This window comes from Perna viridis, chromosome 3 (genome assembly GCF_037379345.1).
Source record: "Perna viridis isolate PV_CMFRI_1.1 ecotype Kerala chromosome 3, ASM3737934v1, whole genome shotgun sequence".
Lineage (NCBI taxonomy): Eukaryota > Metazoa > Mollusca > Bivalvia > Mytilida > Mytilidae > Perna > Perna viridis.
In genome coordinates, this window is record NC_142447.1 from 8946187 (window position 1) to 9018275 (window position 72089).

Below are 72089 nucleotides of genomic sequence, written 5' to 3' on the forward strand. Positions count from 1 at the left end.
CTGCCGCGCTGCCCATGCTGGCCAAAACCGTGCTGCCCGCTTTGGGCGTGGGCGCATTGAGCGGTTTGGGAAGCGATTTCTCAAGAAGGGTGGGAAAGTATGCTGTGTGAAACCTCATGGTCGTGGTCTGTATCTCAGCCCAGGTACTTTGCCCAATACTTACGGCGATGGCTTATACTTGAAGAGCGGACGTCGGTTCTACGATGGTAAGGGGTTGATCTTAGGTCCCAATAGCCCCTTCAAAAGCATCCCCATCTTAGGCATGCTCCTATAAATAAATGGACTCCGTAGACTTTGGGAAGAAAGCCTACAGGGAAGCTAGGATCGAATCTATCGAGTGAGAGCTCAAATTCGAAATGCATAAATACGCCCGACTGTCGAGGATCTATAAACGAGTGGACAAAGTGGTGTCTTTTGCTCTGGGTTCATTTGCCGTGCTCAATGTCATTTGCACAACCGGCACACTCAGCACCGCCGCAACGGGGATAGGTGCCGTAGCATGCATTCCGTTGAGCTCACTAGCCGTCGTGAATTCCATCACGATGGCGGGGTTGGCGGTGCTAGCCAAGCGCATCCGCCAAAAGCGTAAAAAGCATGAAGATACCGTGCGCATCGTCAGATCCTACCAATCCAAGATCGAAGATGCAGTGAGCAAAGGCCTGGAGGATGATGATATCGATAAATCTGAATCTGCAGGGGTTCTGAAATGTCTTAGCTTCTACTACGACGAAAAGCAACAGCTGCGAAAATCTTCCACGGCCACCACTTCGTGAATACCTTACTGCGCATGCGCCATAGGGAGGATTCTTCCAACGCGCGCCTCGCTCGGCTACGCCTCGCTCCCCACGCTTATTCCAGAATCCTCCAGATCAAAGTTCCAAGTGACCAAAAAAAAAATTCCCAATCCAGTAATTTCGATTGTGAAATTTCGAACCCTATACCCATATCCCTCGATTATTTTTTATTACTTCCTCACCAGATCATAGGAGAGGTACTGCTGCTGAGATTTCTTGCTCACCTTGAATCCAGTGCTCCGAACGATAGCTCCTTGCAAGGGACCCTTCTCTTTGTTAAGAGTGGGGCAGGCCCATACCCTGGTGGTCTCTCCGTCTCGATTCTTCAGGATGAGGATTTTGCTTTTACCGAATTTCCCATCCACTTCTACCACCTCCAAGATCTTATAGATCGCCCCGGTGGGTAAGTCCTTCCATTTGAGTGCTTCCTGATTCTGGTCCTGCACCTTCTCCTGGAAGGCGTCTTCGCTGATGAAGTCATCCCCATCTGTGGGAATGTCAACGAATCCATTGTGTACGAAAGTCATATTTCTTGTATTTACCCTATGCTCAATAGGGATGCCGTCCGTTTGCATTTGGCCGTCGGGGTTGGGGATTTTATGCAGGATTTCTGCATGTGGGGCAGAATTGTCATTTTCACACTACTTATGAATGTATAATTCTTCATACAACATAACGAGAATTAGTGTGGTGTATATGTCAGATAACAACCCTACCGGGATGAAAATGTCAACCCAAGGTCATCCATTGGACGACGAGGAATTCCTACCAAAGGCAGGCTGCAGCTGGTCCCAGAACATCATTATACACAGGTACAGCGAAAGAGTTGCCCCTATATACTCAATATAAATAAATAAATAAGTAAGTAACATAAAAAATAAACTCAAGGTGAAAACGAAACAAACCTATATGGGCCAGAAATCCCTGACTTGGTACAGACGCAAAAAAATGCGGAGGGGTTAAAGTACTTTGGCGAGATCACAACCCCCCTTAAAATCTAGCCACTGTGGAAAAAACATTACACAATTAAACAAACCTAAAATCAGTCCAATAAGGTCTGAGTCCCTTGTTACAACGGAAATAAAGAAACAGAACATAAATTACACAAATGTACAACTGAGGACTACTAGCAGCTAACTGAAATGCCAGCTCTAGACCAGTTTAAATCTACAAAAAGTTATGTTCCCATCGTATGTAAAATCTATCCTACTTCTTTCCATGCGGGGTTGAGAATCACAGTACATCATAACTTACAACAAGAGCACAATCCATGTCATGCAAAAAAACTGCTTTTAAATATAGTGTTTTAATTTCTATGTAAAGTCCCTATGAGCGAATCATTGTTAATACAAAAAAAAAAAATGCTATCCTTAACGATTTGACAACAATATCATATCAACTATATCCCTTACAAATGAGCCTATTCAACGGTTATTAAGTTAACGTATTGGGTGAATATAGAGATTTCCGTGCTTTGTATAGAATATTACCGTAAAACAAAGGGTGACAGATACCCGCACGTATTAATCATTTATTGTGACCGCAAACAGGTATTAAAAAAGTGCTTTAATTTTCGAGTTTAATGGGCTTAGAGGGTATACGGCTATACCTTATGTCTATGGAAAGATAAATCAATGTATTTTTTTTTAAATCATTCTTTTCCTACTGAAAAGTGGTAGAATTTTCTCCTATTTTGTATTAATTAGAATAGAGGTCAAAGATCAATCGACCCATATTCACTTTGATAAGTAATTAAATCGCTCATTTTGTAGGTATTGGAAAACAGGTAACATATAAATGTATAAATTTCAAACGTGTAAAAAAGAACTTTTTCCAACAAAATAGACTATTAAATCAATGACAATTTTACAATTGTACTTTTACCATCTGTGAATTCTCCACCATTTTACCATCTGTTGTTTGGGGAACGAGCGGCATTAGGTATATGTTTATATTCTTTAATTGTCAAATCCCAGAAAATGACAAGGCACATGTACTTGCAACAGACGACACGAAACTACTTCCAAAACTAATTAACAAAACGGAAGACGGGAAAATGCCGTTTCCGGAAAATAATAAATTGAAGAGAAATCGAATTCATGTATATAATATCCCCCGCACAAAGAAAAATGTCTATTTTCAATTAAGTTGAATTTAGATTTCAGCGTAGAGAAGTAAAAATACAAAATGCACATGCAAATAGACCAAGCATATCTCCATATCATCATGATTCATAAACATTTAGAGAAAAATAGAAGGATCAATAAAAATCAACATTTAAGAAAGTAATCAATAGCATTCCTTACATTTTTCCTCTTTTATCATCATTTTACTATATCTGGTTCTGTGTCTCAAATAAATTTGTCTTTTCTCTCTACCAATAGAAAATATTAACATGTACAAGGAGTTATTCGTTTCCGTCTATTGCGTGCAATGATGTCTTACGTGCTCATTTATTAAAGTGGCAAAAAAAAATAGAGTAGCAATTCAGTAGAGTCCAAACTCTTACTAACATAGTCAAAAATATGAATACTCCATAATCATAGGTTAACACTGTCTATAAAAGCAAAACCCTACTTTTCACAGTTTCGATTGTCGACTTAGCTATCTCACACTATCTCACGAAAATACTGAAAGAAAGACTTGATAACAAATGAATACAAGTAGAATATTTCATATTGCAATCTTGTACTCCATACCACAGAACACAATTTCAATTATTTATGTATCATTCGTACATTCTGCAATAAGCCCGGATGACTTTATTATTAAAGTGAGGTAAAATTAATTCGCCTTACATGTATAACTATATAAAAGAGAAAATGTCAAAGCACATGTACTCGCAACAGACGACACAAGACTACTTCCAAAAATAATTAACAAAACGGTAGACGAGAAAATGCCGTTTCCGGAAAATAATAAATTGAAGATTGATGGTTGGGGTTTAACGTCCGAGCAGCAATATTTCAGCTATATTCAGACGATGAACATGAAATGGATGACAAAATGAACATGAAATAAATTGAAGAGAAATCGTATTCAACTCATATAATAGTACTTATCCATCGGTTTTGACCTGAGTCTATATTTTAGCGATCAAAAGGTCGCTTATGATATTGACAAGGGAACCAGATTAGATGAACGAACGCTTTTAGCCTGTGTTTAAACGCACGATACACGACCGCTTATAGCGTGCGTTAAAACGCACGATGGACGAACAATTAAAAGTAATCATATTAACAAATTAACAAATATTAATGAAGGAAAAAAATAATGAAAATACGAATAATAACAGCAAAAAAAAATTACAGTCGAATAAAGGAAATAATGAATGTACAAAAATAAACGAACGCTCCTATCGTGTGTTTGAACGAACGCCCCTAGCGTTCATTAACACGAACGCTTCTATTGTGCGTTCAAACGAACGCAAAACGATATGTAAACGCACGATAAACGAGCACGAATGCTAAAATGGGAAACGTGAACGTTTCAAGGAGTGTATCGAAAACCTTGATGTAGTAATTTCTCGGTTATATGAAGATTCCTGCCGTTAAAATCCGAAACACTGTTACAAATACGAGCAAATCGAACAAATTGTGATCGATATATTAACACCATATGATGGTGACAGGGTGGTGTCACCATCTAAAAAAGGGATAGTTGAAAATATGGAATGAAAATTTTTAGTATTAAGTTTACCATTATCGATATAAATACTAAGATAAAGAAACGGACATTCTTTTCATCATGTAAAGAAACTTTAGAAGTAGGTTCACATATATAATGGAAATCTGGATGCATTAAAGGATAAAGTCTCTATAGTCGCAAATATTGTGTTCTGTTTTGTATTGACTGATATATCTTCTGGTTCCGAAGACTTGGTACATGTAATTAGATTATTATACCCCCACTGAACGAGTGGTTGGTTTATTGGAATCACATTTTCTGTCTGTCATTCAGAATTTCGTCACAATTATTTCGGCTTCCAATGGATGTTTGGATTTGGTGTGTTGCTTTATATAGATGGGCATACATTGTAAGCGAGTTTGGGTACTGTCAAATATCAACTTATTGTTTCTTGGGACTTCACAATTTTTCACTATATGGAATGGTAAAGAAAATTTTGGTAAAAAAAAATCATGGCTCCCAGTGGATAAATTGGTTTCAAATTCAGTGGTGTGTTGCTTTATATGGATGGGCATACGTTGTAAACGATCATGGATGCTGTCTATTATCAGCTTCATGTACGAGTGTGGTATCATCCATATCACGACAATGCATAATATTTCATATATTTTTTTTTTATATTAAATTGCATTATAATTGTAAATTGTATGAACATTTATTAACCGTGTTTTGTAGATTTATCAATAAAAATATAAGTAGGTTTCCAGGAGCCTGAATCGCTCACTGGTTCAATTTTGCCTTTCAAGGGTAATAAATTTGACAAGTTGTCCAACAATTTTGACTCAATAAGACCTTGGTAGGATTTATTATAAGTATCATTTCTTCAATTGAAAGTTTCTTTCTATCTATCATAGTTTTCAAGATATTGACAGAAGACTAACAAAAACGTCATTTTTTCCCCTTTCAAGGATAATAACTCTTACAAGGAGTCGTCTGACAACTTTGATCTCTTGAAGATTTCTCTAGGCCTTATGATAAGGATCATTTCAGCAATTGAAAGAATTTGGCTTAACCTAACAGTTTTGGAGATAGCTGCTTAAAACTCCTGTCTTACCCCTATGTTCTTTTTTTTTCTTTTTTTTTTTTTTTGGCAGCCATGTTTTTGCCGGATCAAAATTCCCCACGTCAGTTCTAAGCAAGATACTCCAAGGAACATTCATTCAAATTTTGGTTTCTATTGGTTAAGTAGTGGCAGAGAAGAAGACGTACCACCTAACAGTAATATTGCCACCTAACAGTAATATTGATGTTTGGTCTAAAGTTGAACGCTCTATTGAGTCTGCAACGAACGATGTATACAGCAATCACATTATTATTACTGGTGATTTTAATGATAAACAACAAAATATGAATTCTAAGGTAAAACAATTCTGTATGTCATATAGTTTGGAGCAGATGCTCGATGAGCCAACAAATTTCACCGAGTATTTGTCGTCTATCATTGATTTGATAATAACCAGTAGTTCAGATTTAGTACCATATACTGGAGTTCTACTCCCTTTATTAGATCAGATAAGATGTAATTGTCCAATATTCGGAACAGTCCCAAACCATTTAACAAATCTTTTAAACGTAGGATATGGCTGTACGATCGCGGTGATTATGACGCATATAGACATACATTGTCAAATATTAATTGGAACGACATTTTGCAAACGGTGATGTAGATTCTATAACGCGTATTTTGGATGCGGTAGCGCAATGTATTCCAAATAGATACATGTATGTAACAGTCCGTAAAACTGGATGAATAACGACATTCGTAGACTCACACGTAAAAAAACGGCAAATTCATTCACAAGCAAGGAGGTCAAATAGAGAGCCAGATTGGGCAAAATTTATACATATTAGAAACGAGCTAACTACTCTTATTCGTCTCTCTCAAAATTATATTGCAAATTTGGTTGGCAAAATCGTAAACTGCAAAACAACGACCAAAAACTGGCGGAAAATCTGTAACCAGATTTCTGGAATGAAGCGATCGAGTGTTGGACGTTGAGGATGTCTTGCTTAATTTGATCATCAGTAAGGCTTTGCGGGCCTGACCTTATAAATCCACGTTTATTGAAAGCTGGTGCCCCTGTTTTAAAACATAGTTATGTAGACTCTTTAACTTGTCGTTGACTAATGCAATTTTTCCAACAGATTGGAAAAACGCAAACGTTACTTCGGTTTTTAAGAACGGAAATGTTAACGAGGTTAAAAACTACAGACCGATCCCGTTGATAAATATTATTTCGAACTGTAAGGAACGGTGCGTCTATAAGTATGTACATGACTTCCTCTTACGCCACAATGTTATAACTGCTCACCAATCTGGATTTACGCGAGGCGGTTCGGTTATAAACCAGCTAGTTGATATATCGAACACTTTTGGTAAGGCTTTGGATAGTGGGAAGGAAGTCAGAGTAGTATTTTGTGACATAAGCAAAGCATTTGATCGCGTATGGCAAACTGTTCTTAAACTAAGGAACCACGGTATTTCGGGAAAACTGTTGGATTGGTTTAAGAGTTATTTGAGCGGTAGAACACAACGCGTTTGTTTGAATGGGGGTCTCTACGAATGGACACCCATAAATGACGGCGTACCGCAAAGTTTGATTTAAGGACCTCTGCCATTGATTATATTTATAAACGATATCGTTCTAGACAAGGATGCGACTATTAAGTTATTTGTTGACGATATTTGCTCTTTGTAACCGTCGATTCGCCTGCTAACGCCGCGAATATCTTAAATAATGACCTCGCAAAAATTCACCAGTGGGCAACTACTTGGCTTGTAAAGTTTAATCCACAGAAAACCGAGACGATTTTTATTTCGTGCAAATCTACACGAGTGGTACATCCGGTGTTAAAGATGAATGATCACTACATACAGGAGGTGACAAGCCATAAGCATTTGGGTATAACATTTTCAGATAACGGCATAATCACATCGACAATATTGTCAGAAAAGCGTTTATCCGTGTAAATGCACTTCGTCGCTTGAGATTAGTTATTGATAGATTTACACTCGAAAAAATGTATTTCTCGTACGTCAGGCCACTAATAGAAAATGGCGACGTCATTTGGGACAGCAATATAGAATATTTGTCTGAAAAAGTCGAGAGTGTGCAAATCGAGGCCATGCGAAAAGTAACGGCTGGGACTAAACTGACTTCTATAGCAAAATTATACTCTGAGACATGGTGGGAAAAGCTCGCAAATCGTAGGAAGAATCATAAACTTATTATGATTCATAAAATGGTGCATAAGAATGCTCCTGACTATCTTTGTAACTTGATACCAAAGACCGTTTCGGACCTGCATCATCATTTTATTCGACATTCCAACAACGTGGCCGAAATACGTACGAGAACCAAATTGAATATCTATTCTGGTTACTTTTTACCTTCAAGTGTCAAATTATGGAATAATTTGCCTCTCGACATTCGTGAGGCGTCATCGTTAGAAACGTTCAAGAACTATTTGAAAGTTCAGAAGGTAAAGTGCCCAATACATTTCTATATCGACAGTAGAATCGGTCAGGTGCTCCATGCACGATTACGTATGGATATTAGTCCTTTGAATGCTCATTTATTTGCTCGAAATCTTGTCGACAACCCATATTGTACAATCTGAAACGTCAGCCCATTGTCTTATTCACTGTAATAAGTATGCAACCATTCGCCAGACAAACATATTGTCGTTAGATTTACCAATCCCGTTAACTCCGAAAATTTTGCTTTACGGGTCATATGCTCTAACTTTAAAACAAAACATGCATATATTTACAAATGTGCAAAAATATGTAGTAGACAGTAAACGGTTTGCGAACACATAACTATAACAAATTACCTATTATTGCATTTCACCCCTTTTTTTCTAAATTCTTTATTTTCTAATCGCCACATATTATTTTCTTCAACATGTGAGCGTGCAATAGAACATATGTTCTAACCAAATTGTCATTTTTATGAGGAGATGGACTTTGTATAAGCTATGCTTGTTTCCGAATCCTTGTCTTATTACTATTATGTTTTGTAATTTATTGTAATCAAACTATTTGTGAACAAAATATGTTTAAACGAAGAAGATTACGTTAATTTGACCACGGATAGATCTAATCATGCTGACCACTTTTACCTTGTCAGAATTTGGCTAAACCTTAATGGGTTTGGAGCTGACCCCTAAGTTCTATTTTTAGTAACGGCGGCCAAGTTTTTGGGCGGATAAAAAATCTAAACAAAACTTTTTGGCAAGATACCCCAAGGAACATTTTACATATAAAAATCCGCTCAATAGTTTCAGAGGAGAAGATTATTGAAAAATTGTTACAGGACGACGGACGACGACGACGACGGACGCCAAGTGAGTTAAAAAAATGTAGTGATTGTTTTGATTCTTTCTTGGGCACTCTAGACTATACAGTTTAAAAGTTGTGATGCTCAAAATACCATTTCAAGTTTAAACCAATATTTTGATGTCTACCATTCAATGAGGGGCCGATCATAGTGGCTTGCCAGAATATTCATCTTCATTTTAATACATGAAATTGCAGGCCAGATTATATTTTTTCAGTTGATACCTTCATCACACTCAAGTACCACTACATGTGCCAATAAAAATGTATCCAGAAAACACATCTCGTTGTTTTATTAGTGTTACAAAGTATAAAGTATTTCGGTCATCAATATTTTACATGACATAATGAATTATACCATTACTGAATGCACGATAATAATGTTGGTCAAATAAAAAAAATAAATACCTTTTAATACCATGACGCAGGTGGGGAGAGAGAAATTGTGAACATGATCGTGAACAAATTTGATTGAGATTTTTTTTTCAGTATATGAAATATACGTTTTATTTATCTGAAGCAAGTAGAAACATTTTGTAAATAAGCTTGAAGCATGAAAATGATTATTAATTTTAATTTCACAGACATTTCTAATTCTGTATCCGTACATGATGTTGCTGTAAAAAGGTAATCAGGGGATCAAGATTCTAGCGGAAATCAAAAGAATGTAATCCAGACCAGACATGGAAAACAGACAAACATAACAAAGAACATAAAATAAACAGAATGATACTTACAAAGTAACAAAAGTAAATGAGCAACTCCACTAAAAACTGAGAGAATGGACCAGGTGCACCGGTAGGGTAAGCGTCTTCTGCTTTTCTAGAAACACCCGCCGAGTTGCTCATAAAAAGTCTAGTCCGAGGTAGATAAACGAGGAAAGGAAAACTATGACCCATTGAATAAATCAGTTTGCATGGTGCAGATGGATACGCCATAACGATCCACGAGTTCATGATGACGACCATAAAACTTCTGTAGTGATGACTTCAATCTTGTATCAACCCTGTTCTAGAAGCATAATTGTAAGTAGCGCGATACAAAAAGTCGGAGTATTTACGGCAATCTCTGGCATAACGTATGTGTTGTGACTTGAAAACTCCATACGCATGTGCTGAAGGGATGTTGTTGCGACAGATAAAAGGAAAGCTGACAATACGGAATGAATAGTCATTGCGTTTGTCGTATAGTACGGTCAATGGTTTCCCTTTACCATTGATGTCTAAGTTTAGGTCAAGATATGAGGCTGACTTCACAGTGTTTGTAGTATCCTTTATCTGAAGTTCTTTAGGGTAGAACGATGTATTAAATTCCCGAAGCTATGATTGTTTAACGATAATACGTCATCTATTTAGCGGAACCTGAGATTAATGGATCTAGCTAAAAGATTTTTCTTCTTTTGGATCAGATCAGTTATAAAGTCAGCCTCATAAGAGTGAAGGAATAGGTCGGCAAGTAGAGAAGCACAATGAATTTGTTCCCATTGGAATGCCGATTGTTTTTGAAATACGCGTCCACCACACTGGACAAAAATGTTGTCGATAACAAATTCCTAGCATTTTAAAAACATCTTCTTCGGTATACTTGGAAGATAATTTGGAATTATTTTTACAAAGTATGAGGAATTAACCATTAAAGTACTTGCATAAGAAAATAAACTGGAGAGCCCGCTGATCTATTTTTATGAAGGTAACGTTTTTGGAATAAAAACAATTATGGGAATATAAAAATACACGAAAATTCCAGAAATATAGTAAAATTCAGTACCAGCCAATGAACCAAAATGTAAGATGATAGTCCAAGAAACAAAGACTAACCCCAAAAGATACCCTCTTCAGATTCTTCAATGAAATAAACACAATAGTTGTTAATGTAGAGGGCATTGTGAATAAACTGAATGCCCTTGGGAAGTGATATTAAATATTGGCAATGCCTTCGCATGCTGTTCAGGGCATTAGCATCATTTCAGACAATATCAATGCCATCTGGGCAGTAAATTTATCATGATAATGCCCTCTATATAAACAAATTATTATTTTATAAATGTCAAATACTATGACACATTACTTTGTATCCTTCGCAGATGGTAATGACTTTGAAAGGCATCCCCCTTTTCGTAAAAGTGGTAATATCCTGTAGTCGTTTAAACAGTAACAAAAAGAGCTGTAGGCAGCATTTTGGTGTCTAACGAGCCACATAAACATCCTGTTTCACATTTAAGCTGCATTTATACTAGACATCTAGCTGATATCGATTTGTTCACAACCACTTCTCTTGCTTTCTTAACTGTTTAATTAATTTTTAACAAATGTGAAAATGGCCTCTCAAAAAAATTGTGAATCTAACAATACAAGAAGTTGCTAAATATATTACATGCATAAGAAGTCGATTTTGAGCACTTCTTTGAAATGAATCTTATACAAAATCTCGTTTTCTATTTAAAAGAGTATGAACTTCCATTTTTTTCCATTTCGACCGTACATTTGCTCCACCACATGGAACTTATTACGCGTTTCCAGAAATTGCAACCATTACGCCGATTCGGCGACTAACGCAACAGCTAGACAGGACAAGAATATGTTGTCCCAACATTAAAGTTGTCATTTCTAAAATTCTACGGTCGTCATCATGGTCTGTTTGAATAATGATGAGTGTTCATCTCCAATATAAGGTACGACATTAAACTGGCGTGTATTTCCTACCTCCTCACCTGACTTTACCTTTATCGAGCTGTATGGCAGGTGTCTGTAGGAGCACTTGAGTTATTTCCTGGTCCCAGACGTGTTTGTGCTGTTTGTTTTTATGTGTATACTTTTATGTCTTGTCAATGTGACGTGAGTGATTGTTTGCTTTACAGAACAGTGAAAAAATGTAATGCAGTGTAATCCCAAAAAGGTTAGAAACTCACTACCAACCTCATATCTCTGTAAACTGATTTAAGCCAGTTAAGGTAAAAAGGCCTTCCACAACCAGCTCCGACCAAGACGAAAGCAATTATAACTCTAAATAACAAGTTCATGTACAGTAACACCTTGTATTTTATTCGTAAATAGATGATAATATGCGGACGGTTTTGAGAACCGTTTGTAACAGATATTATAATGAAAGCTGGACGAAAGCCGTTGGGGCATGAGGCTACGATTATGGTTCAAAATTACTCACTTTGTTATAATAACATAAAAACTCTTCTAAACCTAGTGAAATACATGTACATGGATATTCATGATTAGGAAAGTGATGGTTTTCTGGCTTCAAGTTCATTGCATTGACGTCACAATGGTGATGCAAAAATTTTCAAAATTTCCAATTAACACTTTTAACACCTTATATCATTGTATTTTAGGCCTATGAGAGCTTTTAACGTCCCCTTTCCTTTGAATAATCAATATTATCATTTTTCATCTTAATAGCTTTTTCGTGTTATGAGATGTACTGCAACATGTCATCATATAGAATCTTATGTTGCCAGATATGCGATCGTTAAAATAAATATGCAAATTTTAACACCACATAAGTTACAAGTATATTTATTGACTTTTTTAGGGTCTTTATGAAGAATACCCGACTGAAACGAAAGTTAAATTAACCAAAGATACTGTTTATACCTAATTAATACATTCGTTGGTGCTTTAGGCCTTTATAAACTTTGTGTGAAATCTAAGATCACCCCCTAAAACTAGCGTATAAGCACTGCAATACAGGATGTGAAAAAAGTGAAAAAATAAGGCATTACAAAACCGTCAAGCTGTTTAAATGCAGTGAGCTGTTCTGAACTACAATTTGCGTAAAGGGCATTGTTTAGTAGTGAGTGTAGCAGAGTTTTAAAGCTTTGAAATGGTGAATAATTAAACCTTTTGCATGGGAGATCTATTTAAAATTAGATAAACATTTTTAATGTAGGTTTATATACGTTTGTTCTTCCCTTCCTGGTTCCCCTTCACAGTTATTTTTAGATGAAATGCGCAAGTCACATGACCTATGCGTGATGCCATGGAAATTCAGGCTGAGGCAGCTGGACCCCAAACAAAATTCAGTGAATTTCATTTGATTGAATGTAGCTTTCCAAACAGCATATTTATTGGACTTCAATAGCCGTTTTACTTTCATGTTGTGCATCTATTCATAGCACGTGTTACGCTAAAGCTGCAGCCCACCTCAAAAATTAAGGATTGCCAGTACATGTTGATTGGTCCATAAGAAATAACACATTATTCTGCAATATTTTTGCCAATATGAAGCCAATCACTTGTTTACATTGTCAGAGTATAAACCATTCATGAAGTGGCCTTTTGCCCAAACAATGTTAGGTCTGGAGTTCTAATATTTCTAGGATTGCACAGCCTAATTATAGAGATTCCAACAAAGTTCTGAATGACAATAGGCATACCGATGCTTATGAGAGACTTAGGATTACTTATGTGGTCTAGAAGGTAGTTGGCTATGCAAAATCAATATTTCTGATGCATTCAAATTAGCGCCAATGGCAGAACACTTATGGCCATTTCATGGTATTCAATGGGAGGATAAATATTACTTTTATTCTAAATTAGTCTTTGGTAGTTGGTCAAGTCCGAAAATATTTGACCAAATATCTCTTGCAATATGCTGGATAGCTGAGAATGTATTCAAAGTGAAGAACATTACCTTTGTTAGATGACTTCCTTACAACTGGCCCACCAATTTACGAAGCTGATAAGACTATGCCAATATTATACTTGTTATTCAGAAAGTCGAATATTCCAATTGCACCCCATAAGACTGTTGGACCGACTCATTGTCTGGAATATTTAGGTGTAATATTAGATACGGACTATATGGAAGCTCGGTTACCCAAGGATTTGTGAAATCATAGAGAAATGTACATGGGCTAGGCTTACAATTTCTCTATTCATGCAGAGCATATACCAGGAAAAGTTAATTCAATTGCAGATGCTTGATCTCGTTTGCAGACTGCAAAATTTCGACAGCTAGCACTATGTGCAGATCAACTTCAAACACCTTGTATTCAGTGGAAATATTTGATGATGTGAAGAAACGGTTATGGAACGCTTCTATAAGTGCAAATACGCAGCAGCGTATAAGACTGGTTTTGAACGTTTCTGCCAATTTGTCACCTTGTATGGTATGGCCAACCAAACAGGAGACTTGCCTACTATAGCAAGGAGTTATTAACTTTGTTACATACTGTTATCAAGCCTTAGATCTCAATTAGCCCCAATTAAGATTTATCTATCTGGAGTTAGACATTTTTACTTACAAAAGGAGAAAAGATCCACTCAAGTATAATGATACTTGTAGGTTAGAATGTATGTTGAGAGGTATCAAAAGAATTCAAGGTTCTGATTTAGCTTTAAAGAAAAGACTTCCTGTAACTCTATATATTTTGACAGAGATTTGTAAATTTCTTTTTAAAAAAGGTTTTTGTCTCAGTTTCTAGACTCTATGATGTTAGCACTTCGTCAATTAGTCTTTTTTTGGCTTCTACATTAAACCCCAACAATCAATCAATCTGTTACCAGTGAAATGGATCATGATAACTGAATTTTAATGCACAATATTATTTTTGATACAAATATGTCTTACATGTGTACTATGTTTTGAATTTGAAAATGTCAAAGACTGATCCTTTCAGGCAGGGTGTAAATCTTCATATTTTTGAATCTGAAAGTATCAAACCTGTACAACGTGCATGTATGAAACAATTCATTGAACTTAGAAGTACATCAGCTCTTTTTATAGACTGTAAATGACCACCATTTAGTAGAAACAAGTTTAATGACATTTTCAGAAATGTATTATCTTCATAAGGTATTGATGATTACAAATACAGTGGTCATTCCTTTCGTATAGGGACAGCCACTAATGCAGCAGCTACAGGAATCGAAGATCATTTGATTCAAACTTTAGGTCGATGGTCATCAAACTGTTATAAAAGGTACATTATGACTTCAGTAGATACAATTAAACATGCACAATATCAAATCAATATTTCCATCTGATGTTTATAGTTGACTATAGTAGGTTACAGCACCTACATTTAAATGTACAATTCATATAACCAGTGGAGCAATTTTCTTGGGGCACTCGTTATACTCCTTTTGGCGTTTTCAATTCCATTTTTCTGGAATTATAATCCCCAATTCAGATTGCACAAATGCTTTTATGTTATTAATCTACTGGGCTCCCCCGGGTTATCTTTACTTCCTTACAGTTTTTCAATGGTTAGAAATCAGTTGTTGCATCTGCCGGGCTCACCCAAGTACTGATAAAGTTGTAGGCGTGTCTGCCGGGCTCCCCCAGACACTAAGATTTAGGATGTGGGCATGCCTGCTGGGCTCCCCCGGGTACTAAGATAAGGTAGGCGTGTCTGCCGCCCCCCCCCCCCGACACTAAGATTTAGGATGTAGGCGTGCCTGCTGGACTCACCCAGGAAATAAGATAAGATTGTAGGCGTGTCTGTACTGAGGTTTTACTTAGTTTAAACGTAGTTATTGTAACAGATTAATTAACTTTTGCGTTTGCTAAGATGTTAAAGGTTTTGACTGCATACACTCACCAACTTGTTAACTTGTAAGATACAAATGTACATTAAGACAAGATGTACGTATACATGTATTTACTACATGTAGTGTTTTAAATTCCATGAAACTTACATAAAGGTGTTGTTGCCACAAGCTAAAATGATGGAAAAGATGTGAAGGAAGTTTGATATGTGTTGAACTTACATAAATGGGCACCTTAGGAAGTGTTCTTCCGCTAAGTATGAATGTGGTTTCTCAGTATGGTATAATGCATACAGATGAACAGAATAATTGAATGCTTTTTCATGGTTAGGAGTGCATTTGGGAATGTGTGTAACATATTCTTGAGAGAATATAAATGATAAATTAGTGAAAAACTGTGTGTAAATATTTATTCTTGACAATTTCCCCTTTAGGTGATTTCGACTAAAATTCCTGAGCGACCACCCTTCACAATGAAAAATTCACATCTGGGCAAATGTAACTAAAATAAGATCTATCAACTGTTCCATTCAGTCATTAGAAAAACAATCGAGTCGTTTGGTTGCAATGCCGTTTAAATTGTGGTTAAAAGTGAGTCTGAAGTTCGTACCACGTGACATGTATACTAATAGGATATTTGAATGGAAAGAGTGAATAACCAAAATATGGTCACGAGTGCCGAAGAACGCCTAGATTTAACAAGTGTGCGGAACTTGTTCCCCGCACGAGTCAAATCTTAATTAATGCGTTCTTGGCACGAGCGATCACATTTTGGTTATTCACGATAACGAATTGGTTATCCTATTTATTATATAGATTTCCTGCATTATTCATTGTTATTTTAAACATTAATTGAAAATTTTGTCAGAGGCGGAATTATATTCGTGTTGTGACGTTTTGGCGGGAGAAAGCGCGAGAGTGAAGTTATCGAATTTATTTCACAGTGTGAATTATCAGAAAAAAATACATTTGGAACAATCGGTAAATCACTGCTATCTATATAATAACTTTATTTATTACTTACTTCGTCCTCTATTCTGAAGCAAAGCCAGATGGCACTTACGTCTTTAATTGTCTCCCTGCACATCAAGTCTTCCTTCTTGGCTGTCATAAATTTGCTTAAAGGGGGATGGGCCCTTTGGAAACTCGACACCAACTTACACTCTGTCACAGATGTCCTTTGGCAGTTTCTTTCCGTTTATTTATAGGCATTTTTTCGGTTTGTTGGTATAGCCATAATATGAAATTTTATAATGTTGGAATAGCCAGAATACACCAAATCAAAGACTGAAGACTTCAAAGTCGCTTACCGTCAAATATTCTCTGTCACAGATTTTAGTTTACTTTCAACATCCGAATGGCACGAATGCGATATGCTCTAAAATCGGCTGACTTTCGCTAAAATAGTGGTTCCCTTGATATGATTGCGTACTCTTTTGTAACCGTGATGACGCGAATGTTTTCAATTACCCGGAACCAGATTACATGTATACAACTGGCAATGGCTATATATAGATATCAGAGTCATGATAATATATGTGTGATCTGTATATAGTCCATTGTAACGAGCCCCTCTATTTGAATCGGAAATTGGTTAATATTTACAAAAAAGATAAATGAAAACCGATCATTCCACATGCGTATGATGTTTAAGAGGTACATTTTTATCTCGTATAGGTACATTTTTTATCTCGTATGAAGCTGAAACTACATGTATGATGCTATTGCGGTAAACACGGCACAGATCTAAAGCATTACATGGAGTATAAATTTATAATTATGCAAATCATATGCGATGTTAAGTACTGAAATTACGAGTGTAAGAGGAATCAAGGTTAGCGGTAATCAAAAGAACGTAATCCAGGGACAAAGACCAGACATGGAAAACATTATACACAACAAAGAACATAAAGTAACTAAAATCATACATACAAAGTAACAAAAGCAAATGAGCAACTCAAACTCCACTAAAAACTGGGAGCATGGACCAGGTGCACCGGTAGGGTAAGCGTCTTCTGCTTTTCTAGAAACACCGCCGAGTTGCTCATAAAAAGTCAAGTCCGGGGTACACAAACAAGGAAAGGAAAACTATGACCCGTTGAATAAATCAGTTTTCATGGTGCAGATGGATACACCATACCAATCCACGAGTTCATGATGACGACCATAAAACAAACTCCTGTATTGATGACTTCAAACTTGTAGCAACATAACCCTGTTCCAAAAGCCTATTTGTTAGAGTTCTAGCGCGGTACAAAAAGTGTGCGTAGTTTCGGCAAGCTCTGGCATAACGTATGAGTTGTGATATAAACGCTCCATATGCAGGTGCTGAAGGGATGTTGCCACAGATGAAAGGGAAGTTGACAATTCTGAACGAAAAGTCATCACGCTTGTCGTAAAGTTTGGTCAATAGTTTTCCTTTACCATCGATTTCTAAGTGTAGGTAAAGATATGAGGCTGACTTCACAGTGTCTGTAGTATCCTTTATCTCAAGTTCTTTGTTCTTTGGGGTAGATGCGATGTATCAAATCCCCGAAATTAAGATTTTTTTAAAGATAATACGTCATCTATATAGCGGAATCTGAGATAAAGGATCTAGTCAAACGATATTCTTTCTTTCGGATCAGATCAGCCATAAAGTCAGCCTCATAAGAATGAAGGAATAGGTCAGCAAGTAAAGGAGCACAATTTGTTCCCATTGGAATGCCGACCGTTTGTTGAAAAACACGTCCACCACACTAGACAAATATGTTGTCGATTAAAAATTTCAGCATTTTGTAATCATCTTTCTCTGTATATTTGGAAGATAATTTGGAATTATTTCTTACAAAGTATGAGGAATCTCTACCAAGAACAATATATTTGTATCTAGGTGTACCATCTTCTTAGGATAAACAACGATGTATAATGTTTTTAAGTCGTGATTTTAACTGAGTATGGGGAATAGAAGTACACAGTGTTGAAAAATCATAGGTTTTAATGCTATTATATTCAGATAATAGTCTTGAACTGGTTGTCTCCAAAAGATCTTTCGAATTTTTCAGGATCCACATTGGATTAATACCACTACGGGAGTAACAAGTGTTGTGGTAGGACTGCAGACCCTCTTTGACGGTTGTGAGTATAGAAGTTAAAAGTTTTGAAAGAGGTTTGGTGGTACATTTTGCAGATCCAGCTATGAAACGTTGTTTGCATGGATTCTTGTGGAGTTTAGGAATCCAGTATATAGTCGGTAAATCACAATCATCGTCCTTCGTAGAGAGACCAAAAGAGGATAGTACAGATTTATGGTTTTCCACAATCTCTTCTTTGGAGAGTGTGGTAGCAGTATGGGTCTTATCACTGCTATTATTTTCTACGTCTACCTCTGATAATAAACATTGGATGTAAAACGTTTTGCAGGCAAAAACAATGTTGTTTTGGGCTTTGTCTGCTGGTACGACAACATATTTGTCATGTATAGTAGACAATGTTTTTGCTACATCGGGGTCATTGAAAACTGATGTAGACTTGGCACTCATTGACCTACTTAAAACTTTCATTCGTTTCAAAATTAAAGACCTCACGGCCTTTAACCACTCTGACAGAGAATCTATGTATTCTTGTTCTCGTTTTAACCATTTTTTTGCGTAGTCCTCGACGGCATTCATAAGAACTTTAAAGTTATAATTCCAATTTATGGAGCGTGGTTCACGGTACTTGGAACCTTTAGAAAGGATATTACGCAGAGATTCATTTTCGATGATTGTTAAATCCCCCCATAACGAAGTAACCAGAAGGACCATATTTGAATGGAGAGTTTTTGCAAGAACGGTCGGGTGGTTTAGCCTTGAAGTCCTCAATCTCAAGGTTCTGCAATAGCCTTTTGTAATCAAAAATAATTTTGGATGCAATGGGTGAAGTATAGGAATATGAAATAAGTGGTATTGATTTGTCCTTGAAATATGGGTGAATTTTGTTGGTAACGTTTTCGTGATGGAGGATGTTAGCCAAATTAATTGCATCTATACCTTTGTTGACAAACGGTAGTGGAAGAAATGATCATTTTTCTTCATCTTGACTTTTCACACAAACTGGTTTAAAGAGTCTGTGGAAACCAATATCCAAAATGATGGCAACGAGTCTGTATAATGATGAGGTGGGGTCAGAAACAGGAGTGTCAAGACTTGTTTTGTAATGGTAGTGTAATTGAGAGGTGTAGAATAGAGTTTGGGTCAAATGTGATGAAGTCCAAGAGGTTTTTGTATAAAAGGAAGGAGACCATCTATGGAGACATCATGAAACTTAGGTGACGTATAGTGGCGATGGCCATGACTCCCTTCCCGCCTTGGATTTTTGTCAAATAAATTCATCACATTTATGCTATTGTTATAGAAGTCGCTAACAATATTAGCGACATAAAAATGACGGCCGCTAAGTAGGTACTTACTTGTCATCGATTTAAAGTGCTTTCACTTTCAATGAGAAGTTTATTCATGACCACCATGGCAGCGAGGAAACTCATAGCTACGTATATTTCAATTAAATGATAGACATTTGAAATTTGGTCTCCATAATGCGTGTTTTTCATAATATATAACAAATATTTCGCGGTAGTTTTTTTAGTCTTCGAAAATGAGCTCAATGGGCTTTCGTAAAAAATACAATACAGGTCAAGTTAAATTTTCAAAGTTGGGTCATTTTGAACACGTAGCCATTCCTTTTTTTACCATTACGGTGGGGGAGGGTATCACCTTCATGAGAAAATTGACACGGTCTTTTGTATTCAATGATTTATTAGAACAATATTGTAAACACATTAAAACAGAACAATAAATGCTTTTGAAATCTTCAAGAACTTACATTCAATATTAAGAAATACATTATTTATGACGTTTTTGCTTTTATAAGCTAGAATGTAAACAGAAATCTGAAATTGCAAATAAGAAAGAAGTAAAATTACGAAGATTTCATAATAAAAGTTTTCTTAATTTAGTTAAGTTACGTGCAAGACCTTTTGATAATCAAAGTTCAATGTTTCCGAAACAAGTATAAAAACACTCAAAGCGGGACTCGAGCTATACTCCTGCTGTGGAAAGTTCATTTCAACCCATTGTTATGTAGAAAAAGTTCTGTATTTGGAGTTTTCAGTTTTAGTTGTTTGCATGCAGGTAACCATGTGTCTGAGATTAATTCATAGACTTGACGGTACCAAAATTTCCAGACAATGTTTCAGAAACGGCCTGATTTTACGGAGACTTGAATTTCATTTTTGAGAGACAGACATTTGTATCATTTATTGATACTACGCGCTTTTCGGTATTATACACATACTGATTGCAAGATGAGGGTGGTTTACTAGATACAGTTATAATGGAATCCACTCGTCCGTCCGCACCTTTTGACTTTCAGTATATTAAATTAATTATAATGAAGAATTGTTTACCTACAGGCGCAGTTATGTTATATAAGACTCGTATAGTAGATGGTACAGTTGAACACTAAGCTACACATGAAGTACAATGTAATATTTACTTCTGCGAATCATCTAAATTGTATGTGTATAATACCGCAAAGAGCGGGGTATAAATAAATGATACAAATGTCTGTCTCAATTACTTTACATAATTGTGGAACTCGACTGTAATTTAAAGCATGGGTAACATAAAAAAAAAGTTTGCATTTGTATTAGATAATTATTACAAAACATAGCATAAACACAACATTAGAGCTCAGTTTCATTGTGATCATCGGGAAATATTGGAGATTTGGGGGATTCTGTTGCGGGTAACTGTTCGTGATGCACTTTCATCGATGCTCGCCGAGCCTCTTCAGAATTCGCGGATGATTCCTCTAACCAACGCAAAAAACGGTTATCAAACTGCATATTGCTGTTAGTCAGTCTCATTCTAGCGTCAGAGCACACATTTAACGAATTGTGTACGTCAAGGTTATGCATGCTAAGTGAGGACTGGTGAAATTGTTCTGGTTTTGGTTTGTTCGGTTCTACGTAGTATGTGTTTACAACCGTTGCGATGGCTTCTTGCTCTTCCTCTTCCGGAAATAAGTTCATGTCTGTATTATGCATATTTTCCTGCAGTCTTGGTCTGGTAAGATTGCGTTCGGGACTACTTTGAGGTCTAGTTTTTAAGAAAGTTTTTTGTACATGTAAAGATGGTCCGACAGAACTTTTTGGTCTTTGAGTAGTATTTGTCGATAACCTAGGTTCTATAATAGGTTTTGCTGCGGAAGATGCGCGAGGAACCGGAATAACGGTGTTTGTACCGTTTTTCATTGGCACCCGTCGTATTATGTAGTCATTATCATGATTGGCTGTGATAGATGGTGTGATATAAGTCTCGTGGTTAAGTTTTAACCTTCTTTTGAACAATTGTAAAGACGTGTGAATAGTTGCCTGTCGTTTTGTTGCTTCCGCTCGTCGTTGTCGCGGACTAGGTTTTATCAAACGCCCAGACTTATTACTCGTAGGTATTGCGCTACCTCGAATCTCACAAAATAGTCCAATACTTTCCCTTTCTCTATCTTTCGATTCATTTTCTTCTTGGCTTTTCTGATTTTTCTTTTCTTCCTGGATATGAAATCGCACATTTTTTACTTTTGACTCTTGCTTTAAATCCCCAGGAAGTGCCCAATGACGTTTAGTTGGGTCGTCGAATTCCTGATTTCTACCCGTATCTTTCGCTTCACCGTGTAAAACATAATTCTCTATTGATGGAAATTCTTTACTCCTACTATTGTTTGCCTCACGTATAAACCTTAAATGAGATCTTTTTATTCGCTCTATCTGTCGCTCATTTTTGTCACTTGGTTTTAATATCGTACTTGTTCCTCCTTTTCTCTGTATTTGGTATATCTGAGGTGTCTGAATTTTCACTGGTCTGTTGTTTTCTTTGCCCTGGTCCTCGTTCAACAGTCCTACAATCTGCTTCCGCAATACCTCAGCATTCGGTGACTTAGGTGTTCGAGGTGAATGTAGTGGTTCATGGGCTGAATTCACTACTCGTAGCATCTTTGGAACTAACAAGTACCTGCAATTTAAGGAAATGACTGCCATTTTGTATTCCAAAGACTTTTAAGTCAATGAAAAGTTAATTGAAAACAGAACATACAGAAAATAAAGAATTTCTTTCGTCAACTCAATACAGATGTGTTATGATAATTATCTTTTAATTACACTCATACATGAAAAATGGAGCCTGTTGTCTAAATCACAAAAAGCTAACTCAAAGACATATCTTGTATCTTCCTTTTTATCGTATTTTGGTCAAGTATTAAATCTAACAAACCTCGCAGAGTCTTTAAGATGGTACATCTTGAATTTAAAATCCGCCATTTTGAAATATTAGTATAAGTTGATTCTTAAATGCAATCAATTAACAGTCTCAATATCCAAAATTCAATTATAAAAGAAAAATATTACGGTAATATTTATTTTGAAAGGAATATGGGTATATATATGACAAGCATTAAATTCTTTCTTTAGAGCTTCAATTCGGGCCGTAATTATACACGAGTTAAATGATCTGGAAATGGCAAACACGGAATAAATATAATATGTACATTGCAATTATAAACATCGGCTTCAAAGGTATTTAATTTTTTTCACTTTTTTCTGCCGAATGCAAATTGATTCGATCACATTTTTATTATTCATATTTTTGTATCCGGAACCTGGATCAGCCATTGACAGGATTATAGTCATAAATGATTGCATGTGCATCTCGTACAGAAACAACTATTCCGATGTAAATCTCATGTTCACAAGACAATTATTTAAGAGATGCCGTTTACTCTGTTAGAAGTTTGTACTTGACTTACAAACATCATGCATACTAAATTCTAGCTGCGATCATAAATATTACGAAAATTAGGCCTTAATCACACGGATACACCAGATAAAAAGTTGCGATTATTAGCATTTGATGCAAATAAATCACTATCTTAAATACTTAAATATCGAAAAATAACTACCCATAAGAACACTCGAAAAAAATAGATATAGAGCAGTTTATAAGTCCATAGGTATTGAACTTTGGTCCACAGAGAAGTAGAACAAACAATTATTATAGGTTTAAACGACTCACAAAATGTGCAGCGTTTATTTTAAACCTTGTCCGGAACAAAGTAAAATCATGAGGACGAATGAGGGAGTAGTACCATGTAAATCACACATTAGGGCATGACCAGTGGAGGGGCTTTGGCAGTTTTTGTAAATAAATATCTTGGTCTGAAAATATTTTATAAGGTTTGAGGGCATAAGGTTATGAACATTGCCTAAAATATAAACTTTGTTGAAATAACATGTAATTTGTTCATAACACGATTAAATATATAAAAAAAAGACCAGAAAATGACCAAGAAATTTTGGTAAACTTCAAGCAATTCCATTGTCATATGAATGCAAGAATTTTCAGAAGTCTTTATGTTTTCCCATTTGTGAAAGATTAAAGTCTCCAAATTCGCAATTGAATTTTTCAAACCTTTATGGTGTTTTCGGTTGTAGTTTAGGCCAATGGGGCCCTTTATTGTCCCTTCTCTTTTCTGGTTAGTAATTTGTTTTTGAAAATAAGTGCGGTGTCCCGACCAAAACCGCCAGCACATGCACCTGCCTCTGAATCAAATGGCCGTCTGCTAAGCGATTAGAAAAGTGAGCAAATTCAAAGTATTAATTCAGCAGTTTTACTTCATTTCAAGGATTTTTTTAAACTGTAATTGCACTTTAAAGATAGAAATTTTAGAGAAAAAAAAATAGTTTGCTTACCTTTTTGTTATGTAACATCAAAACTAATATAAAAAAAAATGTTATTACTCAGTTTTAGTTATCTATTCTGTACATTACCATGATTACTGCGAAGCAAAAAACCTCTCTTTTTGAAGAAATTCTGACTTTAGGAACTTACTGATTACATGTAGCAAGGAAATCTATTATGAATGTACAGATCTGTATATCCATTAAATATTCTGGATAATTTCTGGTTTCCGTGATTGTTTCCGTGAGATTAAGGGGTCACTTGAGGATATAATTCCTAAATGCACGAAAATAGAAACAAGTCAATATATTAAACACGCCTCTGATTTCTTCATTCAGATAAGGTAAGTAATTTTCGTTCAATGAATTGGGCAGACACAAATAAAAATGAAATGGTCTCGCAGTTCGCGATAAAAATTGAACTCATTAGTGTATAACAAGGTCACGTGGGGTTGGTTTGATTATTTGAGAATTATACAGACTCATTAAGGGACGATGTGTTTACTTATTCATGAATGATTATATTAACATTAGCTTCTTGTGATGCAACAATAGTGCAGTATGAAATGTAACTACAATGTAGATTGATTTTAGATTAAATTATTGTAGTCAGTCAGATCTACCTTTTGCGTGTAGCTTGATCATATGTGGCTCGGTAACAGTTTTTTTGTGAAATGCTTGGAAACTGCGTATACGGATTAAAATTGATATTCAAAATTTAAAACTGAACGGTCGAAAAAAAAACAGAGACATAAAAGATACGAAAACATATATTGAGTTTCGAGTGAAGCTCATGAAAAACATGTACATAGATATAATTGTTAAAATTTTGTTTTCATATAGTTTCTTAAATAAAAGAAATGTATAATTCACAAGATTTTGAGGGAAAACCAAGCATCTTTTGATAGGTCTTAAATGCAATAAATCACAGAATTCATTACATGTTCGAAGTATGTTCACAATCTCTTGTACAAAATACTGTTCAGACACAGTAGAGGTATGGGCTGATGATCGCTGTTCAGATGTGCAAAACACCGACAATCCACACGATGCAAATTTCAAACTGAGCAGAAAACGTACCAATTCTTATTAGCACGATACACCGGTACGTTTCCTTGCAAGAAACATACAAATTCTTCCAAAGACTTCTGTGTGCTTATCAAATACTTGGAATGAGGTTAGGTAACAGATAAATGTTTAGTTGACAAAAAGAAAATATTGCATAATACATAAAGGCTATCATATCACTGTGAACCAACCAAACTACTGCCTGTTCATAACCACTGATTTATCGCCTCTTAATATTATAAATCGATCTACGAGTTTATACTCACGTTTATTTCAGTTGTAAGACAGCAGATATACAAATATTCAGTGAGTAGTCACGCTCATTATGAAAAGCTATGTCACAACTAAAAGCTCCAAAGACTTATGATAAAAATTGATTGAATTGAGACATTATTCGCAATCGTAAAAGTCATCTACCATATTTAACTACATGAAACAACCATGAATAGATTTCAAATAGGGGTATATAAAAACGTATATTCTATCTACTGGTTGTATCGAGACAAACATGTGTACTGTCAATTTAGAAAGAGATTGTATCTACTGAGGTATTGTGGTTAAATCAAAAGGCCGATCTCCCCATTGTGTTTTAATTCCAAAATGAAGACCTTCAAATAATAGTCGAGAACTTCTATTTACTCATGTTTCGATATTCGATATAAAATGTACGACAGTCTTTGGCGATTTTTTCTACTTTAATTAAAACTTATGAAAACGTTGTAAAAGAATACGTTTTAAGGTTAACATTTGATTCATTGATTTATTTAATTTACAAAGAAATAAATAGACCAAAGATCAAAAGATGACAAGAAAATTATGTGTATGCCCGTCCGAATTCTTATTAAGCTGCCCTACTTCTTTCTAAATTCTTTCGTCTATTTATCTCTTTCTTGGATTTATATTGGAATGCAGAGATGTGTGGGAACGCTCACCAGTAAGCATTTTATGCGTGATCAAGATACAGCTACAGAGCACATTTTGACAATCAGCAAGAGTCGATAAGAGCGACGTGGGGTCGAAATGTCAATGAGACAGCATTTTGTTTTTGTGTTACCAAAGGTACAAGAATTTGGCATAATCTAATTTGGTCATAGTTTTCCTTTCCTCGTTTGTCTACACCGGACTTGACATTTTATGAGCAACTCGGTGGATGTTTCTAGAAAAGCAGAGGACGTTTACCCTACCGATGCACCTGGTCCATTCTCCCAGTTTTTAGTGGAGTCCGAGTTGCTCATTTACTTTTGTTACTTTGTATGTATAATTTTAGTTACTTTATGTTCTTTGTTGTGTATGTCTGTTTTCCATGTCTGGTCTTTGTCCCTGGATTACATTCTTTTGATTTCTCTGCTTTTCTAGAAACACCCGCCGAGTTGCTCATAAAAAGTAAAGTCCGGGGTAGACAAACCAGGAAAGGAAAACTATGAACCGTTGAATAAATCAGTTTTCATGGTGCTGATGGATACACCATAACGATCCACGAGTTCATGATGACGACCATAAAACTTCTGTAGTGATGACTTCAATCTTGTAGCAACATAACCCTGTTCCAGAAGCCTGTAAGTCTGCGTAGTTTCGACAAGCTTCGTAGAAACACCAACAATTTTGAAACACTTTACTGAGGGAATACACAGATTAACGAACTTTCATTACAAAGAAACAGAACTCGAATGACATAAACGCTTCGTAAATCTTGAATCTTCATAATGTGTTTTAAATTTTAAAACGAGGTCTAATGAGCTCGTAACCCATTTTTTTTTTACATATTATATTAATATTTAATCATGTATTTTGAAGAACAAAACAGACCATAACAAAATTCGGAGTCCATGAAGAATACACTCATAGGAATTTACTGTCTCGCAATGGGTCATCAAAATAGAAATACACGTACCCATTAAAGATATACATGCACCTTCGAAAAAGGTTTTACCTAACGATGTCCTATTAAGAATCTACCGTCTACGGTGGCTCAAAATAGAAATACACGTACCCATTAAGGCTATGGATGTACATTCAATAACCAAAATGAAGAAATACTACATAATAACCCCTAAAACTTACCAGTAAATTTCAAGAGTTGATTACTACATTCCTACAACTAATAAATGAATTACGGTCCAAACAAATGACGAATCCAACCTTGATGGCCAAGTCTGCTTTATCTTCACGACAATTGATACATTTTGGCATGCGCTACGTTATGTAGATCTGGTGCGATAATTTATTATGTCTTACTATGCACCGTCAAATAATTGTTTGTTTTAACTATGTATATACCAATTCCATTCATTAGGCCTGATAGAAGTTGGATTTAACTAATCTCTTTTCAAAGTTCTGTTATGGGATTTCAAATGCGCACCCATTTAAAGTCCTTTTTATTTATCTTACAATTTTATCCTTTGTAAACTTTAAAAATATAACTGTATAAATTGACTTTTAATTGTGTGCATTTGTCCATAAACGGATAATAAAAGTCCATTCAATTCATACTGCTGTGTACAATAGGGGTTTTAATTCCAATGATATATCCGCCAAATTCATAATTATTCAAGGCGCAGTCGCGATAGATAGACTTGGCTTGGCTGTCAATGGATATTTACTTGGACAACAAAACTACATATTGCATACTTTTTTCGTAAAATTATGACTAAAAGCTATAAATACGCAAAAAAAAACTTGAAGATAAATATATACATGGATAGATAGTTGATGACGCACGTATGTTAATGACAAATACATATCAACACCATAGGCAATGTGGTTCAAGTGCATTTTTGATTCAAAAAAGTGTCAATTTTCCATTGGACACTAATCTAGTAGATATATATTGAATGAATAAAGGAAAATTCGCAAGCTGACATTCTTTGTGACTTTTCTCCAGGGGATGACTTGGACCCCTGTGACTGTATAACCGTGCAAATGGAAACATCAGAAGGATTATAGACATGTGAACATACAAGACAAGTGATGTATAGTTATAATTAGTATATTCTTCATTACATACACGTTTTAATGGGTAATTATCAATAATAAGCTCTCATTACTCTACAGTGACTGAATCTTGAAACTTAAAAAATAATGACCCCCTTTTTTCATCTTTACGAAACGAAGTTATATAGTTAGTGACCAGACCCCTCTCATCCAGGTTGAGTCTCTTTGTTTTGAATTGCACTAGTAATGCCGCTCTTTTTTTTCTGTTCTCTTAATGTAAAAGCAATTTCTTTTTCAGCGTAAAATGTCTAAGGACAGCGCGCAGGGCCGATTCCAGACAATTTGAAAAGGAGGTGTGCCAGCCGACGTTCCTCAGAAAAAGGGGAGCTACTAGGACATTATTAGCCATTTTTTCTCAATTTTATATATGAAAATGACAAGTTTTCCAATAAAAAAGGGGTGCCAGCCGACGTTCCTCAGAAAAAGGGGAGCTACTAGGACATTATTAGCCATTTTTTCTCAATTTTATATATGAAAATGACAAGTTTTCCAATAAAAAAGGGGTGCCAACCCCCTGCATCCCCTTCTGGATCCGCCACTGGTGTAGATTATGAATTCCATCACCGCCGTACCTGGGCTTTATTAACCGATTTGTCATTCTGTAGAGAAACTACACAGAGCAAGTCAAGTGTGCCAGTAGCCTAGTTTGAAGAATTTTCCAGGGTCACCAGAAAACCGACATCTTATGTTGATGAATATGAATAACTTTGTATAATTTTATGCAGTTTAGACCGAACACTTTTGTCGTCTGAATGCTCATTTAACATTTCATATTCATCCTTTATTAATCTTCTATTTTTTTTTAATTAATAAAAATTAAAAAATAAATAAAAGTCTGATTAACAAAATATAGATATGGAATGTTATATGCGTTGTTTTTTTTTTTTTTTTTTTTTTTTTTGTTTTTTGTTTTTTTGATTCAACACTTCTATTAAAGTATTTCCATTATCTTTCTTTTATTTGAACCAAAAACAAAAACAAAAAATAGAATAAGAAATTCTAAAGGTAAGTTTGTCTAAATATTTTTTGAAAAAATAGGCTAAGGGCAGATAATTGTGGTCTCGTACCTGCAGTAGCCCAAATATACAAGCGTAGTCTCGCTTCATGCATAAATTATCAGTAACAAAACGTGATTTTCACATAGCTATGTATGTACTTAATTTCGTGAAAAAAAAAACTAATCATGGTTAATCAAAAAACAATTCCGTTTGTGGTATATATATATATGCAAGTATATTCAAGTAAGTAAGGTTCAGCGCTGATATATATTTTTCCGACGCAGGGGGGGGGGGTATTTCATTTAGTATCACCAAATATTTTTATTGCGTTATATATTTTCCCATTTTTATAAAAAAAAAAAATTCAGTGAAAATAATATATAAAGTGTGTGAATATATTTATATTGTAAATGAAAAGAAAAAAATAATTTATTCAGGTGAAATTACAAAACATTTTTCATCACAATTAATGCATGATATGTCTTGCAAAAAGACTTTAATTTTATATCTATCCAAAATAAAAAAAACTCCAGGATTTGTTTTATATCATTAAATGATTAACCATACATTTACGATGGGTGCCAATTTAACTATATACAGGTGTCGTTTGACCAAGTGCCATTTTAACCAGGTGCCATTTTAACTTCACAGCTGCCATTTTGACCAAGTGCCATTTTAAACAAATGCCATTATGACTAGAATTCATGCTACCTTTTTGTAAAAAAATTGACAAAAGATAAGTGGCAAATAATAGCCTGAAACCCCTTTCTTTATACAAATTTTTTTATCGTAACCACTGCCCTTTTTATCCACCAGGGCCTGCATGAAATATCTGAAGACAGCTCATCCAGTTGGTACTCAGCTCAGCATTCCTCTTTATATTTTTTATTATATGATTGATGACTATTTATAATCTCGCAGGGTTTTCATTTCTAGCTAAGCATCGGATGTTTTTTTTAAGCTTCTATAAATGAATAGGCAATTTGAATACATCGACACTGAACAACAAGAGTATAGGCGTGAACTATTTTTCAATTGGATCGTGGTTAATACAAACCAACATATTTAGTTCGCAGTTAAAGTTTTTTTATGGGTTTGATTATTGGCGTAAAATATGAAATCAAATTTTATATATTAGAAATACCTATAAAGTGGACCTAACTATCTGCATTTGAACTTTAGTGGGATATGCCAATGGGACTATTTTCTGCGGTTGAGTACGATAATTGCGGATGCTATCAGGCTTTACAAATCTAAAGGCTCTGGCGACTGCTATATCAATTCCGATCTTCGATCTAAATTGATAAAAACCATAGAACATGACAAACCCACAATGGACTTTGCCATTTTATTTCATATTATTTATGTATCATTGGATAATTTCGTAATAAAATTTTTGACACTATTGTGTTTATGCACGTACTTCTAATGCATTTCAAATCATTTATTGAAACTGAGATTGAAAACTTTTGAAATGAAATTTTGAATGCCTTCATAGAGTAAGATATTAGTTTGCATACTGATATGATTAATTAACTAATTTTGGACCCTGGCTTAGGGCCCGATTTGTAAATATCTGGATCTGACATTTATAACTCTGTCAACTTTAATTGTATAAATCAATTCAGTTACATAGAAACAGAATGATGTTAAAAAAAACCAATTCTCCTTCTTTGGGGTTAGGTAGTCTCACTAACTTTAAATTTCTAGGATCCATTTATGAACAATTTTGAAGTATTTATAAAATATTTGTAAGCAACTTGGCTTATGTGGTTAAAACATACAAGCAAAGAGTTTTGCACATACTCGGTCGCCATGGCAGATGAAATGTAGAAAATTGTAAGTAAAAAGAACAAATTTTACTGCGTCGGCTATCTTTTTTAAAGATAGTACTTTTCTAATATATAAAAATTGCAAGAAGCAAAAGCATCATAGTGGGGTGTGTTTATTATTTTTCAATAAAATATTTATTAAATTTAATTTTTGCGATATTTTTTTTGGAAGTTTTTGTTTTCTTATATTCTTATAATATTTATTTGGCAACAATCAAACCAATTGGCCAATATTCGAATGGAAGCTTGATGTTATTATTTGTTTAAATCCAATAGTTCGGAATTTACTATTTTTTTTCCTGAAAACCTGGATTCAGTTATTAAAAATGTCTTCCTCCATTCATATCAACACTATATTATTTAAATGGGACAAGAACATTATGAAGGAAAACACTCTTCTAATAATTCAGCTCTTTAACATATAATGTGTCATTTCAATGTTAAAAACTGAATTTTAAGAAGTTTAAGATTTTTTCCCTTTATTGACAACGTACATTTTGGGACTAACTTTCCTTTTCAAGGCACGGATTGAACCAACATTAACATATTTTGAGAGATTTCGGCTTTGTTTCCATTCTGGAATACAAAAAACTCTAGACTTGTTGGCCAGTAAATGTACCCAGGATTTCGCAACACCTTTGTGTGACGCTCGGTGTCTCCTTTTCTCAAACCTTTACCTCCGTCACCCTTTCCTGACATATAGACCATTTCTGCATAGTTTCTCTGTAGAAAAATGAGTTTGTAAGTTTTTTTTTTAATCGAGCGCCCTTTTTGTAGGCCTAAACGTAAGCCAATTGGTTTCACTGTGATGTGGGAAATCCACTCATTTCATTAGAATAGTTCATTAACTATGTAAAGAGTACTACACATTCCGCGAAAATGACAACACGCAAACTTTATATTTGAATTTCACTTTTTACTATAATTGGTAAGTTTAGTGAGATGGTTATTACCAGAGATTGACAAATGATATGCCTTTTCCGATAAACTGCAGGTAAATGAAGTTCAAATGACAAAAATGTACGAAGCGGGGTACTCTTGTTTACTTAGTATAGTATTTTAGCTACTTTTTGATAAATCAACTAAAAGATTTCGATTTTCTGATCACTCGGAAGAGATCTCCATTCTCTGAAGCAGCTGGCTGATTCTTCACCTTCCTGTGACGCTCTCAGTGTGACTCTCTTGCATTATTTACTCGGTGTAGGTTCTCTGGATAATGATAACTCGATGGCTGTTAAAAGAGGACGAAGTCCTCATAACAATAATTCATACGAAGTCAACCTTTTACCTTAGAAGCACCAAGAGCCCGATTTTGGTAGGAAGTCAACCTGTAATATCGAGTAACACTGTCCTGAACGAGCCCGGTTTAGATTTTTTGGACCTGGTTTTGATAACGCAAGATGGCAGACGGGCAATTTGACGAAAGGTAGGTGCCTTATATATCCTACTGGTACAACCTTATGCATACTTGTAACTGCCTAAAATTGTAACGCACAAACAGCAATGATATTCTATTTTATTAACAATACTCGTATTATACGGACAAAAATGCTTTTAATCTCAACAGAACATTGGATGAAATTTTGTTTATAGTGAAATAACAACGAATTCAAGCGGAGGGTCGAGCATTCTATCCGTCATTTCATCTTATACGCGCCCATATTCTTTAATGAAACCGTTGTCTATAATAATTTTATTCAGGTAAAAATCATTCCCGTCTGAAAAATTAACCGTTAATTAAATATAACTGCAGATTCATGGTGTTTACAAAATAGCAAAAGACCTGGTTTAGATTAATCAATCATTCAGTGATCTTGAGAACTTTTCATTAGAAAAGAGACCCGGCTTAGACCTTCCAGGTTCTGAGGACCAGATTGATACGTCGATTCCGATCATTGAAAATTTCATTTAAATGTTTTTACAGTGTAATTGAAGTGCGTTTGATAGCGAAGAAGCTGATAAAGATTCCAGATCTATTTTAGCACAAGCGGTGGAAACTGTTACGCTAGACTCTGTGCGATGATAAAATGGAGTGATTTATTTCGATTTTAATAGGACTGGTTTCTTCGTATTTTTTTGATAGACGCAGGCTATGTGTTGTACGAAATGTTGGTCATGTGCTTATCACTTTTTTACCATGGCTGTGGTCTAAAGAGCTTTGTAGCATATGTAGTATTATCTTTAAAGCTTACATCTCAAAGTTTTGTTTAATTATGGAGAGTAATCAAAGAAACCAAGATTCGAGCAAAAATCAAAATTATATTCCAATGATAAAAACAAGGCAGGGAAAAAAATTGACACAAACAAAGATCATGAAATAACTAAAATGTCTCGTACAAAGAAACAAAAGTAAATGAGCAATCTGGACTCTACTATAAACTAGGAGCATGGACCAGGTGCACCGGTAGGGTAGGCGTTCTCTACATTTTCAGAAACATACGCAGAGTTGCTGATAAAATGACGAAAGAAGAGAGGAAAACTATGACACGGTAATATATCGGTTCTCATGGTGCAGATGGATACACCATAACGATACACGAATTAATAACTTCTGAAGTGGTGACCAATCTTGTAGCAACATAACTCTGTTCCAGATGCATAGTTGTTAGAAGTATAACACGGTACAAAAAGTCCGCTTAGTTACGGCAAGCTCTGGCATACATATGGGTTGTGATACGAAAACTGTCTCCATACGCAGGCGCTGAAGGGATGTTGGCATAGATGAAAATAAAGCTAACAACACGGAATGAAAAGTCATTGCAGGGTAGGTCGAGTTGTGAGACCGATTTCATAGTGTCTGTAGTGTCTTTTATATCAAGTTTTATTTGGGTAGATGCGTTGTAAAAAATCCCGGAAATTAAGATAATACGTCATCGATCTGGCGGAAACTGATAGTACATTTTGCAGATCAAGCTATAAAGTGTTGTTTGTATGGATTCTTGTGGCGTTTTGGGAGCTAATACAACAATAGATCACAATCATCGTCTCTAGTAGAGATACCGAAAGAGGATACTTTGCATGGATTTATGTTTTCCACCATCTCTTCTTTGGATAGTGTGGTAGCAGTATATGAGTACTATTGCTACTATGGTTTCTAGGACATGAAGGTTTGCTCAGTTTTTTTCTAGTTTATTCGATTCTAAGATTTCTTGTCCCGTTCAATGAACTTAATACGAGAAATTTTGTGGATGTTACTAGAAAAAGAAAAACATACTTACCCTTTTGATGCACCTTGTCCATACATGTAATAGCATTTTGGGAGAAAGAGTATTAATGTTTTTGAATCGGTTCCTGTCAGTTTTCGTTTTCTTTGCGTGGTCTTGGTGCCATTCTTTGAATTTCTGATTTCTGGTTTCTGATTTCTGATTTCTGGATGCCCCAAGATCTTATCAACACTTTTACTAAGTAATTCAGCGGCGGATACGAGAGAAGGCTCTTTGTTTTGACCCCCTCCACTTTTTGTTGGAAAATTCTATTCGTTCTGTGTGCACTTGGGTAAAAAAAGAGCGAATGATTGACTGGACTTTCTTTATAAATTTAGCCCTTATTAATTTCTAGATCTACCTCAGTAATAAGAACTTTTTGCAATAAATATGCATCACAATTCTTTTATACCACACACACGTCGCATGAGCTCTGATCAAGCACCAGCTAGCACGGATTTGAATTCAAGATAAATTCAGATATCTGTGAAGTCACTGGCATATACATTGTATACTGGATATTACATGTCAAAATCTGGATCGCATGCTGTATCAACCGCGAGACTCCTATATCACCCAGGGCCACCGGCCCGCGGGGTAATATAGACAATAGACAATTTTATTGGCCCAAACACAATAACAATAATCGGTTAAGGCCCATACATGTATATCATATGCAATAACATTGTAATATAGGTCGAGGGTTGATACAGCATGTGATACAGATTTTGACATGTCGTGTTCATTATATCGTATATTTTATCCATACTTCAAGTATGGTCTGTAAAGGGGTGTGATATAGGGTATGCAATATAGGGCTAGAGGTGTGATATAAGGTATGCGATATAGGATTCAAACAAAAACTTATTATTGATATACAAAAAAGTTATGTTTTAATCTATATGTATGATATATTTGAATGAAATTTAAATTTGAGTTTAAGTGGCGCTTTACATATTAATAGTTAAAAGCAGAATTACAGTCAATATCGTATTATAAACTAAGCAAATATAACCCTGTAGGTGACAACTTATTTAAGATAAGAGAGCATACGGACATTGAAAATCAATTCATTTATAACGAGTTGAAATTTTATCTTCTTTTGATATATTACGCTTATTTTCCCAAGAATACAATTGTGACCCAAGCTAGTTAGTGTTTGAATTGAAATTGACAATAAAAAATAGGGGAAAAAATCAAGAGATGAATTTTAAGTATCAATCAGAAGTCGTAATAGAAATTTCATGGAAGATAAGTTTGTGAAATTTGAGATCAGGCTATAGGTCATTGATTAGATCCTGAATATCAATTAACTATATAAATATGTAATGTCATAAAAAGTACTTTTAAAACAGCTGTATGTGACACGAATCAAAATCTAAGATTTTTTTCTGTCAAGTAGTTTACTCACGCCATAGGAGCCAAAAATTAAACGACTTCGTTGATTTTAAACGTATTAAGTTCCTTTAAAGTTTAAATTTCAATAAAACGCAAACTATTTTTGAAATCTGTATACAATATATTCATTGAAAAAATTAATTGTTAAAAATATAAAAGCATGTTTGTATTTGTTGACAAATAGTTCCATGTCGCCGACGTTTAGGTTAAATCTTTACAGATAATCCGCGTGAACTTAGATTTAAAATCTTATCACCCTGTTATACAGGAATTACAAAAGAATGTGTTAAGACTCCTGTAGGAACAACCAAAAACGTTTAAATTTCAATTCGAGTTTGAATGGATTTGTTTTCAATAGTTACCGGTGATCGATACACAAGAGGTTCGAATCGGAAACTTCTTCATAATGGAGGTAAGATTAGTACAATAAAATTTACTTCTAAGTTGACTTTGTTTTCCGGTTGAAATTTAATGGTTTTAACTTCCTATACTAATGTTTGTTTATTTATTTACACGATGTTAAATGTTTGAATAGTTAACATTAATTGATTCAGAGTTATTCTACAAGCTTTTTTGGAAGCTGTTACTTGAATGAGTAAATTGTTAAATAAATTTTGTCTGTATAATAAAAAATAAACAATCAATCAAGAAATGAAAGTGTTAAATACGAAAAAAGAAAAGAAAGTTTGCACTGTAAGAAACTTGTAAATAAGACTTGTTATGTATACAGCAGAACAAAAAGCGGATCCAGAAACTATTTTGAAAAGGGGGATTGGGACAAGACCTGTAATTTATAAAAAAAAGGTGGAACCTGTCTGTAATTTGCTCCTTTTCACTGGCAACGATACACTTGAAAAATCAGTATCACAACAGAAACAAATAACAGTTTGCTCTAACACAAAGCGTTTTATTAAGGCCGAGGTGGTTATAAGCCGGGGAGGGTGTTTCACTTGATATATCTTAGGGCGAATGCGTCATTTATAATTGATCATGTTATGTAAATAATTATGTCACTGACTTAACGTTTGATTCTTTAAGACAGTCTTATCAAAATATACATGAAATTATTCAAAGGGCACAAAAACGATCTCACAATGATACAATGCATGCTTCACAAATTTATATGTGTTTTTGTATACCCCGTCTAATCGATACATCTTTTTATTCACCTCGAATAAAACACTTGCAATATGTAGTTATAATTATTTGTACAGTGCTAAGCTACACTTCGAGCAAACTCAATGGACGTATTTGGTTTTGTTTGTTCTGTGTGTATCACTACTGAAATTAACAAGCAAAATAAAAGAATCGAAACTCAAGATACGTCTTTTTCTTTGATGACTGTATGGAATGAATTGTTTTTGAAACAGTCACAATTTACTTTCTTCTGCTATCATTAGATTTTAATTGTTGACAAAACGTGATACATATAACGTTTATATATATATATATATATATATATAAATTCCCAACGATGTTAGAACTGTCAAATTTGCGATGCAAATTTTGGTCGTTCCCTCCGCGGGACTCGAACTCGTACCGCTGTGACATCTATGGCAACACCGCCTGCACAAAGTCCAGCGCCCTAGACGTCTAAATATGTTTAACATCACCAGAAGATAGTAAAAGTTAAATTGAATATTTCGGATACTGATATCCTTCTTCAGCATACAACTCATAAAACTAGATAGAAAGGTCTGAAAAATTCCACACAATGTTAGAACTGTACAATTTACGATGCAACTTTTGGTCGTTCTCTCCACGGGACTCGAACTCGTACCGCTGTGACATCTATGGCAACACCGCCTGCACAAAGTCCAGCGCCCTAGACCACTCGGCCAATTTGATCCGATGGAGCAGTGTAGCGAATAGAGTAATAGAGTCGTCATATATATATATATATTTATATAAACGTCTAAATATGTTTAACATCACCAGAAGATAGTAAAAGTTAAATTGAATATTTCGGATACTGATATCCTTCTTCAGCATACAACTCATAAAACTAGATAGAAAGGTCTGAAAAATTCCACACAATGTTAGAACTGTACAATTTACGGTGCAACTTTTGGTCGTTCTCTCCACCGGACTCGAACTCGTAATGCTGTGACATCCATGGCAACACCGCCAGACCTTTCTATACGTTTATATATCTTCCCTGTATCAATTTAGTTTTACCCAGGTTCAAAATATATTTAAAATGATATAATGGAACTAAAAAAGTGTCTTCTTTAGACAGGTTTTCGGATCATTTAAGGGCTTGGTTTAGACGGGTTTTGGCATTATTCAGGGTTCAGTTAAGACAGGTTTTAGGATTATTCAGGATTCAGTTTAGACAGGTTTTTGGATTATTCAGGTTTTGGTTTAGGCAGGTTTTTGGATTAATCAGGGTTCGGTTTAGACAGGTTATTGGATTATTCAGTGTTTGGTTTAGACAAGTTATCAGATGCTTTTTGGGTTTGGTTTAGACAGGTTAATAGATTATTCGGAATTCGTTTAGACAGGTTTTTGGATTACTCAGGGTTCAGTTTAGACAGGTTATTGGATTATTCAGGGTTTGGTTTAGACAGGTTTTGGGATTATTCAGGGTTTGGTTTAGACAGATTTCACCATACTGGAAGTACATTTTACTCGAATGACATGGGAGTGCAATCAAAAGAACCATGCAATTTACAGGTTACACCAGTTTCCAAAATCTTGAAAACCAAGAGGCTTACACAAAACAAAGACAGAAACAAACAAACATATATAACATTCTAAATAAGAAATCCAGATGCTTCCAAATACTGAAATCAGTAACAAGGTGAATCGAGCAAGTAAGCGTCCTTCTCTTTTAAAGAAACGCATGATGTTTACAGAAGAAAAAAAATACCTTCGCTCTTTCAGTTTGTTTCCCAGTTCCATTTACATAACATTTTGTTGCATGGACTTCCGTCTCTATTTTCTTTTCTTTTTAAAACAAGGAGTTATGTAGAACTGCGTGTAGCATAATGTGTATTTTCTGTTTTTTATAATATCACTTCACCTGAGCATGTTGCAAGTATTTATTATTACTATTGTTATATAAGAAATTCATTTTAGTAATTCAAATGTTATTATACTTACGGATAATTATCATTTTGAATTGCTAAATTCAATTTTTCATTTAACAGTTTCAATTGACAAAGTCCTCGCTGTAAAACAGATCAACTAACTGATGCACCGTGGCTTTTATTTATAAAGACTTATAGTCGCTTTAAAATATTGGCTTTTTGGTATTAAAAATATGTGTACTACATTAAATACATGTAGCAAGGAAACTTGATGGCAGCTAAGACTTCTAAAATAATTTTATTAAATATTATGCGATATGTACTTAACAAAATGATATGTTATGAGGAATTTTATCTCATAAGTTTCCAATATTTTGGTTCTTAAATAAACATAAGCTTTTTCAAACTTTAAATGTCATTTCTTACAAATCATAAGCATCATTTGAAACTTTTAACATATTAAATTTCTTACACCTTTAACACACGATCTATTGTCGTATAATTTAATATACCTTCAAACAATACAAACTATCGATATCATAGTTTTAATATGAGACGGCACCAAAAGCAAGTTTTCGTTACATGATTAACGAATATTTTTTATGCTTTTGTTTTATTTTTAACAAAGTGCAAATGCATGCATTGTTGAAATAAATGTAATCAAGCTTGTTTGCCATTAACATGTACGAACCAACTTTCTGTAAGAGTAATCAAGGGAACCAAGGTTATAGCGGTAATCAAAAGAATGTAATCCAGGGACAAAGACCAGACATTGAAAACAGACATACACAACAAAGAACATAAAGTATCTAAAATCATACATACAAAGTAACAAAAGTAAATGAGCAACTCGGACTCCACTAAAAACTGGGAGCATGGACCAGGTGCACCGGTAGGATAAGCGTCTACTTCCGGTTAGTCTATGAAACCCGAATTTTTGGTTCAACTGGAATGAACCCGTATAATATGGGGTACCCCAAGTCACTGAAGTGTCGCGACATTTAAGTTGATAATTGTAAGGTATCTATACCTGTCGACATTTTTGCACACTACTAACGGTTGAACGTAGGGAACACCAATGCAGAACCAAAAACCGAAAAAAATAGGGGCGGAGGTAAAATCTTGATACAAAATGTACATACAAAACGCACCATCTAGTCATGATATACGAATCGTTGTGATTCTGTTTTTGTCTTTTCAATTTTTGTGTGACAAAAATAATTCATGCAGTCTAGAATATCTGGATCGTCGACTTCTCCCATCAACTGAGTCTAAACCAATTTCAAACATTTTTTTTTCTGAATTAAAAATTATTTCGATTTACCAGGGTTCAAAATTCATTAAAACAGGTTTAGACAGATGTTTCGGATTATTTCGTGGTTCGATTTGGACAGGTTTCGCTATATGCTAACAAAGTGAAAAAGTGTAATATAAGGCATGAACGGATTTTCAACTTTGTTCGGATTAAAGCGTCACGGATTAATGCGATTAATGGTTTGCTTTAATCGTTTTAAAAGACTAACAAAATAACCTTTCTTATTAGTCTAATTAGGGCATTCTCTAACTTAAAGACTTAATTATTGAATTCTCTAGAGGAAACAGAGCAGAAATATTCCCCTTTCAATTTTTGCAGTTATAGATTAATAGTGTATGTCTGATAGTTTTAGGCATCTGTTAAATATTCCATTGTTAAATGAATATTATTTGCGATCCTTAGCTTATTTGTTGTTATTTTTTACAGAAGTATTAGAAAGCGAAAAGGCTGACTAGAACTCAAATATGAACAGTTGTCTTGGCGCCTGTTACTAGACCGACTTTTGAATTCTAACAATGCAAAACTTCAAAGAACAAGACTTGCGATGGCGCCGTGAACAAGATTGCCTTTTAACAGTTTAAACTAATCGTTATATATACTGTTGGAACTAGCAATCACATTGTTCAAATACAATCTCCATTTCTCTACAACAATACAAACATTGATTATCGGATTATAAGTGGAATTTGAAAGCAGTGTTTGTCAACACAGATATGGCAATCGATGGACGTAAAATAAGCAAGTGTTGACCTTTTGTTACCTCATACGTGCCAAAACCATCTACTGCTTGACCAGCTGATGGTAGCTGCTTCAAAAACCTGTTACGTTGCCGAAGGATTGATGCATTAAACGGCATTTAAACAAGTGCGCTGCCAATAATCCAAAATCAAATGTTTCTATACAAGACCTCAATCAATAATATGAAAAAGGTTGTGTGTCGACGGTTGAAAGTAATTCAATAGGTAATTACTGTTTAATTAATTAACATTCCCATGAGAAAAAAAATAGAAAGGATTTTACGGGATTGATAACATAGCCGTGTAAGATAATCCATTGAGATCAAATTGCGTTAAAATGGACAAGTGAAAACAATAATTACATCGTATACTCTCCAATGGTCTAACTAGCATAATGGGACCGTTAAATACATTTGAATATTCAATGGATGTTTGTAGTGAGGAAGGCTACCGTAACGAGATATGGCAGAATAATTCCCGCCTTTCATGGTATGGCTCAGACGATTTTGACGAAAGTAGGCTACCATCAGCCTTTTCTGAGATGGGTTTAACGGAAGAGTCGGACGAGGGAAGATTGTCACGTGCGTTACAATCATGGATGCCGGATTACGTCATAAACAGCATTGAGCCTATGGAGAAACCGCCCTATGAACCAGTTTTCACCGGTAAATTAGGAAGGGACCGAGATAAAATAGCTCGTGTTAGTTTTGACAACACAAAACGTGTTCCTAGTGCTGTGAGACGTTCAAAAAGTGAAAAGAGAACTCGACTATCGAACGCCCAACAAGGAAATAAGCTTAAACGTGCAAAGACTAACACATTTAAACTGAAACGGTCTTTCACAGAAATAAGAAAAAATGATAAACCAATTTCAAGGAAAGATTTTGACAATGGACGTTTGGTTCGAACATCTAGTGATGAATCGATATCTACTCACTATTCTTCCCTTTTTGAATTGTCTTCTCTCGAGGCGAAATCAGATATTTCTTCCGGAAGTCATAAAAGTAGAAAGAGAGGTAAACAAAGGAAAGAAGTAAAGGATCAGAAGTCACCACAACCAGTCGCGAGTAGATGGGTAGAGTTAGCAAGTAAGAAAAGTCTAGGAGCATTTGATAAATTCATGCGTGGACAAAATGTTCTTCAAATTGAAACATTTGCAACATACAGTGGCGAGTTTGAATCAGAAGCGTTCGAAATGATGGACCCTGATGAACGCCGTATGGTTTTTAACTCTGCAAAACGAACAGGAATTAGATTAAACAAAGAACTAAAGAAAAGTGGCAGTATAACAAACATAAATGAACAAGTACATTTACCAAAGAAACGAAAGAAGATGAGAACGCTTTCCGCAGGTCACAAACCGCTAAGTAAAGGAATTAATCTTGAGGAAATTAAGCAGCGAATCGAAAAAGAGCGAATGGCAGCAGCGCGTTTAAAACAAGAGAGTAGAAGTAGTAGAAGGCGAAGATCGAGAGTGGCATCTTCTTCTGCCCGTTCAGAAGTGAGTTCAAACGTTTCAGGTATTCATACGCCATCAATACGTTCACTATCTCCTTCTACGATCCCGGATTCTAAACAAGAAACGGTTTGGAAAGGTGACAAAGAGATTCTTGAAATGGATTTAAGGCGTGGCTTAACAACACGTGTTAAAAAGCGTATAAAAACCACGACCTCTGCTCTTGAGCGCGTGACTGGTTATGGTGAAAATAATAAATTTCAACGCCGAGTTGGACGGTGTCGAGATTTTCCCCAATTAATCGATGATGATTATGGATTTAAACCAAAAATTGTTCAAAGGATGCGTATTTCTCCATTCCTAAGTAGTGTTATACGACAAGATATTCAGGTGCGCATGGGTCGGCCACGCTATCATGAAATATCAGTGAAAGACCTTGAGTGGTGGAATCGAGGTCAGAAGCTCAATCGAGCACATCGGAACCTTAAAGTTTTTAATTGGCTTCATAGTTTAAAAGAAGATGAATTCGAACATTTACTAGATGTTGAAATATTAGACACTCCACCGGAATCCCGTGATGACATTGTAGAAATGCACGTAGAAGCGGCAGACGAACCTGATTTGAAGCCACTTTACATGACCGATTTCAAATGATTGTGTTCGCTAAGTCCTAGTCCAGTTCCAAATAAAACATGAGACATAATTCTGATAAAGAAGTCTTTGTTTACTAATTTTGATTGTCCTTGATATCAGTTCAAGCCCGCTATTGAATTAAACATATTTTTTTTTCAACCGTTCTATTCTCGTGGCCGAGTTGTCTTCCTTTTATTTGTAATTCGTTTCTGAGTTATTATCATTTTAGAAACGAGATTAGGCGGTAAATTATAATTTTCGTCAAATAACCAACAATCAAAATTCGCATTAGTAACAGAATCACAGCCGATTTTATGATACTGGATTTCAATGTCATCGGACCTAAACAATTCAAATTTTAGGAGACGTCTTTTTCAGCTCACTTGGACTAAAAGGCCATGTGAGCTTTTGTCATCAGTTGTCTCTCCTTTGGAAACACTTGATCATCAGCATTCTTAGGGTATCTACTTTCATCAAAGCGCCTGTGACGTTGAACTTCGGAAGTCATGAGATATATTGTAGGTATTTTAAAAACTTTATAATCCGCTGATGGTAATTTGTTCTTTCTGAATTTCCAAAATATTAATTCTTTTCAATAGGATGAGCGCTCTCACCACTACAAGAACTACACATCCACACAATACTGTTGATTCAAAACTTTAATTTAAATTTCGTTTTAATTATTTATTCATTTTTTTTTTGTTTCGTTTCATTTTATTTTTATTTTGTTTCTTAATGTGTAATCTTGACAACTTATTTTTAGTTTTAAACGTAGCCAATCACGTGAAATCCATATATGGATATCATAGGCTTTAATACGATATAGTTCAAACTTCTGTATATGTATTTGAATTTTTCTTTGACAATGAATCATGTAAAATATAATTTCAATCGTACACTGTGAAAATGGGCAATGTATATATACGAAATAACCAATTTGATACATTTGAATATTCATCCGAAAGAGATCGGTGGAAGTTTTTTAAGGCGGTTATCAACCGAAAGTCCCTTTAATTGACATCAGACGGTTTTAAGTCTCAAAGTCACATGACTTCCGAGTAAAAATTGTGTCGATTTTGTAGATCAAGCGTTTAACATGGCTGCCATAGTTATTTTTAGACCGTGAGAGTTAAGTCACCAAATTTCTACAAATTTCTCAAAAATTGAAAAAGATATTTGAAAATAAATGTGTCTTATTTCTTCAGCTTGAAGAGCTCTACAAAGGTCAGACAACTCCTTGTTATAGTTATTGCCATTGAAAGGTAACAAACGACAGTTTTTGCAGTTTCCGGCCATGAAAATTATATCAATAATCATTAAAACAAGTCCTACAGAAGTCTCCATTAAGTCGAAGTTTTCAAACGATTCTTTTGTTGGTGTTATTGCTCTTGAAAGGCGAAAAATGACCGTTTTCTATTGATAACTATAATAGAAAGAAAACAAACTTTCAATTTATAAAATGATCTTTATGATTAGTCCTACAAAAGTCTTGATTGGGTCAAAATTGTCAGACGACTCATTGTTAGAGTTGTTGCCCTTGAAAGTCTAAAAATGACAGTTTTTGCAGTTCTCAGCCATCATCGTAAAAACTATAAATTTTAAATTATAATCGATAGAAAAAAACTTTCAATTAATGAAATGATCCTTATGAGTCAAATTTTCAGACGACTCCTTGTTAGAGTTATTGCCCTTGAAAGGCGAAAAATGGAAAACTATACAAGATATTCAATTGATGAAATGCTCTTTATGATAAGTCCTACAAAAGTCTTCATCAAGTCAAATTGTCTGACGATTCCTTGTTAGAGGTATTGCCCTTGAAAGCCGAAAAAATAATATTTTTTGGCAGTTTTCATCGATTTATCTAGATAAGTATAATAAGTAGAAAAAAACAGTTCAGTTGATGAAATGATCCTTATGAAAAGCCTCAAAAAAGTCTTATGGGTTGTAGTTGTCGGTTGACCACTTGTTATAATTATTGCCACTGAAAGTCGAAAACGGATCTTTTTTTTGCAGTTTTTAGCCAATATCTTGCAAGCTATGATAGATTAAAAATACTTTTGATTGATAAAATGATTCTTATGATAAGATCATCAAAGTTATAAGACGACTCCTTGTTAAAGTTATCGCCCTTGAATGGCTAAAATTGAACAAGGTGAGCGATTAAGGCTCTCGGGAGCCTCTTGTCATGATACAATTGAGCCGGTCGTTTTAAAAAAAGGTGATAATAAACTTGTATCTCTATTTTTATTTCATACTGCTGATTTGTCCTGTCGTGCGTTAAACGACCGTTAGTAGTACATGAATAATAAGTAGCATAAACCAATGTCTACCTGATATATCTTTCTTCTGTGCTATTTCTGTACTTTAAACAAATATTTTCCACACTTACCAACCCACCTACCTACCTGCCTATTTACCTACCTATCCTCTTCTTTCCTCGAGACACATATCTCCCCACCTTAGTCGGTCTCTGGCAACCTCTCCTGCTGCCTTACAACTCTTCAACCCCATCTCGTTCCTGTCTTTCTCTCTTGCTCCACGACTCTGTTCCTTTTGCCTCCTGGTGCCCTTGTTCATGCAATCATTCTGTCGTCATCGTTTCCTTTTCTTAAAATATGGTCTATGTGGCGCCATCTTCCGGATTTGAGGTTATTTTTTATTGACTGGGTAATCGTTCTCTCATGAAGTTGCTGGTTGCTGATCTTGTTGGGCCAAAATACTCTCAGTATCCTACGCAGACACCTGTTCTCTCGACATATTGTACAAAAATATTTCTTAGAATGAATATTTGATTCTTCATCTTTGCCTAAATTCAGCTAGTCCTCCTTAACGCATTGTCAACTCATTCTTTAATTCTGTTGATGAAGATGTTTCCTAGAATCTTGTTTGGTACTGACAACATTGTAATATCTCCCCAGCTTTAAGATCTCGACACATTTCCTTTCAGTGTAAGTATCCCCCTTGACCATTCCTTGTGAGTCTGTTTGTCCTTCCAGATCTTATCAAATAACTTCTTTCGTCATTTGGTGGTTGATTCAATGCTTTCATCTGCTCACGTGCTATATTATGTATTCCTGGTGTTTTGTTCTTCACTCTCTTCAATGCTGATCTTATTTACTCATCTGATATTTCCTCTGCTTATGTCACCGCATGTTCTGCCTTTCTCTATTCTTACTGGTTTAGCTGGTGGTTCCCTGTTCAATGCCGCAGAAAAATGTTTTTTTTTCAAATTTTTCTGTATGTCTACTTCCTTCGTCAGTATATTACCATTTCTGTCTCTCAATACACTACTGCCGCTGTTGTACTTTAATTTGCACTGATTTTCATAGTGATTCTATACAATGTACTATGTTCTTCTCTAGCTGCAGCGCCCTCTGGTTCATGTATAAGATTGTTCACATGCCCTTTCTAGTCTCTTCAACACGTCCGTTTCACTGCTTTCTCTACAATTCGATATTATTCCACGTATTGTCCAGCTATTCTTGTTGATCTTTGTTTGGCCTTCTTTCTGCATTATATTGTTCTGATGGTGCCCTCGTTTATCCAGTCTTTCCGTCTTTTCCCAACAGAGGCTTGCAGAGTCTCTGTAAGCAGATTTGATACCTTCCCACGTAATGTCAGCGTCCTTGTCATCTTCCACTTGTAGAGCAGCAAATCTATTTATGAGTTCCACGCTTAAAAATACCATTATAGAAAGTGTTTAAATATTTTCATAATTTTTCTTTCGTGAAAAATATTTCTGATTAAGTTTGATTTTATGTTACCCAAAAGGTCTACACTATCGGTTCATCTAAAAGATAGAAGTATTTCAAGTATACAGTTACGCATCTTTGTGCTTTTCTAAAGTTAAAAATATTCAACCCAAACCGGAAGCATAAAATTAGCGGAAAATCATTTCAGACTGGTAGCGAGTTTATGGTTCGGCAATGTACGCGATTCACATTATGAAAAACGATTAAAATGCTTAAGACTTGAGGTGTAAAAAAATGCATTCTTATGCAGCATTTTTTGTAACGATGAATTTCATTAGGTAACACAAAAGAAATTTCCAGACTCTAATTTTCAACGCACACGCAGATTTTTTAAGAGTTTGAATTGTTGTTTTCACAGATATATTTGGCGGCTATGTTTGAATGGAAATAACCGCATTGCATTTGCAGATTTATTAATCTAGATTTGACGCTTACTTATATAAAGTCCCTTGTTTACTCAATTTGCCACTGTCTAATAAGCGATCTTTAGATACTAAACATTTACCATCTAATTAAAATGGGTTTACTGAATGGGATTATCAATATCAAACCAAATATCTTCATTGTCATTAAACAAACATGATAATTATTGTGATTATGCTTGTGACAAAACAAAACAAGCAAAACAAAAAATGCGTGTATAAACAAAACAAATAAGTTGAAGTCAGCAAATACTAGTATACTCATTCATCCTTCGGGAAGTTAGCAAATACTAGTATACTGATTCATCCGTACTGGAAAGTTTCATTATCTATTTGTATAGTTTTAAACAAAGATTCTCTCAAATTCTGGTTTACTTTACATTTTAATATAAAATAAACTTCAATCAATAACTCCACATTTTTTGTATAGTCTTTCAAAACGTGAAGTTTATTAGTGCGACAGACTATGGTCACCGATTCAAATTTTAGTAAATATACTCCAAATAGAGAAGAGTTAGTCAATTAACAGTAAATAGAAGTCGTTTTTTTAATGAAGGTCCCAATTTTTTTTCAACAAAGGCTAAGCTTGCTGCTCTCATCAAGTTTGTCCAATTTGTTATTAATTTTTTAAAAATTTTCAGATATTTCACTTTAAATATATAATTTTAATTGTTTAAATTGTTAAACTTCCTTAATATTCTTGCAACTAACAATTTTAAGTTTTCAGTATATAGTCTGGCAAGATATAAAATTGCTTGTGTATTTATATAATTTTCAAAAACAAACAAACAAAAAAATACTTCATTATCCTCAACAGACAGTCTACTTCAATATTCGAAGAAGAATGTTTTTTTTCTGAGAAGATGATTACAGAAAAATAAGGACCTGGTCTTTTTTTCAAATTGTGATCTACCAATAAAAGTGAAATGGTCAATACTACCATTTCTAAGTGAAATGGTCAATACTACCAACTGTAAGTGAAATGGTCAATACTAGCATTTCTAAGTGAAATGGTCAATACTACCATTTCTAAGTGAAATGGTCAATACTACCAACTGTAAGTGAAATGGTCAATACTACCATTTCTAAGTGAAATGGTCAATACTACCAACTGTAAGTGAATGGTCAATACTACCATTTCTAAGTGAATTGGTCAATACTACCAACTGTAAGTGAAATGGTCAATGCTACAAATTCTAAGAATAGCTCTCTGTTTTGCTCTATGGTAAACAAGAAAGTAATCCATAAAAGACATTATTCAAAGTTGTAAGTCAAAATAGGTCTGACCAACTTGTCAACAATATGCCCCGAAGGGAGCTAATGGCGCAGAAGTTAAAAAATGGTATATGCATTGCAATGAAAATTTAGGACACTATGGCATTTACAGATTTCGGAAAACAATCACTTCCTAACTACATATATCACTTCAGAAATATATCTCCTCCGACAGAACGATTGTTTTATATATTAACTGGAATTCCGAGTAATATTTTCGTTCAAGGAGTTTTTCTCAAATATAACTCCGGTTCATCAGTGTCTATATTTAAGCGGTCCTAGGGTCGTCTATGATTATAATATTGACTAGGTACCCACATTTAATTTATATGTAGGAAGCCTTTGACGTTTCACCCTTGTAACGACGTTGACGATCTCTATGGATCTCACATGATCGCACGGAGCTGTCGGTTGAATCAAATTATTGCGTTTTGGAGAAGCCTTCTTCGCAAATACCTGACTTGATACGGTCATGGCATGGTCTACTAGCAGCTAGGCTGATGTATTGACATTCGACAATACTCTGTACTCTGATATTGATTTTAATCCTGTGATACAAAAGCTATAAAATTGTTTTCAATATAAATTTCTTGTCTCCATTTCAGATAGTTCATGTGAAATATTGGATAATTATTGGCTTGATCTAAAAAAAATAAAGGCTTTAATAATCTTCTGTGTGTGTGTGTGTGTGTGTGTGTGTGTGTGTGTGTGTGTGTGAACTATAATTTTCCGAATCAGTCGTTCTTTTTCTTTTGTTACTGGGTTTCTTTAAAGAAATTTTGTGCAGATTTTCCTTAAGTACCTGTACATATAAAATTCAAACACTGCCTATGGTAATTCATGGTGCAGAAATACCCATGGATCAGACAATGCTTTTTGGGTCTACATATGCTATAGTTTTATGTGACAATAGTCCTTTCTGTATTTTGATCTGTACTTTTGAGAAAACTACACTTTAAAATCGACCAAATCACACCGAATCAAGAACGATAACTCTTGCAAAGTGCTAATTTCAAGTACCACCTGTATAAATTTTATCTCAAAAGTGCAACCCCCAAATGTAAAACTAAGACTGGTTACGTGATCTAGAACAGTTTCTGAAGAAGAAATAAAACTGCATTCGGTGGGTTTTTGATATGCATGAATCACCTTCTGTCTGTTTTTTTTTTTAAATAAAAACTGCTACTTAATAAGTTTTAAGAAAAAAAAAACCAAATTATATAGCGATAGCGAGGTGTTAAATGAGAAAATAAATGCTTAACCCATGTTAAAATGAGTGCCAATCTACCCCCGGAAGAAATTATTTCCTTTCTAATATGGCAAATAAGGTAATTTTTGTGACAAAAATTTCTCTGGGCGTAGCCAAAATAACGGCTGTTCCGTATAAACTCCCCCGTATGGAAGTTGGATTAATTAAGAAATAAACCACATATTCAAGCAAACCTCTCAGACGTTAAATCATCGCGTAAACGTTTTTAAATGGGTGTTTTGTCTCGAGGCGAAAGAAAAGAGACAATGCACAGGTGCTAAAGGTGGGGTTGTACCGACATATACTGTTTGACGATATGAAGACGTCATATTAGAAAACTCATTCTATGACGGGCCTGCATATTAATCTTTTTTTATTTTTGTGTTAAAAATACGTTAATACGCTAATTACGATACGCGTAAATACTGAAGCGTATTGGGAACATGGTATTTCTGTTTTCTAATTTGTTATATCAAATTATTTATTTGATATATCAAATTATTAATTTATTATATCACATTGTTAATTTGTCATATCAAATTGTTAATTTGTTATATCAAATTTCTAATTTGTAATATCAAATTGCTAAATTGTTATATCAAATTATTAATTTGTTATATCAAATAATTAACTATGAATTAAAAGCTGGTTTGTTATTCAACTACATTTTCTGGAAGTTCACAGTCATGGGTAGACGCTATTTAATTGAGTACTGTTTTAGAATGCATCTCACATTTACTCAAATAGAAGAGATACTTTTGAAAAAACATGATATCAAAGACTCAAAATACATATTAAACGAATAACTGCATCATTAAGGTTTTTAGAAGAAAATAAAAGTCAAATTTCCTCGATGTGGCAGACTTCATTTCTAAAGAAATACAACGATCCGGAAAATATCATTGGTACAGATGGATGCATACTAAATGTGTGGGCAGTAGGTTATTTGTAGACCAAGAGATAGTGTGTTTGATAATAAAATGTTTAGACCCCCGAAAGCGTAAAATGTAGAAGTCGTCGAAAATTGAAACGTAGAAATGAATATAATCAAAGCCCAAACTGCCTATGGCACATGGATGGTTATGATAAACTCAAGCCATACGGAATTTATATTCATGGTTGCATTGACGGCTTTTCAAGAACTCTGCTTTGGCTAGAAGCTTATTCAACAAATAACGACCCATTTGTAATTGCTAGATATTTTGTTGATACAGTTTGCAAACTAGGCGGTTGTCCTCTGAAAAGGAACAGAAAGCGGAATCGTTCAACGAATGCAAATATTTATCACAGGCCCTTGGGAACAGAATATTTTTTTATCTAATAAATATCATAAAATAATTTTGTTTCCAGATTTGAGTTATTATGTGTGTTCTCTGACATGTCCGTATGTCCGTATTTAATGCTGTTTATTCTTAGCCCAGTTTTCATCTTTATACAGATGTGAGATGCATTCTAAAATAGTACTCAATTATATAGCGTCTACTCATGACTGTAAACTTCCAGAAAAATAGAGTTGAATAACATCCAGCTTTTAGTTTATAGTTAATAATTTGATATAACAAGTTAATAATTTGATATTACAAATAGGTAACTTGATATAACAAATAAAAAAAGAAATACCATGTCCCCAATACGCTTCCGTACGTAAGTTTTACTATTTAAAACTCAAAATATTTTTACATAAAATGCAACAATAATATTCCATTTTTTCTTTTCCATTCTTCTTTAAAGTATAATTGTCTTTGTCTTCATCTTCGACTTGGGGATGGTATGATTAAGATGGAAAGACTGATGTTTGAAGTTCAAAATAAAGTGTAACCTATTGTCACATTTTTATAATTGACAAACAATTCTTCTCCTGTTACACGCATAAGGGTAACAACAAAATTACCGAACACTAATTCAATTCATAATCAAGTCAAGTACAAAATAAATTTGGGAAAATAGATATTACACCATCGGAGCAGCTGGTACCGCAATGGTCCTGACTTGGTAGAGGCACTTCAAACGAATTTGTGGGTTAAATCTAGGTTTTACAGCGCGCTAAACCTCTCTCTTCCATTGCGGCGCGACTGTGCCATTGGTGATTAAAAAGCATTTGCATGCTTTTGTCATAATCGGTAAATCAGTGGTCACATCAGCACAAAGAACAATTTACAAAAAAAAAAAAAAAAAAAACAATCAAACAAGGACTGATATCTCAAAAAGAATTTGTTAGGACACCTTTTAAGGCGTATTTCCTCATACACCTGATTCAGGAGTCTGTTACGTAGATATTTATGGCGTTCAAGGAAATCAGAGTAGTTAGTACTTGCTCTAGCGTAGGGAATCAATTGTGAAATATAAACACCATATGCATGTAGGAGATGAAGGGATATTGCTACACAGATAAGGAAAATTTATGATATTAAAATTAAAATCGTCTCTTTTATCATAAATCTTAATGCTGAGTCAATGACCACTATTGTCAAATTCGAGATCTAGGTCAAAAAAAAAAAAAAAAAAAAAAACCAGAAAAGGCTGTTTCTGTAGTCTCCTTTATCTCAAGCTCTGGTGGATATACTGACGGTAACCATTTACCAAAAGTAGGGTTGGACATTATATCAACAATATATCTGTATATAAAGTTAAAGGATTTAGCATCTTCTAAATTTTTATTCTTTACTAGGTTCTGGAGAAATTCAGTCTCGTTTGAATATAAAAAAAACATCGGTTAGGTGAGGAGCACAGTTAGTGCCCATTGGAATGCTAACTTCTTGTTGAAAAATAGCTTCTCCAAATGTGGCAAATATGTTATCAATGAGGAAATCAAGCATGTCGCAAACCTGCTTTTCTGTGTAGCACACTTTGCCCTTCTGTGATGTTTTAGAAAAATTATGTGGATTTGTAACCAAGAACAACATAACTTTTTGAAACAGCAAAAGATTTACGAATAAGTCCTTTCAAACGAGGTATCAACTTATCATGTGTCATCATTTATCATATATAGCACATATGGAGAAATCGCTGATCAATACGTGAAAAAATAATAACAAGAAATGAAACTAGCTGGTGAAATCAATAGAAAATATACAAATAAGAGAGAAGATCCACAAACATTTTTTATACGCGTCTTTGGATCGTTTCGCGATATTTTACTTTCCATTTGACATGCATTTAGAGTGTAATACTAAATCGGAGGGTTAAACATACGAAGTTAATCAAGTTAAAAAATATATAAATCAAATCGAGTAACAGCTATTTACAAAATGAACATTTTGAAGAATAAAAATTATTAATTAATGAAATAAAATAATTATACCTTACCTCAATTATGACTTTGCTAATACTAATCGACGAACTATGCATTTTATCAGATTTTATACCTTGTTTAACTTTGCTGAAGTTCAGCATCTATCTTTAGTTTTGAACTTTTGAATGTGAAAATTTTATTTGAAATACACTATTTTACGCCTCATGCGTTGTCTGGTCGTTTGAAGCCACCGGTATACAGTTAAAGATGAAAGGATTACCCAATTACGCAATGTTGTCAAGTGACACCTTGGGCTGTACCAGAGTTTATGACTTGTACGTCTACAAAATATGTTTTTGCATGAAACAAAACTTGTCATTTATTTCAGTGAATATCATGTAGTGTATTTAGTGAATAGCACGTTATAATCATTGATTATGTTTCAATTTAATAATTTCCTGTTTCTCTTATATGCGCAGGTGTTACTAAAATATTTGTTCGGGTATTTCGGGACAAAGCTTGTTTCTCTTTGTGAAAAAATCTGAATTGGTTATATAAAACACACCAGAACACAACAAATATGCAAATATCATTGGCCAATATCAGCTTCCGGTCCAATAGTTAAAATGGCGAAATAACCAACTTAGATGGCGGAACAACCAAATGAGAATGTTAAAATAAAAATAAAATCGCCTATTTCTCCGTTCTGAGACTTACGGAAGCCCATTAGTGCCAGGTGTTCACTTATTTCTAAGTCGTTATAACGACATAGCTAACTCGTTTAAACGACTTAGCAACTTGTTTAAACGACTTAGTATCTCGTTTTAAAGACATAGTTAACAACGCCAGTTATGGCGTTATAACGTATGGAAGCGTATAAGAGTCATAAATTACAATTATTTTTGGTATATGTTGACTTATCTCATGTTGATAAGAAAGGTATAAGTGTATTATCTTACATTAAATAAATTGACATATTCAATTGAAATTTACAAACAGCACATATACAATCTGACTTATATTGTTTAATTCATACTTCTACTAAGGAAGATTTTGACATGAATTAAGTCGCAATGAAGAAACTGATGACACTTTAGATAAGGTATTAAATATTTTCCATGTTAATATAACATAGTTAACATACCATTTCATTTCAGATAAGGCGATTAATCTAAATTGAAATGTAGAGATTAAGTGTACAACCGTTATAAATATATATCGACTTCTGCGAAAATTCAGATGGACATAATTTTAAGTTGCCTAACTTAAGCTGACATCATTAGATTAAATATATAAATGAAATAAACGAAAGGCATACACATCGTACACGTATTAATCTGTTGAGTCGCGTGAAGTGGGTACCTGTAAGCTGCGAAACGAAATGAAAAAATAAACACGAAACAATTCGAGACATGACAAAATAAGATAATAAGAAAAATTAAATAAAAGAATACACTTAACTATAGTTTGCATTTAAAGGACGCCCTGCTTTGAAGAATTTTGTGCCTATATAAATACACTCGGTTGAATAATGACAGGATATGGAGTAAGGAATAATTTATTTTGATGGAAAATATTTGATGAATTAAGCATTTGTAGATGTAGAACTCTGTTTTAAACTAATACTTTCAGTTGTAATTTAGAACGTCCGATGGGTTAGAGTAAATTCAGAAATATGCCGTAAGTTATGACCTTTTCCATACAGTTGCAGACCCAGGGGTACAATTGACGTGACAAAGAATGATAAATAATATCCCATCATCCCCCTTTTTCTTAGGAAACACGACTGGGACCCTTCCTTTTAAAAGTGTCTGGATCCGCCCATGTCGTGTCCAGTTTATTTCTCGCTAATTAAGAAATGAGATATTTCTGTATTACACTTATTGCACTCTATTTAAATCCATTTTTCTATTTTTACTTAACTAAAATCAAATTCATTTGGTCTTGTAAATCTTTAAGAAGCTGTCCATGTAAAAAAATCAGGCTGATTCAATGATACATGTATGAGTGGCACAGGGTTTTATCTCACTGATTTTTTGTTCCAATGTAATGTATACATCATATGTATGTTAAAATGAATTGTAATTTATATCTCTTTAATTGTTGCGGTTATTCAAAACTAACATTCAACTTTTGTGAAAGGACACATTTGTGATATGAAATAGGTGAAAAAATGTTGAAAACAAAATTTGTCATGTGCCATCTACTGCCTGTTTTTTCCATGGACACCCTCTTAGTATATATATATATATGAACGTTAGAAATTATGAAATCGGTACAACCAAAACTGTTGCTCAAGTATGGTAATTTAGGATAGAAATACAAACCATGTACTAACTTCCTTTTCATACTGACGAACGAACGGAAAATTACCCCAATGGATCATTCTGGAGGCATTAAAATTTAATTTCTTACTGTAATGATTAACCACGGGGTCGGTGGCATTAGTTATTGTGTATCTTGTGTATACATGCGCATGCGAATTTTATTCGATTACAAGTATGTTAACTTCACATTAAAAACTTATTGTGTGTGAGATAAAAACGTAGATGGACATACAGGAAACATTCTGACACACCATGAACCTTCCTTATCTAAACCAAATAGTCCATGGACTGGGAGGTTCACCGTGCACCCCCTCCCCACTCATCAACTTCATGGTCATTTTTAAGTACTTTTATACCTCCCATTACCGAATCAATTAGTCGCCATAGAATATTCTCGGATTCTTTTTCAGTACAAGCCTATATTTGTATCCCACTGGGTCAAGATTTGTGTGACTTAATTGTTTGAGCGTCTAAGCCTTCCTGGGATAGCATGTGTGAGCAAACTAAACACATGTAGGTATCATCATATAGCCCAATGTCTCAGCTTTACAATGATACCAAGAACGTCGCGGGTTTAGGGTTTTGCGATAAAATAAAAAAAATATACCATACCCCACCGAAAAATCGCTTAAATTGACATATTTTTCAATGTCGAAACCCCTATAGTATATCAATGCTTCAGTAAAACATGGCTTATTTGGTATTTTCTGTTTAATATTATCACAATGTATACTGGGGTTCTTTTGATGAATTTTGGCAATTTTTGTTGTCAGAAATTATAAAAAATGCCAAAAATGTGATTTTCGATTTTTCGGTCAAAAGTCACATAAACTCGACTCTACAAGTTATTGCTCAACTAAAACGTCTCAAATTTGGTATCACTCGATAGGTAATTTAATTGTCTACATAATTGAACCACGAAATATTACCATACCCCTAAAAAACTGGTCTCAGTATCAAACGGAATTCTCATTCACAATATACTGACATCGTAGGACATATATTTTAGGCATTCACAGTTAAGATAACGATGTAACAAACATATCTGAACAATTCAGGCGCTCAGATTTTCCTTTTGGGATGACAATGCTATAAAATCGGAAAAGGTGAATTTTCAAATTTTCTGATTTTCAGAATGTTCTTCTATATCATCCAATATTGTCTTTTTTTTCAGTTTACCGTTGTTTAAACAAGCTTTTGTGTGATGCAGTACATTAATAAAGTGTCTTAGCTTTAAAATGAGACCGAGTAATAAATATTAGAACTTTTCCAAGTCAAGTTAGGTAGAAAATTGCAACAATATGAAAAAACTCATTATTGTCACACTGAAAAAGACGTGACTGAAATGAGAAGATATGTTGAATGAATCGATAATTAATACAATAGTACCCAACATGTCAATTATACACCGCGTATATGCCAAAAATTAACATTTGGGTTCATGTTGAAGTATTTTTTTCATGCGTGGGGGTGGCATTTTTTCACCTAAGTTGACTTGGAAAGTTCAAATATTTATAACTTTGGCTCATTTTGAAGCTAAGACACTATACTAATGTACCGTATCACACAAATTTAAAGCTTAATCAAACTACGTATTCTAAAAACGGAAATAACAGGTGATATAGGCTAAAAACCACTAATTCCACTTCCCATAGGCTTCTATGCTAATTTCACAATATTCAATGGCTTCTCTGGACTTTACCTTAACTTTAACCTGCAGATGACTATATATCAGCATGATTCTACATATGTCAGCTCACAATCCTCAGAATGGCATGTGGGGTTAGCAGACTTGCAGTGCAGTACTGGTCACCGGAAGTGAAGGGTCTATAAATAGCATGGGAAATCCCAGTGTTTTCACAAGATAGGGGTATATTTAAAAATCATTATGGAGATTAGGCTTCACATCACAAGAAGCAAAATGCACCTATAAAATGTACAGAAATGTTTTTCCTTTCAGAAACTGTTTAAATTTTTTAAATAAGATGAGAACTTTTTTCACAGCACTATGAGGAACAGGGGTAATTTCTGCGTAGGACTATTTTTGCGTACGTTCCAAATGCTCATTGGTTGAATTGGTGGTCTGTAACCTAAACAGTCACTTTTTGTCTTAGAAAAAATAAATAACTATACAGGTATCTTCCTACACACATACTGAATGCATTTGCAAAGTTTCAGTGAAATGTGACAAGCACTTTTTTAAATATTTGATTTTTAAATATAGGGTAACCAAGTTGTGCAAGCAAAAAAGTGAAAATATTCTACCATACTGAAATGCATTAAATATTTGCAAAGAACTTTTTCTGACTTTCCAAATAAAAAGTATCAATCACAACTTGTTTTTTAACAATATTAATGAAGAAATAGTTTTAAAAGTAATCATTTTCTGAGAAATTGGTCTATTTTTAAAAATTTATTTCTGACATGCCTCCCCCTTTTTCTTGATCACATGTCAAAAATCCTGAATCTTTAAATTTTCACAAAAGGTGATATATTTGGCTTTAAATTTGTACATACAGTGTTTTCACATTAGAACATGACCAGTAAAGGGCACCTAAAGCAAAAAAAGTGCTCAATAATGGATTTTCCATGTTGCCATAGGGGAATGCTTATATGGCCTTAACCGCAGTAATGAAAGTGAGTTTTTCCTCATTTCTAACCTAATTTTTGCTCAAATCTACACAAAACTTGATTTCAAGTGCTTATTACTACCATATTTAGGTAAATATAGCCCTCAAAGTTTAATATTTGATATTTTTACTAAATTTTCTACACTTTTTACAAGATAGGACATAAAAATCAGCCAAAAAGACCAATTTTCCATAATTTGGACCTATAACTTAAAAAAAATGCATATTTTGAAGGATTTTTGTAGTGTATTCCTCTCATGGCAAAGTTAACAAGATCTTCAAGTAGTTTAAAGCTATTTCAAGAAACTTTTCATTTTGCCATGGCTTCAGCTTAAGGCTAAAAACCACTAATTCCACTTCCCATAGGCTTCTATGCTAATTTCACAATATTCAATGGCTTCTCTGGACTTTACCTTAACTTTAACCTGCAGATGACTATATATCAGCATGATTCTACATATGTCAGCTCACAATCCTCAGAATGGCATGTGGGGTTAGCAGACTTGCAGTGCAGTACTGGTCACCGGAAGTGAAGGGTCTATAAATAGCATGGGAAATCCCAGTGTTTTCACAAGATAGGGGTATATTTAAAAATCATTATGGAGATTAGGCTTCACATCACAAGAAGCAAAATGCACCTATAAAATGTACAGAAATGTTTTTCCTTTCAGAAACTGTTTAAATTTTTTAAATAAGATGAGAACTTTTTTCACAGCACTATGAGGAACAGGGGTAATTTCTGCGTAGGACTATTTTTGCGTACGTTCCAAATGCTCATTGGTTGAATTGGTGGTCTGTAACCTAAACAGTCACTTTTTGTCTTAGAAAAAATAAATAACTATACAGGTATCTTCCTACACACATACTGAATGCATTTGCAAAGTTTCAGTGAAATGTGACAAGCACTTTTTTAAATATTTGATTTTTAAATATAGGGTAACCAAGTTGTGCGAGCAAAAAAGTGAAAATATTCTACCATACTGAAATGCATTAAATATTTGCAAAGAACTTTTTCTGACTTTTCAAATAAAAAGTATCAATCACAACTTGTTTTTTAACAATATTAATGAAGAAATAGTTTTAAAAGTAATCATTTTCTGAGAAATTGGTCTATTTATAAAAATTTATTTCTGACATGCCTCCCCCTTTTTCTTGATCACATGTCAAAAATCCTGAATCTTTAAATTTTCACAAAAGGTGATATATTTGGCTTTAAATTTGTACATACAGTGTTTTCACATTAGAACATGACCAGTAAAGGGCACCTAAAGCAAAAAAAGTGCTCAATAATGGATTTTCCATGTTGCCATAGGGGAATGCTTATATGGCCTTAACCGCAGTAATGAAAGTGAGTTTTTCCTCATTTCTAACCTAATGTTTGCTCAAATCTACACAAAACTTGATTTCAAGTGCTTATTACTACCATATTTAGGTAAATATAGCCCTCAAAGTTTAATATTTGATATTTTTACTAAATTTTCTACACTTTTTACAAGATAGGACATAAAAATCAGCCAAAAAGACCAATTTTCCATAATTTGGACCTATAACTTAAAAAAAATGCATATTTTGAAGGATTTTTGTAGTGTATTCCTCTCATGGCAAAGTTAACAAGATCTTCAAGTAGTTTAAAGCTATTTCAAGAAACTTTTCATTTTGCCATGGCTTCAGCTTAAGGCTAAAAACCACTAATTCCACTTCCCATAGGCTTCTATGCTAATTTCACAATATTCAATGGCTTCTCTGGACTTTACCTTAACTTTAACCTGCAGATGACTATATATCAGCATGATTCTACATATGTCAGCTCACAATCCTCAGAATGGCATGTGGGGTTAGCAGACTTGCAGTGCAGTACTGGTCACCGGAAGTGAAGGGTCTATAAATAGCATGGGAAATCCCAGTGTTTTCACAAGATAGGGGTATATTTAAAAATCATTATGGAGATTAGGCTTCACATCACAAGAAGCAAAATGCACCTATAAAATGTACAGAAATGTTTTTCCTTTCAGAAACTGTTTAAATTTTTTAAATAAGATGAGAACTTTTTTCACAGCACTATGAGGAACAGGGGTAATTTCTGCGTAGGACTATTTTTGCGTACGTTCCAAATGCTCATTGGTTGAATTGGTGGTCTGTAACCTAAACAGTCACTTTTTGTCTTAGAAAAAATAAATAACTATACAGGTATCTTCCTACACACATACTGAATGCATTTGCAAAGTTTCAGTGAAATGTGACAAGCACTTTTTTAAATATTTGATTTTTAAATATAGGGTAACCAAGTTGTGCGAGCAAAAAAGTGAAAATATTCTACCATACTGAAATGCATTAAATATTTGCAAAGAACTTTTTCTGACTTTTCAAATAAAAAGTATCAATCACAACTTGTTTTTTAACAATATTAATGAAGAAATAGTTTTAAAAGTAATCATTTTCTGAGAAATTGGTCTATTTATAAAAATTTATTTCTGACATGCCTCCCCCTTTTTCTTGATCACATGTCAAAAATCCTGAATCTTTAAATTTTCACAAAAGGTGATATATTTGGCTTTAAATTTGTACATACAGTGTTTTCACATTAGAACATGACCAGTAAAGGGCACCTAAAGCAAAAAAAGTGCTCAATAATGGATTTTCCATGTTGCCATAGGGGAATGCTTATATGGCCTTAACCGCAGTAATGAAAGTGAGTTTTTCCTCATTTCTAACCTAATTTTTGCTCAAATCTACACAAAACTTGATTTCAAGTGCTTATTACTACCATATTTAGGTAAATATAGCCCTCAAAGTTTAATATTTGATATTTTTACTAAATTTTCTACACTTTTTACAAGATAGGACATAAAAATCAGCCAAAAAGACCAATTTTCCATAATTTGGACCTATAACTTAAAAAAAATGCATATTTTGAAGGATTTTTGTAGTGTATTCCTCTCATGGCAAAGTTAACAAGATCTTCAAGTAGTTTAAAGCTATTTCAAGAAACTTTTCATTTTGCCATGGCTTCAGCTTAAGGCTAAAAACCACTAATTCCACTTCCCATAGGCTTCTATGCTAATTTCACAATATTCAATGGCTTCTCTGGACTTTACCTTAACTTTAACCTGCAGATGACTATATATCAGCATGATTCTACATATGTCAGCTCACAATCCTCAGAATGGCATGTGGGGTTAGCAGACTTGCAGTGCAGTACTGGTCACCGGAAGTGAAGGGTCTATAAATAGCATGGGAAATCCCAGTGTTTTCACAAGATAGGGGTATATTTAAAAATCATTATGGAGATTAGGCTTCACATCACAAGAAGCAAAATGCACCTATAAAATGTACAGAAATGTTTTTCCTTTCAGAAACTGTTTAAATTTTTTAAATAAGATGAGAACTTTTTTCACAGCACTATGAGGAACAGGGGTAATTTCTGCGTAGGACTATTTTTGCGTACGTTCCAAATGCTCATTGGTTGAATTGGTGGTCTGTAACCTAAACAGTCACTTTTTGTCTTAGAAAAAATAAATAACTATACAGGTATCTTCCTACACACATACTGAATGCATTTGCAAAGTTTCAGTGAAATGTGACAAGCACTTTTTTAAATATTTGATTTTTAAATATAGGGTAACCAAGTTGTGCGAGCAAAAAAGTGAAAATATTCTACCATACTGAAATGCATTAAATATTTGCAAAGAACTTTTTCTGACTTTTCAAATAAAAAGTATCAATCACAACTTGTTTTTTAACAATATTAATGAAGAAATAGTTTTAAAAGTAATCATTTTCTGAGAAATTGGTCTATTTATAAAAATTTATTTCTGACATGCCTCCCCCTTTTTCTTGATCACATGTCAAAAATCCTGAATCTTTAAATTTTCACAAAAGGTGATATATTTGGCTTTAAATTTGTACATACAGTGTTTTCACATTAGAACATGACCAGTAAAGGGCACCTAAAGCAAAAAAAGTGCTCAATAATGGATTTTCCATGTTGCCATAGGGGAATGCTTATATGGCCTTAACCGCAGTAATGAAAGTGAGTTTTTCCTCATTTCTAACCTAATTTTTGCTCAAATCTACACAAAACTTGATTTCAAGTGCTTATTACTACCATATTTAGGTAAATATAGCCCTCAAAGTTTAATATTTGATATTTTTACTAAATTTTCTACACTTTTTACAAGATAGGACATAAAAATCAGCCAAAAAGACCAATTTTCCATAATTTGGACCTATAACTTAAAAAAAATGCATATTTTGAAGGATTTTTGTAGTGTATTCCTCTCATGGCAAAGTTAACAAGATCTTCAAGTAGTTTAAAGCTATTTCAAGAAACTTTTCATTTTGCCATGGCTTCAGCTTAAGGCTAAAAACCACTAATTCCACTTCCCATAGGCTTCTATGCTAATTTCACAATATTCAATGGCTTCTCTGGACTTTACCTTAACTTTAACCTGCAGATGACTATATATCAGCATGATTCTACATATGTCAGCTCACAATCCTCAGAATGGCATGTGGGGTTAGCAGACTTGCAGTGCAGTACTGGTCACCGGAAGTGAAGGGTCTATAAATAGCATGGGAAATCCCAGTGTTTTCACAAGATAGGGGTATATTTAAAAATCATTATGGAGATTAGGCTTCACATCACAAGAAGCAAAATGCACCTATAAAATGTACAGAAATGTTTTTCCTTTCAGAAACTGTTTAAATTTTTTAAATAAGATGAGAACTTTTTTCACAGCACTATGAGGAACAGGGGTAATTTCTGCGTAGGACTATTTTTGCGTACGTTCCAAATGCTCATTGGTTGAATTGGTGGTCTGTAACCTAAACAGTCACTTTTTGTCTTAGAAAAAATAAATAACTATACAGGTATCTTCCTACACACATACTGAATGCATTTGCAAAGTTTCAGTGAAATGTGACAAGCACTTTTTTAAATATTTGATTTTTAAATATAGGGTAACCAAGTTGTGCGAGCAAAAAAGTGAAAATATTCTACCATACTGAAATGCATTAAATATTTGCAAAGAACTTTTTCTGACTTTTCAAATAAAAAGTATCAATCACAACTTGTTTTTTAACAATATTAATGAAGAAATAGTTTTAAAAGTAATCATTTTCTGAGAAATTGGTCTATTTTTAAAAATTTATTTCTGACATGCCTCCCCCTTTTTCTTGATCACATGTCAAAAATCCTGAATCTTTAAATTTTCACAAAAGGTGATATATTTGGCTTTAAATTTGTAAATACAGTGTTTTCACATTAGAACATGACCAGTAAAGGGCACCTAAAGCAAAAAAAGTGCTCAATAATGGATTTTCCATGTTGCCATAGGGGAATGCTTATATGGCCTTAACCGCAGTAATGAAAGTGAGTTTTTCCTCATTTCTAACCTAATTTTTGCTCAAATCTACACAAAACTTGATTTCAAGTGCTTATTACTACCATATTTAGGTAAATATAGCCCTCAAAGTTTAATATTTGATATTTTTACTAAATTTTCTACACTTTTTACAAGATAGGACATAAAAATCAGCCAAAAAGACCAATTTTCCATAATTTGGACCTATAACTTAAAAAAAATGCATATTTTGAAGGATTTTTGTAGTGTATTCCTCTCATGGCAAAGTTAACAAGATCTTCAAGTAGTTTAAAGCTATTTCAAGAAACTTTTCATTTTGCCATGGCTTCAGCTAAAGAGTCACTTTTTGTCTTAGAAAAAATAAATAACTATACAGGTATCTTCCTACACACATACTGAATGCATTTGCAAAGTTTCAGTGAAATGTGACAAGCACTTTTTTAAATATTTGATTTTTAAATATAGGGTAACCAAGTTGTGCGAGCAAAAAAGTGAAAATATTCTACCATACTGAAATGCATTAAATATTTGCAAAGAACTTTTTCTGACTTTTCAAATAAAAAGTATCAATCACAACTTGTTTTTTAACAATATTAATGAAGAAATAGTTTTAAAAGTAATCATTTTCTGAGAAATTGGTCTATTTTTAAAAATTTATTTCTGACATGCCTCCCCCTTTTTCTTGATCACATGTCAAAAATCCTGAATCTTTAAATTTTCACAAAAGGTGATATATTTGGCTTTAAATTTGTAAATACAGTGTTTTCACATTAGAACATGACCAGTAAAGGGCACCTAAAGCAAAAAAAGTGCTCAATAATGGATTTTCCATGTTGCCATAGGGGAATGCTTATATGGCCTTAACCGCAGTAATGAAAGTGAGTTTTTCCTCATTTCTAACCTAATTTTTGCTCAAATCTACACAAAACTTGATTTCAAGTGCTTATTACTACCATATTTAGGTAAATATAGCCCTCAAAGTTTAATATTTGATATTTTTACTAAATTTTCTACACTTTTTACAAGATAGGACATAAAAATCAGCCAAAAAGACCAATTTTCCATAATTTGGACCTATAACTTAAAAAAAATGCATATTTTGAAGGATTTTTGTAGTGTATTCCTCTCATGGCAAAGTTAACAAGATCTTCAAGTAGTTTAAAGCTATTTCAAGAAACTTTTCATTTTGCCATGGCTTCAGCTAAAGAGTCACTTTTTGTCTTAGAAAAAATAAATAACTATACAGGTATCTTCCTACACACATACTGAATGCATTTGCAAAGTTTCAGTGAAATGTGACAAGCACTTTTTTAAATATTTGATTTTTAAATATAGGGTAACCAAGTTGTGCGAGCAAAAAAGTGAAAATATTCTACCATACTGAAATGCATTAAATATTTGCAAAGAACTTTTTCTGACTTTTCAAATAAAAAGTATCAATCACAACTTGTTTTTTAACAATATTAATGAAGAAATAGTTTTAAAAGTAATCATTTTCTGAGAAATTGGTCTATTTTTAAAAATTTATTTCTGACATGCCTCCCCCTTTTTCTTGATCACATGTCAAAAATCCTGAATCTTTAAATTTTCACAAAAGGTGATATATTTGGCTTTAAATTTGTAAATACAGTGTTTTCACATTAGAACATGACCAGTAAAGGGCACCTAAAGCAAAAAAAGTGCTCAATAATGGATTTTCCATGTTGCCATAGGGGAATGCTTATATGGCCTTAACCGCAGTAATGAAAGTGAGTTTTTCCTCATTTCTAACCTAATTTTTGCTCAAATCTACACAAAACTTGATTTCAAGTGCTTATTACTACCATATTTAGGTAAATATAGCCCTCAAAGTTTAATATTTGATATTTTTACTAAATTTTCTACACTTTTTACAAGATAGGACATAAAAATCAGCCAAAAAGACCAATTTTCCATAATTTGGACCTATAACTTAAAAAAAATGCATATTTTGAAGGATTTTTGTAGTGTATTCCTCTCATGGCAAAGTTAACAAGATCTTCAAGTAGTTTAAAGCTATTTCAAGAAACTTTTCATTTTGCCATGGCTTCAGCTTAAGGCTAAAAACCACTAATTCCACTTCCCATAGGCTTCTATGCTAATTTCACAATATTCAATGGCTTCTCTGGACTTTACCTTAACTTTAACCTGCAGATGACTATATATCAGCATGATTCTACATATGTCAGCTCACAATCCTCAGAATGGCATGTGGGGTTAGCAGACTTGCAGTGCAGTACTGGTCACCGGAAGTGAAGGGTCTATAAATAGCATGGGAAATCCCAGTGTTTTCACAAGATAGGGGTATATTTAAAAATCATTATGGAGATTAGGCTTCACATCACAAGAAGCAAAATGCACCTATAAAATGTACAGAAATGTTTTTCCTTTCAGAAACTGTTTAAATTTTTTAAATAAGATGAGAACTTTTTTCACAGCACTATGAGGAACAGGGGTAATTTCTGCGTAGGACTATTTTTGCGTACGTTCCAAATGCTCATTGGTTGAATTGGTGGTCTGTAACCTAAACAGTCACTTTTTGTCTTAGAAAAAATAAATAACTATACAGGTATCTTCCTACACACATACTGAATGCATTTGCAAAGTTTCTGTGAAATGTGACAAGCACTTTTTTAAATATTTGATTTTTAAATATAGGGTAACCAAGTTGTGCGAGCAAAAAAGTGAAAATATTCTACCATACTGAAATGCATTAAATATTTGCAAAGAACTTTTTCTGACTTTTCAAATAAAAAGTATCAATCACAACTTGTTTTTTAACAATATTAATGAAGAAATAGTTTTAAAAGTAATCATTTTCTGAGAAATTGGTCTATTTTTAAAAATTTATTTCTGACATGCCTCCCCCTTTTTCTTGATCACATGTCAAAAATCCTGAATCTTTAAATTTTCACAAAAGGTGATATATTTGGCTTTAAATTTGTAAATACAGTGTTTTCACATTAGAACATGACCAGTAAAGGGCACCTAAAGCAAAAAAAGTGCTCAATAATGGATTTTCCATGTTGCCATAGGGGAATGCTTATATGGCCTTAACCGCAGTAATGAAAGTGAGTTTTTCCTCATTTCTAACCTAATTTTTGCTCAAATCTACACAAAACTTGATTTCAAGTGCTTATTACTACCATATTTAGGTAAATATAGCCCTCAAAGTTTAATATTTGATATTTTTACTAAATTTTCTACACTTTTTACAAGATAGGACATAAAAATCAGCCAAAAAGACCAATTTTCCATAATTTGGACCTATAACTTAAAAAAAATGCATATTTTGAAGGATTTTTGTAGTGTATTCCTCTCATGGCAAAGTTAACAAGATCTTCAAGTAGTTTAAAGCTATTTCAAGAAACTTTTCATTTTGCCATGGCTTCAGCTAAAGAGTCACTTTTTGTCTTAGAAAAAATAAATAACTATACAGGTATCTTCCTACACACATACTGAATGCATTTGCAAAGTTTCAGTGAAATGTGACAAGCACTTTTTTAAATATTTGATTTTTAAATATAGGGTAACCAAGTTGTGCGAGCAAAAAAGTGAAAATATTCTACCATACTGAAATGCATTAAATATTTGCAAAGAACTTTTTCTGACTTTTCAAATAAAAAGTATCAATCACAACTTGTTTTTTAACAATATTAATGAAGAAATAGTTTTAAAAGTAATCATTTTCTGAGAAATTGGTCTATTTTTAAAAATTTATTTCTGACATGCCTCCCCCTTTTTCTTGATCACATGTCAAAAATCCTGAATCTTTAAATTTTCACAAAAGGTGATATATTTGGCTTTAAATTTGTAAATACAGTGTTTTCACATTAGAACATGACCAGTAAAGGGCACCTAAAGCAAAAAAAGTGCTCAATAATGGATTTTCCATGTTGCCATAGGGGAATGCTTATATGGCCTTAACCGCAGTAATGAAAGTGAGTTTTTCCTCATTTCTAACCTAATTTTTGCTCAAATCTACACAAAACTTGATTTCAAGTGCTTATTACTACCATATTTAGGTAAATATAGCCCTCAAAGTTTAATATTTGATATTTTTACTAAATTTTCTACACTTTTTACAAGATAGGACATAAAAATCAGCCAAAAAGACCAATTTTCCATAATTTGGACCTATAACTTAAAAAAAATGCATATTTTGAAGGATTTTTGTAGTGTATTCCTCTCATGGCAAAGTTAACAAGATCTTCAAGTAGTTTAAAGCTATTTCAAGAAACTTTTCATTTTGCCATGGCTTCAGCTTAAGGCTAAAAACCACTAATTCCACTTCCCATAGGCTTCTATGCTAATTTCACAATATTCAATGGCTTCTCTGGACTTTACCTTAACTTTAACCTGCAGATGACTATATATCAGCATGATTCTACATATGTCAGCTCACAATCCTCAGAATGGCATGTGGGGTTAGCAGACTTGCAGTGCAGTACTGGTCACCGGAAGTGAAGGGTCTATAAATAGCATGGGAAATCCCAGTGTTTTCACAAGATAGGGGTATATTTAAAAATCATTATGGAGATTAGGCTTCACATCACAAGAAGCAAAATGCACCTATAAAATGTACAGAAATGTTTTTCCTTTCAGAAACTGTTTAAATTTTTTAAATAAGATGAGAACTTTTTTCACAGCACTATGAGGAACAGGGGTAATTTCTGCGTAGGACTATTTTTGCGTACGTTCCAAATGCTCATTGGTTGAATTGGTGGTCTGTAACCTAAACAGTCACTTTTTGTCTTAGAAAAAATAAATAACTATACAGGTATCTTCCTACACACATACTGAATGCATTTGCAAAGTTTCTGTGAAATGTGACAAGCACTTTTTTAAATATTTGATTTTTAAATATAGGGTAACCAAGTTGTGCGAGCAAAAAAGTGAAAATATTCTACCATACTGAAATGCATTAAATATTTGCAAAGAACTTTTTCTGACTTTTCAAATAAAAAGTATCAATCACAACTTGTTTTTTAACAATATTAATGAAGAAATAGTTTTAAAAGTAATCATTTTCTGAGAAATTGGTCTATTTTTAAAAATTTATTTCTGACATGCCTCCCCCTTTTTCTTGATCACATGTCAAAAATCCTGAATCTTTAAATTTTCACAAAAGGTGATATATTTGGCTTTAAATTTGTAAATACAGTGTTTTCACATTAGAACATGACCAGTAAAGGGCACCTAAAGCAAAAAAAGTGCTCAATAATGGATTTTCCATGTTGCCATAGGGGAATGCTTATATGGCCTTAACCGCAGTAATGAAAGTGAGTTTTTCCTCATTTCTAACCTAATTTTTGCTCAAATCTACACAAAACTTGATTTCAAGTGCTTATTACTACCATATTTAGGTAAATATAGCCCTCAAAGTTTAATATTTGATATTTTTACTAAATTTTCTACACTTTTTACAAGATAGGACATAAAAATCAGCCAAAAAGACCAATTTTCCATAATTTGGACCTATAACTTAAAAAAAATGCATATTTTGAAGGATTTTTGTAGTGTATTCCTCTCATGGCAAAGTTAACAAGATCTTCAAGTAGTTTAAAGCTATTTCAAGAAACTTTTCATTTTGCCATGGCTTCAGCTTAAGGCTAAAAACCACTAATTCCACTTCCCATAGGCTTCTATGCTAATTTCACAATATTCAATGGCTTCTCTGGACTTTACCTTAACTTTAACCTGCAGATGACTATATATCAGCATGATTCTACATATGTCAGCTCACAATCCTCAGAATGGCATGTTGGGTTAGCAGACTTGCAGTGCAGTACTGGTCACCGGAAGTGAAGGGTCTATAAATAGCATGGGAAATCCCAGTGTTTTCACAAGATAGGGGTATATTTAAAAATCATTATGGAGATTAGGCTTCACATCACAAGAAGCAAAATGCACCTATAAAATGTACAGAAATGTTTTTCCTTTCAGAAACTGTTTAAATTTTTTAAATAAGATGAGAACTTTTTTCACAGCACTATGAGGAACAGGGGTAATTTCTGCGTAGGACTATTTTTGCGTACGTTCCAAATGCTCATTGGTTGAATTGGTGGTCTGTAACCTAAACAGTCACTTTTTGTCTTAGAAAAAATAAATAACTATACAGGTATCTTCCTACACACATACTGAATGCATTTGCAAAGTTTCAGTGAAATGTGACAAGCACTTTTTTAAATATTTGATTTTTAAATATAGGGTAACCAAGTTGTGCGAGCAAAAAAGTGAAAATATTCTACCATACTGAAATGCATTAAATATTTGCAAAGAACTTTTTCTGACTTTTCAAATAAAAAGTATCAATCACAACTTGTTTTTTAACAATATTAATGAAGAAATAGTTTTAAAAGTAATCATTTTCTGAGAAATTGGTCTATTTTTAAAAATTTATTTCTGACATGCCTCCCCCTTTTTCTTGATCACATGTCAAAAATCCTGAATCTTTAAATTTTCACAAAAGGTGATATATTTGGCTTTAAATTTGTAAATACAGTGTTTTCACATTAGAACATGACCAGTAAAGGGCACCTAAAGCAAAAAAAGTGCTCAATAATGGATTTTCCATGTTGCCATAGGGGAATGCTTATATGGCCTTAACCGCAGTAATGAAAGTGAGTTTTTCCTCATTTCTAACCTAATTTTTGCTCAAATCTACACAAAACTTGATTTCAAGTGCTTATTACTACCATATTTAGGTAAATATAGCCCTCAAAGTTTAATATTTGATATTTTTACTAAATTTTCTACACTTTTTACAAGATAGGACATAAAAATCAGCCAAAAAGACCAATTTTCCATAATTTGGACCTATAACTTAAAAAAAATGCATATTTTGAAGGATTTTTGTAGTGTATTCCTCTCATGGCAAAGTTAACAAGATCTTCAAGTAGTTTAAAGCTATTTCAAGAAACTTTTCATTTTGCCATGGCTTCAGCTTAATGCTAAAAACCACTAATTCCACTTCCCATAGGCTTCTATGCTAATTTCACAATATTCAATGGCTTCTCTGGACTTTACCTTAACTTTAACCTGCAGATGACTATATATCAGCATGATTCTACATATGTCAGCTCACAATCCTCAGAATGGCATGTTGGGTTAGCAGACTTGCAGTGCAGTACTGGTCACCGGAAGTGAAGGGTCTATAAATAGCATGGGAAATCCCAGTGTTTTCACAAGATAGGGGTATATTTAAAAATCATTATGGAGATTAGGCTTCACATCACAAGAAGCAAAATGCACCTATAAAATGTACAGAAATGTTTTTCCTTTCAGAAACTGTTTAAATTTTTTAAATAAGATGAGAACTTTTTTCACAGCACTATGAGGAACAGGGGTAATTTCTGCGTAGGACTATTTTTGCGTACGTTCCAAATGCTCATTGGTTGAATTGGTGGTCTGTAACCTAAACAGTCACTTTTTGTCTTAGAAAAAATAAAGAACTATACAGGTATCTTCCTACACACATACTGAATGCATTTGCAAAGTTTCAGTGAAATGTGACAAGCACTTTTTTAAATATTTGATTTTTAAATATAGGGTAACCAAGTTGTGCGAGCAAAAAAGTGAAAATATTCTACCATACTGAAATGCATTAAATATTTGCAAAGAACTTTTTCTGACTTTTCAAATAAAAAGTATCAATCACAACTTGTTTTTTAACAATATTAATGAAGAAATAGTTTTAAAAGTAATCATTTTCTGAGAAATTGGTCTATTTTTAAAAATTTATTTCTGACATGCCTCCCCCTTTTTCTTGATCACATGTCAAAAATCCTGAATCTTTAAATTTTCACAAAAGGTGATATATTTGGCTTTAAATTTGTAAATACAGTGTTTTCACATTAGAACATGACCAGTAAAGGGCACCTAAAGCAAAAAAAGTGCTCAATAATGGATTTTCCATGTTGCCATAGGGGAATGCTTATATGGCCTTAACCGCAGTAATGAAAGTGAGTTTTTCCTCATTTCTAACCTAATTTTTGCTCAAATCTACACAAAACTTGATTTCAAGTGCTTATTACTACCATATTTAGGTAAATATAGCCCTCAAAGTTTAATATTTGATATTTTTACTAAATTTTCTACACTTTTTACAAGATAGGACATAAAAATCAGCCAAAAAGACCAATTTTCCATAATTTGGACCTATAACTTAAAAAAAATGCATATTTTGAAGGATTTTTGTAGTGTATTCCTCTCATGGCAAAGTTAACAAGATCTTCAAGTAGTTTAAAGCTATTTCAAGAAACTTTTCATTTTGCCATGGCTTCAGCTTAAGGCTAAAAACCACTAATTCCACTTCCCATAGGCTTCTATGCTAATTTCACAATATTCAATGGCTTCTCTGGACTTTACCTTAACTTTAACCTGCAGATGACTATATATCAGCATGATTCTACATATGTCAGCTCACAATCCTCAGAATGGCATGTTGGGTTAGCAGACTTGCAGTGCAGTACTGGTCACCGGAAGTGAAGGGTCTATAAATAGCATGGGAAATCCCAGTGTTTTCACAAGATAGGGGTATATTTAAAAATCATTATGGAGATTAGGCTTCACATCACAAGAAGCAAAATGCACCTATAAAATGTACAGAAATGTTTTTCCTTTCAGAAACTGTTTAAATTTTTTAAATAAGATGAGAACTTTTTTCACAGCACTATGAGGAACAGGGGTAATTTCTGCGTAGGACTATTTTTGCGTACGTTCCAAATGCTCATTGGTTGAATTGGTGGTCTGTAACCTAAACAGTCACTTTTTGTCTTAGAAAAAATAAAGAACTATACAGGTATCTTCCTACACACATACTGAATGCATTTGCAAAGTTTCAGTGAAATGTGACAAGCACTTTTTTAAATATTTGATTTTTAAATATAGGGTAACCAAGTTGTGCGAGCAAAAAAGTGAAAATATTCTACCATACTGAAATGCATTAAATATTTGCAAAGAACTTTTTCTGACTTTTCAAATAAAAAGTATCAATCACAACTTGTTTTTTAACAATATTAATGAAGAAATAGTTTTAAAAGTAATCATTTTCTGAGAAATTGGTCTATTTTTAAAAATTT

General features: G+C 33.9%; 2 protein-coding genes across 7 annotated transcripts; one reads left to right on the top strand and one right to left on the bottom strand.

Moving 5' to 3' along the window:
- Positions 1 to 20083: 20083 nt before the first annotated feature.
- Positions 20084 to 27534, bottom strand: LOC148620919 (uncharacterized). Of its 5 annotated transcripts, none has more exons than XM_088574800.1 (3): positions 27205 to 27534; positions 24227 to 24352; positions 20084 to 22354 (listed from the first exon to the last, which is right to left on the bottom strand). In XM_088574800.1, the coding sequence occupies exons 2-3, from the start codon at positions 24277 to 24279 to the stop codon at positions 21031 to 21033; spliced, it is 1377 nt and encodes a 458-aa protein (XP_088430926.1). In that variant the 5' UTR covers positions 24280 to 24352; positions 27205 to 27534; the 3' UTR covers positions 20084 to 21030. The 5 variants fall into 5 exon arrangements, with proteins under 5 accessions (XP_088430926.1, XP_088430927.1, XP_088430929.1 ...); XM_088574801.1 differs by lacking the exon at positions 27205 to 27534 and adding an exon at positions 25410 to 27137; XM_088574803.1 differs by lacking the exon at positions 24227 to 24352 and having other exon boundaries at positions 27205 to 27530.
- Positions 27535 to 31251: 3717 nt separating this feature from the next.
- On the top strand, positions 31252 to 42897 carry LOC148620920 (uncharacterized). 2 transcript variants are annotated; one of them, XM_088574798.1, is made up of 2 exons: positions 31252 to 32390; positions 40339 to 42897. In XM_088574798.1, exon 2 carries the CDS (start codon positions 41044 to 41046, stop codon positions 42757 to 42759), a length of 1716 nt encoding a protein of 571 aa, XP_088430924.1. In that variant the 5' UTR covers positions 31252 to 32390; positions 40339 to 41043; the 3' UTR covers positions 42760 to 42897. The 2 variants fall into 2 exon arrangements, with proteins under 2 accessions (XP_088430924.1, XP_088430925.1); XM_088574799.1 differs by lacking the exon at positions 31252 to 32390 and adding an exon at positions 35732 to 35977.
- The last annotated feature ends 29192 nt before the right edge of the window (positions 42898 to 72089 follow it).

Coding starts and splice junctions, on each gene's coding strand:
- LOC148620919 (XM_088574800.1), bottom strand. CDS start 24,279: ATGGATATACAGATCTGTACATTCATAATAGATTTCCTTGCTACATGT. Junction 22,355..24,226: donor TTCCTTGCTACATGTAATCA/GTAAGTTCCTAA, acceptor CTTAAATTGCAG/GTACTTGTTAGTTCCAAAGA.
- LOC148620920 (XM_088574798.1), top strand. CDS start 41,044: ATGGGACCGTTAAATACATTTGAATATTCAATGGATGTTTGTAGTGAG.